Consider the following 72,089-nt stretch of genomic DNA (forward strand, 5'->3'; position numbering starts at 1 on the left):
TGATAACAAGCAGCACATGAAAATTCACCACTTTCAAGAATCTTCAGGTTCTTAAGTGGATGCCCATTTGAATTTTCAATAATTCGTCTCATCATTATTGATCCAGGGTGACCTATTCGGTCATGCCAAAGCACAAAAGTACTTGAATCATTAAATTTCTGGTTTACGATCGAGTGTGCTTCAATTGTACTAATTTTTGCATAATACAGACCAGAAGACAAAGTTGGCAATTTCTCCAAAACATATTTCTTGCCGGAGACATTCTTTGTAATGGCAAGATATTCATCATTTATTTCATTTAATGTCTCCACGTGATATCCATTACGACGGATATCTTTGAAACTTAACAAGTTTCTTGGGGATTTAGAAGAGAATAATGCATCTTCTATAACAAGTTTCGTCCCCTTAGTCAGAAATATAGTAGCTCTTCCGGAGCCTTCAATCAACTTCGAATTGCTAGAAATTGTATTAATATTTCCCCTTTTTCTACGCAAGTTAGAAAAGTATTTCTCATCTTTGAATATGGCATGTGTTGTTCCACTATCAATCACACAAATATTTTCATGATTGGTCATTGATCCAAATAAAATTTGAGGAATTTCCATAGATTCTTCAAAAATGAAATAATAAATAAAGTGAACATCGGAGTAGATATTATGATTAGACAAAGTATTACACACATTTTATTATATAAATATGAAAACATAACCACAGACAAATGACACTTATAAAATATCTAAGTTTTCACAGATCCATCACCGATCAAATGATCTATTTTCCCTTCAGGGAGTTCAAAGAAATCTGCCACATCTAGATGCATGGGCTCAATATTATCTTCAGAAATAAAATTTGCTTCAGCATCTTTTTCTGCCCTTTTGAGAGAGGCTTGATACAAATCAACTAGGTGCTTTGGCGTACGACAGGTACGTGACCAGTGCCCCTTTCCTCCACATCGGAAGCATTTATTTTCTGAATTTTTCTTTTGCACAGCTTTATGCTTTTCATCCTTCCTTTTACACTGCTGGTGGTGAAGGATATTATTTGGTGCAAGACGAGAATCATGATTAAAATTCCTTCCTCGACCACGACTGGGGCCACAACCTCTTTCACGCCTAGAATGACGAAAATTTGCCTCATTCACTTCAGGGAATGGGGCAGTACCAGTGGGTCGACTTTCATGATTTTCATTAATAATTCATTATGTTGTTCAGCCACTAAAAGATGTGCTATTAAATCAGAATATTTCTTGAATTTCATCTCTCGGTATTGCTGCTGCAGTAGCATACTCGAGGCAGGAAAAGTAGAGAATGTTTTCTCCAGCATATCATGATCAGTAATATTTTCACCACATAATTTCAACTGAGAAATAATTTTAAACATGGCGGAATTATATGCCTTAATAGATTTAAAATCTTGTAGCCTTAAATGGAGCCAATCAAAACGTGCTTGTGGAAGTATGACCATCTTCAGGTGGTCATATCTATCTTTTAAATTATTCCATAGAGTAAGAGGATCTTTAACAGTGAGATATTCCATTTTCAAGTCCTCATCAAGGTGATGGCGGAGGAATATCATAGCCTTGGCACGGTCTTGGTTTGATGCCTCATTTTTTTCTTTGATGGTGTCTGCCAGACCCATCGCATTAAGGTGAATTTCGGCGTCAAGAATCCAAGACATATAGGTATTTCCGGATATATCTAAAGCTACAAATTCACGTTTGGTAAGATTTGCCATTAGTAAAGAAAGATAGAAAATCAATACCTTCGAGGCTTTAAAGTATTTGCTCGGAACGGCAGAGTCTCGTGCTGATAACGTGTTGTAAAATGAAGCTAAAAGAGTCACAATATTAATGGATGAAAACCATATAAATAGAATGACAAAAGAGGAGAAATATTAATGGATGAAAACCATAGAAATAGAATGACAAAAGAGGAGAGATTTTTACTATTCTTCCAAAATGTGTTTTTACAAGTGTATCTCATATGAAAATTTATGCCTCTATTTATAGTGATATATATGAAATGGTGGAAGAAAATGGGAGAGCCATTAACATGGTGGAAGAAAAAGGAAGAACCATTAACATGGTGGAAGGAGCATTACATCTGAGAAATGGACATTCATAATTTCATAACACAGCAGATTTGTTTTTTTGGACTATCAAAAAATGAATAGATCTATGATATGATATTCTGAACAAACACAACTAGGGAAAATTTAAAGATGGCAAAAAATGAGGGAAAAAATTTAAACAGCATCCAAAAGAAATGAAGGGGTGTTGACAAGAAAAAGAAAAGGTATATAAAATACTAAGGGGCATGGAAGAAAAGAAGTTTGGTGATTGAAGTCGGTCTCTTCCATCTCTTGCTGCTTATAATACAAGAAAGAAACTTTGTGGCTAGGGCCTTTTTGCACGAGTTTAGGAAAGGTATTTCAAGTAAACCATGGGATCGGATGAAGGTGCAATCACTTCTTGTTCTTCTTCTACTTCAGTTCCTATCGATTCCAACAACCTTGGTTTTAAGGTCTCCCCTTTCTCTTTCAAACCCAATAGCAAGGCATGATTGATTCTTTGATAAAGCCAATAACCCAATAACTGACTATAAAGGGTTCTTTGTTTCTTCAGTTGTTAAAAAAGCATGGCTGGAGAGAAGGAACTGGACTTGGCATTGCTGAACAGGTACTGCTTTCCTTTCCTTTCAGGTCTTCTGAGTTAACCCTTTGTTCTCTTTCTCTTTAAACTTTGAGGTATCAATTGTATTATTTCTGCATTAGTTGAACGGATCTGTTCTTGAAGTTCCATGACTGTACCAGTCTTTTGCAATTCCAGTGTTTGTTGAGATTGCCTTTTCTGGCTTCCACCATTTTTTTCTAGTTGTTTATTAACTGAAACTATATCTAATTTGATAGTTAAACGGATGTTGAAGATGATATTTCTGATCAATTTATAATAGGGATTGCTTTCATTTCATTGTTCGAACTCTCGGTTATATAATACTTTTAAAGGGTTAGGACAAGTAGAAGGTAAGGATAGGAGGACTTTTTTTTTTTTTTTTAAAGAATATGGTGACATTATAAACATCAGGACAGGCCTACAAGCTTGTACTGAAAAAGCAAAACACATCCACAGATTCACAAAATATAAAAGATCCCCCTGGACAAAAAAAACTTTCTATAATGTCAGGTGTGGATCACAATCATTTATAGGGTTGCTTTTACACCAAAATGGAAAGAGAATTATACAATTCAGTTTAATTCCTTGTATGGAGTTCCTTTGTTCCTCAAAACATCTGGAATTCTTTTCCTTCTACACAGTCCACCAAATGCATGCTGGAGCTTTCTCCACCATTTCTTCGATTTGACATGCCCAATTACACCACTCAAGCACCTCAGAAGATCAGCTGTAATCTTTGGCATAACCCAGCTCATACCAAAAATGTCCAAGAACGTTTTCCATAGTTGAAAAGTGACAACACAGTGTAAGAACAAATGAGAGTTATCCTCTTATCTTCTTTTCATGTAAGTAGCATCAGAACTTAGTTGGTAGCGCCTCTTGCTTAGGTTTTCATGAGTTAGACAAGCCTTTCTAGCTACTTACCATGTGAAGCACAGAACCTTAGAGGGTGCATTAACCTTCCAAATTTATCTCCATGGCCATGGCCCTCCTGATTATTCCCCATCAAAATTTTATAGGTAGACCTGACTGAAAATCCTCGCGTTAATACCTTTCCAGTTTAAAGAGTCTTCACTGCTGGAAATCCCTTGAATTTTATTGGCTTAACAATTCAGCGACTCTGTCCGCTTCCCAATCATGCAGTAATCTTCAGAAACTTAGATTCCAGCCCTTGTGTCCTCTAACTATTCTACTTTAGATTGGGGATTTGTTACTAAAAAACGATAGGATAATGGTCTTTTAGAGGGTCATGTCCTTTCCAGTTATCACCCAAAATGTTGTTTTCCTGCGATTTCCTAATTTGATTTTAGTATACCTGACGAAACTGGATAACTGGGCCATAAGGAAAAGATTGGTTTCCAATTACTAGTTCCATATGTGAATTAATCTTCTTGGTGCACCATGGGGATCTCTGGACATATTTGACTGCTATACCTTCCTGTTGGTCATTGTTGTATTTCCACAAACCTTGTGAATAGGAGGCTTCTATTCTGCAGCCGTAACTTTTTTTTTCTTTTTTTTTTCTTTTTGACTCTCAATTCCTGTGTTCTTTGCTTGCAGTGGTAGTTTTCTATTTCACCAACTGAAAAACTTTTTCCTCCTCGTAAAAGTTCCGTCCAAGGGTGTCCAGCCTCTTATTCACCTTAACTGCTAAGGGGAATAGAGATATCACATATGTTGGTAATGAGTCCAATACAGGGTTCACTAGAATTGCTCTGAGATATTGAGATTTCCGTTTGGCTAGTTTCTTCTCTCTTCTTTATAGCATCCCTTCCCATATCTTTGAAGCTTTATGTTTTGCACCCAAAGCCAAACCAAGCTACGTAGTCGGCAAGCTGACAATCTCACATGTCAGAGTGGCTGCTAGAATGTGCAGTTGAGGAACCATGTTTATGGTGAGAAGTTGGCTTGTTTCCCAGTTGACAGAAAGGACTAAAGTGGCTTCAAAGATTGTGAGGATTAGCCTAATATGTCTCAGTTGGTCAACTTTAGCTTCACACTTGATTAGATAGTCATCAGTATATAGTAGATGAGATATGTCCAGATTGCAGCTAGGACTGTTAGAGGCCTTGAAGTCACTTATCCATCCATTTACCTTCGCCTTCTGATCACATGGTTAAGACTTTTCATAGCTAGGATAAATAGGAAAGGGGAGAGGAGATCTCCTTGTCTGAGACCTCTTTAAGAGGAAAGAGGCGTTTAGGAGATCCATTTATTAGTTCAGAGAACCTAACAGAACTAATGCAAAACCAGATCCAAATTTAGCCATTTACTCCCAAAACCCACGTCCTTCATAATTTTGATTAAATACTTCTCATGTTCATGGTCAAAGACATTCTCTAAATCCAACTTGCATAGGATTCCAGGTTTGCGACTCTTGTCTAGAGTCCACACACTCAGTTGCTACTAGAGTTGCATCCAGAATCTGCCTCCCTTTATTGAATGCCATTGGTTGCTCATCAACTAAGTGATTTATTGCCACTTTAAGCCACTACATCTTAGAGATAATCTTGTACACACTTCCAATGAGATTGGTTGGTCTATAGTCCCTTAGCAGTTAGCTCCTTTCTACTTTGGTATCAAAACAATATAAGTTGCATTAATAATAGAAATTTTCCACTGTCTTCGTTAAGTCCTTCTTTACAGTCTGGGATTTGTGGAAAGACCCTCCAGAGTACCCATCTGGTGCCTTGTCAACAACACACAATCTGATTTTAATTAAAACTTCTTCTTCCTCAAAAAAGGTCTCTGCAACCATACATCCTCCTCCCCTTACAATCTTGGGCATTCGGAGTGATTAAATTCAGGTCTCCAAGGTTCAGTTTCAGTATAAAGGTTCATATAATACTATAAGGATCTCTGTTTTCATAGCCTCTGGATCAGAGATAAGCTCTCCATTGACCTTAAGTTTGTCCAAATTGATCAACCTTCTACGATTATCAGCCACTCTGTGGAAAAAGTTGGTGTTTTTATCTCCTCCCTTCAGCCATAGCACTCTAAATTTTTGTCTCCAGGCTATCTCTTCATATCTTGTCACTTTATCAAATTTCATTTCTAAACCTTTCCAGGATGCAATTTCCTCGTCAGTAAGGTTTCTTTGCTCCTGTAACTTGTCTAATTTTTTAGCCTCCTCCAGCAAATCTGAGTTCAGTTTTTGCAGACTACCATAGTTTGCAAGACTCCATTCCTTTAGCTTTGTTTTTAGCATCCTTAACTGGAAGGCTAAAATGTAATCAGCCATGCCTTTGACCTCAAAAGAGTTCCACCGCCTATTGATCATACAAGGATAGGAGACTTGTTATGTACCTTTAAACTTTTGAAGATTTTCATCTTGGGACTGGACTTCATAAGAAAGAAAAACCAAAAGAAAAGGGAATAAACAATTTTTCATTGTTGGGACCACCGCGAGCGACTTCTACATACCCAAGCAGTCCCTTACTTTGCAATATTTTCATTAATGGCACCTGAAAAGATGTACTCCCCCCCCCCCCCAAAAGAAAATAAAAATAAAAAAAGGTATATTTGAGAGGAGGTGCAGCTCCTATATTAAATGAATATAAAAGCACTCAAATGTATATGTAAATCTTAAAGCCAAGTTATCCCTGCAGAGATGTGGATGCCCTGAAAAATGTAACCAGCAGTCCAGCACTATATCATCAGGCTTTGGCTCTTCCGTATCAGCTAACACAATGATAATTTATTGACCTCTTGTGATCTCCTTTTGCAATGGCCACATACTAACTTCATAGTTACGGTCAACGAACTCCGAACATTAGTTCTCGTGTTTGGATATTGTATTGCTTCTTTGGAAAGAAGAGACCCTTGTCTAATATTTTTGTATACCTTCTCAGTCTCCTTCTAGATCCAGTTCTCCTATCCTCTCTGCCTTCACCCTCTTTGGTGATAGCCATTTGTTGATCTCCATCAATAGCATACGTTCTTTTTTACTTCCTCTTTTTTCATGTGCCTGACAGTGGGTCTATGTTGATGCATATTGTGGTAAATGCATCAGCAGTTCATCATTCCTATGCACCGACCATCTGTCTTACCCATTATCTGCCCTCTAGAAACTGCCATCGCCTTTAAAAGAATGGCTAGGTAAGCCACAAGCTTATATTATGGTCTGGTCACACGATTCTTCTATTAAATGTGCTGTAGATAATATATCTTTACTTTTGGAACCCTTGTTTGCATTTTGTTGTAATGTGAAGGTTTCTGATCTGTTTGTTGCCTCAACAGGGCAGATTGGAACCGGTGCCAGCTTATATTAAGAAAAATAAAAGAGGCTTGGGAGCAGAGAAGCCAAAAAAGGCAGCAGCGCACTCAAAAAGTCCCGGGCATTCCTCTGGCAAGATCTTAAAAGATGGGGACAAAGTGACTGTAAGTTTCCATTCCTCTGAATGCATATTCTAACACTTGTTTCAAATTGATGCTATTAAAGCTATTTGCTCTTTATGTTTGGAAGCTTAGCTAGACGTATGACATGTATTTACAAGTTCCAAACACAATAACCTATCCCTTTGATCCTCTCAATCACTTCAGCGATAGGGATAGATACCGTTGGCATGTGTGACACGATGTGCTTTGGTGGGAGGGAAGGTGATGTAGGAAAGGGGTTTATTAGCCGACAATAGGGCAAGGAAACTATTAAAGGTCATTCGGCCAAAATAGAGCTGATCTAATGTCTGGCTTTGCAATAAAGTTGATGGTTGTAGAAAATAGTCTGAAAACCCACCTACATTTCTTGGTATTGGCCCTTTATGGTGTGGTTATGTAAAGTACCAAACAAGTAGTTCGCTTAACAGAAGCACGGAGCAATGACTATTCTGGACTATTTGACATGAGGCTATGATGAATCAGTACATTTTCATAGAGCTTATCATTTCCCTGGTGAGATAATAGATTCTGTAGCCCATATATTTTTTTCTTTGATTACCGAAAAATACCTTAGTGCCAGTGCTACACTGTTTGGAACTCACAGCATTTGAGGTTTTTTTTTACTAGGCTAGAATATAGTTTTAGTAGAATCCGCTTTTACTGTTAATATGAATATTAATTTGTTTTTTTTTCTCCATTGATATCCCTGCATCCTTCGTCCTAGTCCATGTGAGGAAGTAAGAAATAAGTTTTGTGTAAACTTGGGGGTCAATTGGTTCGTCAACAATATTATGCTGTGATTTCAATGTAGGGATTATAATACACATGCTTGGTTTTAAACTATATAAATTTGGATAATTCATTTAATCTTGAACTTCTTTAAGAAAGCTATTCTGCATTGCGGGTAGCCTGAACCAGCCTGAGATGGGGCTAGCTTTGACGAGCGCTCTCTCTTTCACTGGAGTGATGGGCACATGCTTCTCGGTATTGATTCGTATGGAATTAGGACGACCGGGTGAATAAAGACGCTAACCGATTAGTTAGAGAAAAGGGCTCTGGCAAAAGACGCTAACTCTACTTGTTGCTGCAACATCACCCCAAGTGAAAGTAGAATCTCCATCAAATACTTCTTCGCCTTCATGATTTTCAGGGACTCCAGTTAGCCATTCATTAGCCTCGTCAATATTGTCCAAAGTAATTGGATCAATTACATTGCGAGCGTTATAACAACGCTCAGTGCTCTATGATATTTTCTTTTTTGATAAAGCAAGTAATATTAATATAAGGCATCAAGAAGATGCAAGATTTACAAGATATGGCATTTGAGCTTACAAAAAATGACTGGCTGGCTGTACAAAAACTATCTAAACCAGAGTTAAGTGAGCTATAAAACCAAAAGATGTTCTGCATTATCAACAGGAGCCAAGTTGGACCAACTAAACAAATTGGCAATACACCTTGCGTTCAAAAGACCTAAAGGAGTTGACTCCCCATCAAAACATCTCCTATTCTTTCTAACCAGATACACCAAAATATACAAGCAGGTACCATGTTCCAGATCTTCTTGATGGCTTTGTCAACTCTCCATCGGCTCCAGCTCTCATAGGCTTCCTTAACTGACAGAGGTGTGGTCCAATTGAGACCAAATAGGCAAAAAAACATGTTCCAGAAATCTGAGGCCATCCCACAGTGAATGAATAGATGCCTGTTAGTTTCAACCTCCTTTTTGCATATATAGCATCTACTTAGAAGTTGTATTTTCCTTTTCCGTTTATGGACACTGGATCATTGAGACGCTTTAGGTCCAGTCTATTCATCATCTTGGTATGAATTTGCAAATAAGTTGTGGCAAATAATTAATAGGAGTTAGGACAATTGAGATATAATTTACTTTACTAATCTATACTATTATAGAAATTTGAAAGACTAGAACACTCTTTTAATAGTATGTTTTTATATTTATTAATAATAATAGTAGTAATAAAAGAAAAAGCTAAAAAGTATTTGTCATTTTCAACATTAAGTTAGCTACATATGATTACATTCGTTATTTTCAAAATCTTATAATTTTTCTTTTAAGTAATTCCTTAACTCAAGCATATTTATAATAAAATGTTTATGTGATTTTCAAATTTTTTTTCACGCATTATACTGATATGGTGTACATGTGCAACTTGCGTACCGAGAGACTAGTATACTGAATCTTTCTTCTGACATGTTCAAACAATCTCCAATTCCTCTCACATCCGAATGAGCTACAAGTTAGACTTGTAACTTTGATGACAAACCTTGGGAAGGGTGGAGTGGAGAATTATGAGGCTTCCATCCTTCCAACTGTAGAAGTAGAATAAATGTTCAAAAGTTAATAAGTATAAAGAAATTAAAAGAAGTTAAAGCTATAGAGAAGCATAGAAGCACTCGCTTACCTAGTGACCTCGTCTTTCTTTGTCTAACAACCATTGGAATTCCAAAAAGTTTGTCAGGATTCCTGCAAGTACCAAGCTGCTCCGTCATACTTCCTCTGTCCCAATTTATATGGCATGTTTCGCTTCTCTAGATTCAAATTAAGTGAGCTTTGATCTATATTTTTTGAATATCTGAATTTTAATTCTAAAATATTAAGTTGATCTAATTCAATTTAGCTTCAAAGATTAGTCAAGTTGACTCTCGAGAATCGAAAAGTTCCACATAAATTGGGAGCGAGGGAGTAATATGTTTCTCACTAATATCAGGAGCCACCTTAGCAATACATTCATAGAACCCTTCCGCACTTTCGAATCTAGCCCTTTCCAAGGCCTCATGTACATGAATATATGTAACTTGTGCAAAAATAGTATTTCAAGGTTCTTGCACCCATGTGAGCATCACTTGGTCAAAATTGGTGTCTTTCAATGTTTGATGAGAATCTTGAAATAGGATGCGAAAGTGGAGGAGAATTTGGATGGTAATTTCCAAAAGATATGTACGATATGTCATTTGGATACATTTGAAGGTGGTAAAAAATAGGTGTATTACCACTCATGGGAAGGTTAGTCCTTTTTACATTTGGTCTGTATTTATAGTCTTACGAATTTAAAAAAAAAAAACTCTAATATGTAGAGTAAAAATTATGACTCATCGGAGTGTTGGGTATTCTGGCAGTGTGACTTTTGTGTGTGTTGGTGAATTCTGTTAGAAACATAGTTATGTGATGGTGGATAAAAGCCATAATTATGTGACTATTTATGAAATTGCTTGAGACTTTGTCTCTGATCTCCATTTGAAGATGTTCATGGAATTGTAACTCATTATAAGATGGGAGTGAGGAGGACACAAGAAAAGTGTCTTTAGTAAAGCAGAGTACACCTTGTGCATATAAAGAGGGTTTGGATGAAGTGGTGCTTTCATTGGGATTGAAGGAAAGGTGGGCACTGGTTTGTCTGTGGATTACTGGACCATTTGGGATTTGACTTCTGTGGAGGAGGTGGAGTCTGGGAGGGAAAGCTGAGGATAGAGAACTCCTAAATTTAGTAAATTGATGTTGCTAAAGGTTAACTAGAAAGCTGCTTCACGGAATGGATAGAATAGAATAGAAGTATGTCGAATAAAAAACGGATATTTTACGATAGAATACATCTTTTCTTCCATTATTTTCATCACTCTGAAGAGGGAAAAGATGTTATAGTTTGATGATGTGCAAATTAATTACTTTGCCGCCTGAGTCACGCAATGCTGGTAAAATATTGGAACCAGGAAATTTACATTAGCTTAATTTTCAAGCTGTTATATGTATTTATTGTCCATTAGATAATTTGAAGGATGAAATATGGATATACGTATTTTGGATGTATCAGTGGAATTCATATCCGAATTGGCACTGATATCTCTTTGTTTTAGGTCTGCTGGAGGATTTGATGTCTTCTCTATCTATATCTATCGCCTATCGGTGTATTAGTTTTTGCACCCAATTTGCTTAAATTATTTTATTTTGGCTGCCTGTTCTTTTTGCCTATTAAACTGATGATGGGGTACACTTTGTGAGGTACAGAAAACGAAGGGGATCTCTAAAAAGATGAAGAAAGTACTGGAATTTGAGAAGCGTATGCAAGAGAAAGAATTTGAGCGAGCATTCTTTAGGGAATTTTGGCCAGATAATGTTTAGTTCATCTTATTCTTTAAGCCATCCACTTCTACCTTTTGGATGGATATTCATTTTCATTGATTTTAACACATGTAGAATGATACCCAGCTTTGAGATATTTGTAAATATTCTGAAGTGTACATGATAAGATGTCAGTAACCGTATCGCACTTATTATTATCTGGTTTGTATCAGTATCTAGAGAAGTGCTTGTTACGTCCCATATTAACCAATTCCATTGGCTTAGACATCTTTTTTTTTTTTGTTAACAATCTTCAATTTAGAATGTTACATATATATCTTTTTTGTACAACTTTTGAGTATGTGTTTTATCTTCAAAATCTTTAGTAGCACCAGCGACAACCATGCGAAATTATCTTGCATGTCATTGTAAAATGAACATAGTAAGTTTTGGAAGACGGGGAGTATATCAGACTGAAGGGTGACCCCACACAAGAGAAGGGCTCCATCCAGCACGCCATTATTTAGAAGGTCATTCAACTAATAGAAATTGAGCAAAAACTGTTTTTTTTTTTATTATTGTTTGTAATAGAAAAGTTACTTTGTTCTTTTGATTTCACATGCAGTCACTTTTTTTTTGGTTTTGTAACAAAAAGTTACTATATTTTTGTCATTTCACATACAGAATTTGTCACTACACTCGGGTGAAATTTTTAGCCACTTACCTAACGTAACCATATTTTACTGTTGCCAAAATAATCTATGTCACTTAAATTTTTTTTTAAAATAATAATAATCACGCATTTGACTAATGAACTTAAAACTAAAAACCCAACCTGCTAGTTGTTTTTAAAAAAAGGAATTGGGATCGTAATATTTAATTCTATGAGGTGCATTGTTGGAATAGGTTTGAGCAATTTTCTGGATCTAAAAAGATGCTGCATATTAATTAATCCCATTTGCAATCTTGTTACGAACTAATTTTCATTATAATCCAAGAATGTAACTATAATCCAAGTTCATTCTGTTGGCGAACACATGACCTCTAATTTTGTTTTATTCAAATAAAAAATAGCTTCCCGTCCCACGACCTATTTTTCCCTGAAAAATCTAGCAGGTCTAGTTTTAGTTTTGGATTCATCTGTTAATACATATTTTTTCTAGTTAAAGTGAGATGAGTGATTTTGGCAAAGCTAAATATTATCACATTAGTTAAGTGGTCGAAAATATCAGTTGAGTATAGTGAATGACTTTTGAGTGTGAAATGCCAAAAAATAGAGTGAGGTACAGAATAAAGAAAAATGGCAGTATAAAATACAGAACAAGGTGACTTTTCTGTTATAATATTTTTTTTTTTTAAAGTGTCTCGACTCCTTTTACTATGAACAACAATTCAAACAATTTAATTGACTAATATATAACGAGTATGAACAAAGAAACATATTCGTACTAGATTCAGTGGCGGACCTAGCCTTATAGAAGGGGGTTCATCTTCGGCGAAAAATTACACTGTATATACAAGGTGAAAATTATTTTTTATGTATATATAGTAGACTTTGAACCCCCTTAACTTCTTCATTTATGACTTCTTTATATTTTTGAACCCCCTTGACATAAATCCTGGCTCCGCCACTGAGTCTAGATTGACCCAAAGTCTTTCCATTTATACAACTGAAAATTTTGCGCAACTTCTAGGAGTAATCAACTTCATTACTATTTGAATTGTCAATAGCTTAATAATGAGCGGACATATAGTGTGTGTTGGGTATGGAAGAAAATATTTTCCTATTTTTTCAAATTTTGTTAGTAAAATATTTTGAAAAGTATTTTTTCTAGGAAAATTAGTTCATTGAAAATTAGACAAATGACTTTTCTAGTAGAAGAAAGGAAAAAAAGTTCCATAAGTGACATTCTAAATTCATTGTCTTCTTCCAACCCCTTCCCTCACCCGCAAGTTGACCAACCATACCCGAACCCCTACCCTACCCTACTCCCATAGAGTTTTCTTAGGTTACATATAAATGATTTCTCAGAATGAGGTGAAGGATGTTGTTGAAGGTGAAGAGAAGAAAAACATCGATTCTGATGAAGCTCGAATCCCTTCTACGGCCTCGTGGTGACTCAAAGTAGTTTCACCTACTTCTTCGCAGGTCACTCTCATCACCATCATCATTCGGGGTCCGACTTCTATCATTTCTCTGAATTTGGCCATCTCCATGTAAATGAGTCCAGTTCAATTGTTGTCTTCAATCTCTTGTAAACCTCCCCCCCCCCCCCCCTCCAAAGCCTGGGGGCACCTCCAGGTTATCCTTATCCCTAGACAATACATCATTACCTTGGTTTTCAACAATTTAATTGTTACGCTAGGCTCCAGACATGTTAAGAAATTTACTTGTAAAACAAAGTGAAGCAATTTAGCAAAGAGCTTATAACAGATCAAAATAATACTACAATTATTTTGTCCCCACTGAGGACGCTGAACTGTTTACCCCTAAATATGTAATTTAGGATAACAATTGAATTTATATTTGAAGGCCAAGATAACGCAGATTATAATGATCGAATACTGGTTTATTGATGCCTTAGGCCTTGCTTATACAGATAAATAAGATAATAAGTAAGAACAAACTGTAAAACAATAGAACGAAAGAGTAAGTAGTTCTTATCTAGTTGTGTTCAGCGAAGCTGTCGAGCAGTTTGAGTGGAAAGGCAAGTGCTTGCTTGCTTTGTTACAACGTGTGAGCTTATACCCAGAGGCGGATCTAGGATGTGGAGATTGCGGGTGCTACTATTTTATATAGGCAATATCTATCACTAACCACGAAAGATCGAGTAGGAAGGACAGATCGATTAAGTTAATTTTGGGTTAATTCAATTAGGTCTTTTATTCGTAAATAAGTTTGGTTTGGTTCAATTTTTTCCGCACGATTTTAAATTTTAAATTTTAGTCTAGAAGAAAATGACAAAAACAATAACAAATAACTCTTGAACGAGCATACCCAATTAAATAATTTGCTAAATATGTAGCATAATTTATTTACATATTATTTGTTTGACTACATTAATTTACTTTCAATATTTTTGAGTTAATTTTTTCCATCTCAATTATCAAGTTTTAGGCAATTGTTTGCATTACAAAAGATTCAAATTTTAAATATAAAAGAATCAACCCAAAATCTCTAGTAAACTAAACTTTTTTATCCTTTAAAAGTCAATAAAATACTGCTCAAATTATAATCCAATATAGATCAAATGGAGCCATCAAAAAGAGAAAACTATATGTTAAATATACAACATCAATTCAAATTACTTATCAAATAAAATTTCTTATGAAGTATGCTTTAATTATAGAAACAAAATAATGGTTATTGTGCATAAATTGGAAAAAAGAAAGATGCTGACGAAGGAGGAGGAGGATGAGAGAGAATTTCCTTTTTAGAACAATGAAGAGTAGAAAGAAGAAAAAAGAGGAAAAGAAAAGGAAGGAGGAGGAAAGAGAAGTGAGGGCATAGGGGGAAATCATATATTAATGCCTGCTCTGGGTTTCGAACTCGGGCACATTAGAGAAATAAAAATCTTAAGCGGCCCACACGAACCATTGGCACCAAAACCTGTTTGTTTACTGCGAGTGCCATTTAATATATCTATAATTGTTTTCACAGATATTTGCATACATACTCGAAATTTTTGCCGAAGTATGCGGGTGGCGTGACATTCCTACCTCGTAAGGTAGATCCGCCCCTGCTTATACTATAGTATTGATGACAAGTGAGGGATAGGGGTATATTATAGCTAAACCTTAAGTAATGACTCCACCGTATTAAGCTTTTAATAATGACCATTATCTATTATCTGCACGTTGAGTCTGTTATGTACGTCAGAACGTAACCGTCGAAGGGTATCTTGGATTTCTCGAAACCAGTTATGTTGTGAAGCTTTCGTGACAAATCACAAATGATATACCGATTGCACTACTCCGAAATGAGGCAAATTACCATCGTTGTACCCGGTCTGGAATGGATTATAATCATGTCTGATGACCCAAACCAGGTATGACCTTGAACCTTGACAAGGGTCGCCTTTGCCGAGTTTGATCTAACTAGACTTGAACTGCCACGTATCATCTCCTAATTCACCCAGCTGTCAAATCTGTATTTTGACCAATACAGTATTAAAGTGTTGCCAAAAAGAAAAAACAAGTTCAAATAGAGTTACCAGGAAGATTAAGGTGGCAGGGCCCCAAATGTTTTTAATTAGGAGTTAGGGCTCCGATTTTTTTTTTTTTGCCCCAGAAAATATTAATGGTAGGAATAGCAAACACGCTAGGGTCTCTTTGTATTTATAAAAATTTCGGTGTTAATTTTAAACTTTTCTAAACATCCCTTTTCTCTTTCTCTTTCTTTCCATCTTTCTTCTTCCATGTTCTTCTTTCCTGAAAATCATTCTTTTACTCCCTAATTATTCCATATCTTCATATTCGATGTGTGTAACCGTCATTGTAAGCTAAAATTGAAGTATATATACATTTTGGTTGCTGAAAAATGTGAAGGAGGACTTGGAAGCCATTGACGGCAATTAACAAAAGCTTCGATGCTCTAGCTCAAAATGTGGGTTACCACAAACGAGCACCATTTTGAGTAGGTGATACCTCAAAAGAACTGGAATATTGAGGAGAATTCATATCTGAAATTTGAAGCAATTTCGTTGAGATTTGATATGGTTTTGGATCGATTTATAGCAGGTCTCAAGGTTAAAGACGATTGTTCAAAGTTTAGATTACCTCAAACGAGCTGTATTTCGAGTGGGTGATATCTCAAAAGAATCGGAATGTCGAGGGGAGTTCATATATGAAATTTGAAGCACTTCGGTTAAGATTTGGCATGGTTTTGGATCGTCCAAAAGGAAGAAGACGACATTGCTGGAAATTGTCTATTATAATTTTATGGGAAAAAGGGAAAATATAACCGTCAACTTTATAGAGCGGATATACCTCTCGTTGAAAAATTAGGGCATATATACCCTCGCCGTTACAGAATTGGTGCACTTTTCCCCTTTTCTTTACATGCCTAAATTTAATGAATTAAAAAAAAAAATTGCCTTATTTTTTTTCATTTAAAAATTGCAATGTGGCTTTAAAAAAAAAAAAACAAAAAAAAAAATTGTTCATCATCTTCATGTTAATCCATTTATAAATCTCAACCAAAATCACTCAAAAATTTTACCAAAACTTCTCAAGACATTCTTCCTCGTTTGAAATATCACCTGTTCGAAAAGGAACCCGCCTACGGAAATCTGAAATTTTGAACTTGAGCTTCATGCTCCAGTGATAATGAAGAGAGATTGTCAACTATCTGGATAAGTGATTTTTAACACATCTTTAACTGGGTAAGACAAATTCCTTTGCTTGCTAACTTTTTCTCTAGCTATCACTCTTATCCCTTTTTAAGTTGTGCCGACAACATTCAGAATAAACTGTTGTAGGTTTGTTTTTCATTAGTTTTCCCCACACATTAAATTAAGCTTTGACATTGGTCATTTAAACTTCAATTTATATTGATATATTGTGCCGCCCAGCCCGTAGTGAAAAGGGTCACACATAGTCACTAGACAAGGTGTAGATTCTAATAGACGGTAAAAAAAAAAAAAAAAGGAGTAGGCACTGGAGACTGAAGGTGGTCATATTTCAGTCACTAAGAACTGAAGAGGATCACACATAACCATTAGACCATGTGTAAACTCTAACAGACTATCGTGAAGAATGTTAAAAAACATATATTGAGAACTGAAGAGGCACCTTTTTAGTCCCTTTGGGGATGGCTTTTCGTTTAATGGTTAAGTTGTGGTTTGTGGTTTATTATAATATTTATCAGATTATTATAAATGACTATGATTTTCGTAAGCAACCAACGGTTTAGACAAAATTATCTTAAAAGTTGATGAATTACTTCTTGAAACTTATGGTTGTTGGCATATAATGAATATTTAACAAAATGACAACATCATTATCAATATATCAATAAAAAATTACAAGTCGTTCGCTAATAATCTCAACATTACAAATTGGATGCATAGTTATTTCACCAATTGCAGACAAGAACATTTCACATTGATCACATTTAGTTATGTCATCAGTTTCTGATAGTCCCAAGTGCATTCATGTTTTGATGATTGTCAAACTGTTTCAGATCCAGATAGAGACCTGGTTTGTAATCTACTCTCTGTGCACCTTGGACTATCGGCAGAGACAGTTGTAAAGCCAAGCTACTTGCTGCACACAAGTACAACTGTGAGTTGGCCCATGCTTTAGGTCAAAATTGAAGAGTGGTCTTTATCCATCTCACATGCTCCTACTATATATACAACATGATGACAAAATATTGAGTAGACTTGAAAACCTAATCTAAATCGTGCAAAGCTGCCGACACTAGTTCTCAAGATCTCTCAAAAACAAAGTCACCTACAAGTTGAAGAACCTGACCCAGACACAGCTTTAGTCTAAGTTCTTTACACTGTTGTGAGTCTTTGTTCGTTTGTGCTTAAACTATAAACCTACTCTTCTTGTTTAGAAGCTATTTGTAGGTGATTTAAATTCTCAAATTGTGTTTCCACAAGCTTTTGAGTGGTACACCAGGCTAGATTTAGTCTAGGTGTATTAGTTTCCTTGACTAGAGGTAGTCAAGTGGAGGTGTTTGCAATCGGTGTATTGCAAAGGTTGACGGACTACGGGAGTTAGTTCCTAGGTTGCTGCTATTGTAAGGGTTGAGAGATTATGAAAGTTAGTTCCTAGCTTGCAATAGGTTGTAATCTAAAGTTGCTCGTGTAGTGGAGTTGAAATCCTACTGGAGTAGGTCGTGGTTTTTAATCCCTTGAGCAAAGAGTTTTTTACGGTAACATCCTATGTCCTTTACATACTGCATTGCATAAGGGAACTGGTAAACAACCAGATCCCTCATACGTTGTTTGGTGAGCTCACAACCTCTATCGGTTTCAATATAGATCATATGTAGTATGGTAACCATTTGCAACATAGCTAAGAAAAATATTTGATGTTCACATTTTTTTTTTTTTTTTTTTTTTTTTTGTAACAACTGTGAAGATTACCATTAACAAAACAACCACAAAAACAAAGTAAAGAGCACCTAATTCCATAACCACCTTTGAGGGGTGTCATGAAAGTTAAACCTTAAACAAGTAGGAAGAAACTAGTTACATCTTAGACTAAGTAAAAAATCCATACAGCTATGTGTTCTCTTTGATGAGCTAAATATAACTAATCTATCAACAATTCCCTCTTGATCTGTGCAATTACATCAGCCGCCTGTACATTTACTTTCTTGAATATCTTTCAATTCCGAGCCCTCCAAACATGGTAAATCATAGCTCCATAAACTATTGCTATCACCTCTTTTTGGAACTATGTATTGAAAAAAAAACTTTATTTATCACCTGCAACATACCAACAAAAGAGAGATTTTTGGAGTAAGTCAAAGTGATTATGTTCGTGCACATATAGTTATGTCACCTATTTCAAGTTGTTACGTATAGTTATGATCATCACAACCTTTTCATGAGCACATTATTAACAATACTCATTAATTATTATTATTTTAGATTAATATAGTGTTGTTTCACTAATTCACGGTGATAACATATTGTTTAGTTACAAACATAAATTTTATAATTTAAAATTAGTTCATTTCTTATTAAAAATTTATTTTTTGATTGCAAAAGCCAGTGTTAGGTTGTAGTTTCTTATAATATGTGGCTTGTTTATAATAACGCGGAGTATACAAGCTTTTGAGGACCTCACTTTGCCCTCCCAAAGCACGTCATCAACTAGTTTCAACTACTACCAATCTCCAATTTTTGAGAAGGCCAAAGGGTATTATTAGAATTTGATGGGTAAATGACCAATTCAGCATAAAGATATGAGACAAACTAAGCGGTACAAGACATTCATGAATGCATTAGTCACAAAATCAACAGTGAATATATCTCTGTTATTGGTCTATACATAAACGTTGTCCTTTTATTTTTGCTTTTAACGAATCCCTTATGTCTATTATAATAGTCCAATGGTTTATACATAAATGTTGCCCATTTATTTTTGCTTTTAACGAATCCCTTATGTCAATTATACTAGTCTAATGGTCTATACATAAACATTGTCCTGTCTATAATAAAGTTATAAATCTGAAAATTTCATCTTTAACCTCAAATTCAAATCTGAAATTTTACCCAAAACCACCTTAAATCTTCTCCAAACTCTCACAAATTTGAGATTTAGACTCCTCAAAACATTCCGACAAAACCTAATAACACCCGCTTGAAATAAATCACTCCTTCGTAAAAACCCATTTTCAAGTTTGAAGCTCAAGCTTGAACAATGCCTATATCCAAGCTCAAATCTGAAATCACCTTAAATCTTCGCTAAACTCTCTGAAATTTGAGATTTAAACTCTTCAAAAGATCCCCAACAAAACCCAATAACACCTATTTGAAGTTAATCACTCTTTCACAAACTTATTTTTTCAAGCTTGAAGCTCAAGCTCCAAAAATGTTTGTCAATGGAATATAAGATGTAGGAGGGAAAAAACGTGGGAGTGAGTTGAGAGAGGGAAAATTGTTTTTTTTTATAAGGTAAAAGATATATTTCTTATTTTGGACCAAAATGTATTTTTTAAACTTGGGGGCTTATTTTGATGCTTAAATAAGTTTCTGCACACTTTTTTTTGTTTTGTTTTGAAACTGGTACTACTAAAAACAATGTGAAAAGATAAGTTTCTTGCACTTAATTAGTGCTAAATCCTAATCGGGGTTCTAATACCTAATAATTAAAATTTGGGGTCTAGATTCATTAAGAAAAAACCCACTTGAAGCCCTTGCCACTACATTTCCCTCAGTTACCTGGTACGTACTAGTTGCTGACAAGGATGACAGATATCCTGTGAAATTAATCAAGCGTGCGCAAGTTGAGTTGGACGCGAAAAGAAAGAAAAAAGAGTAGTATTAAAGTGAAGGATAAAAAAGAATTTTATTGATTAATAAGTAGGGTTATAAAATTACATTATTCTCACCGTACCCTTTGCATTGACCCGCAGTTGTATGCTACAAAAGAAGTAACCAATCCAAAGTCCACTGTGAATGATTCAGTGCATCGGGCGACCATTGTTTTCAGTCTTGAGTTGTGCTCCGCTAATCACTTTAGGTACTGCTAGTAGGGCTAAGAGGCTGTCAATTCCATTCCACTCTAAAGCTATGGCAAACACCACGCCGTTGCCGCCAGCGCCGAAGAAAGTGAGGCACGAAATGGAGTTGTTTGGGGACGTCAGAGTAGACAACTACTATTGGCTCCGTGATGACTCTCGCTCTAACCCTGAAGTCCTTTCTTATCTCCACCAAGAAAACGCTTACACTGATTCCGTAATGGCTGGTGCGTATATTCCTTTCGATGGTTCTTACCTATTCTATTCTATTCTATTGTGTTGTTAGATTAATTACACTGTTTGTTTTGATTGTTACTTTAATTTTATTGGATTGGATCGATACATAAGATGAAAAGTCTCATTTTGTGTAACCATGGGCATAGTTACCTTATTTTTTTCTCATTTATTTATTATCTAGTAAGGTCTGCGTACACTCTACCCTCCCCAGACCCCACGTTGTGGGATTTCACTGGGTTGTTGTTGTGTGTTATTTATTATCTAGTAATCCTATTTTATCCCTTATCCTATCTTTTTATAGTTGCTCTACCCCGTACCCTACTTTTCTCGTAGGTTTATCCTTCAATTTGCTGATGTGTGACATTGTGTAACGACATACAAATGTTGTATTCCTCAAAACAATATACTATGATACAATACCTTGTATTGTGAAATAATATGTAGCAAACATCCAACTAGAATGAATGTTTTTTAGAAAATTCCAACTAGAAAGAAGATAAGGAAAACTTACTGTGGAAATAGCATCAAGCAGCAACAGATCCCCCCAAAAGTCACAAATTTGAGAGGATGCAAATGATACTATTTATTACAATATAATGCGATACATTATGAAATAATGTGTAGCGATCATCCAAATAGAGTGTTAATGATTATACTCCTTCATTTTGTCAATGGCATGCCCAAAAAATTTCATAATTTGCGTCAACATTTAAAATAATGAATACAACAACAACAACAAGCCCAGTATAATCCCACCATGTGAGGTCTAGGGAGAGTAGAGTGTACGCAGACCTAACCCCCATCTTGAAAGGTAGGGCGGTTGTTTCCGAAAGACCCTCGGCTCAAGAGAGGAAAACAAGACAAGAGGTCAGATAGGGCCAAGCATATCGAAAACAATATGAAAACAAGGAATAACAAAAGTGAGAAAGTCATGGTAGAACAGTCCGGAAAGAAAGGAGCATTAGCTACTATAGATAAAAGAGATAATCAAAGTACAACGGCCCAATAAATATAAGCAGCAATCACATGCAGAAATCAAATGCAGAAATCAAATGGCAATAAACGAATGAGCAAGACTACAACTACTATGGTGAAAGGATAAGCCACCTAGCCTTCTATCTTAATCTAAGTCCTTCACAACCTCCTATCTAAGGTCATGTCCTCGGTGAGCTGAAACTGTGCCATATCCTGTCTAATCACCTCTCCCCAATGCTTCTTTGGCCTCCTTTTACCTCTTCTGAAACCATCCATACCCAACCTCTCACACCTCCGCATTGGAGCATCTGTGTCTCTCCTCTTCACATGCTCAAACTATCTCAGCCTCGCTTCTCGCATCTTGTCCTCCACCGATGCCACTCCCACCTTGTCCCGGATATCTTCATTCCTAATTCTATCCCTCCTAGTGTGCCCACACATCCACCGCAGCATTCGCATTTCCGCGACTTTCATCTTCTGAACGTGAAAGTTCTTGACTGGCTAACACTCTGCCCCATACAATAAAGTCGGTCTAACCACCACTTTGTAGAACTTGTCTTTAAGTTTTTGTGACACTTTCTTATCACACAGCACCTTTCATCCATCCTGCACCAATACGATGTGAAACATCGTCGTTGATATCCCCATCTCCCTGTATAATAGACCCAAGATACTTGAAACTTTCTTTCTTTTGAATGGCCTGGGAACCAAGCCTCACTTCCTCGTCAGCCTCACGTGGTACGCCACTGAACTTGCACTCCAAGTATTCTGTCTTGGTCCTACTCAATTTAAATCCTTTAGACTCCAGCGTCTGTCTCCAGCCCTCCAGCTTATCGTTAACTCCGTTACGATCTCGTCAATCAGAAGTATGTCATCCGCGAACAACATACACCAAGGCACCTCACCTTGTATTTGTAGAGTCAATTCATCCATCACCAAGGCGAATAGAAACGGCTAAGAGCTGATCCCTGATGCAACCCCATCAAAACAGGAAAGTGCTCCGAGTCTCCTCCTACCGTCCTTACCCTGGTCTTAGCTCCATCATACATGTCCTTCGTCGCTCTAATGTACACCACAGGTACATCTTTAGCCTCCAAGCATCTCCATAGGACCTCTCTTGGCACTTTGTCATAGGCCTTTTCTAGGTCAATGAATATCATGTGCAAGTCCCTCTTCCGCTCCCTATATTGCTCCACCAATCTCCTTACAATATGAATGGCTTCTGTAGTCGAGCGCCTCGGCATGAATCCAAATTGGTTCTCTGAAATAGACACACCTCTCCTCACCCTCATTTCCACCACCCTTTTCCACACTTTCATAGTGGGACTTAGCAGTTTGATACCTCTATAGTTGTTATAGCTTTGAATATCTCCCTTGTTCTTGTACACGGGAATCATTGTACTCCACCTCCATTCTTCCGGCATCTTCGCTGTGTTGAAAATGACATTAAACAATCCAGTCAGCCACTCCAAGCCTACCCTACCTGCATTCTTCCGAAATTCCCCAGGAATCTCGTCAGGTTCGGTCGCTCTTCCCCTGCGCATCCTACAAACAGCTCCCTTAACCTTCTCAACCTTTATACTCCTACAATATCCAAAGTCGCGACGCCTATCAGAGTGCTCCAAATCTCCAAACACAATGTCTCTGTCCCCTCCTTCGTTCAAGAGTTCATGAAAATATGACTGCCATCTCTGTCTAATGCGGGTTTCCTATACCAACACTTGGCCATCCTCGTCCTTGATGCACTTCACTTGATCCAAGTTGCATGCCTTCCTTTCTCTCGCCTTGGCAAGCTTAAATAGCTTCTTATCCCTACCTCTGTCATCTAGTTCTACATAAAGGCGTTCAAAGGCTGTCGTTTTAGTCGCCGAAACTGCCAACTTCGCCTCCTTCTCGTCATCTTATACTTTTCCCTGTTCATCCGCTTCTCTTCATCATCCTTGCTATCTACCAACTTCACATATGCCTGTTTCTTTGCTTCTACCTTCCCTTGGACTTCTCCATTCCATCACCAATCCCCTCGGTGCCCACCATGGCGGCCTCGTGAGACCCCCAATACCTCTCTAGCTGCTTTCCTAATGCAACTGGCCGTCCTATCCCACATACTGCTCGCATCCCCCCTACTATCCCACGCACCCATAGCCATCAACTTCTTCCCCATCTCTAGGGCACTAGACAGAGTCAAACTCCCCCACCTAATCCTCGGTCGGTCATCCACGACCCTCTTCTTCTTCCTTCTTATCTCCAAATCTATCACCAATAGCTGATGTTGGGTCGTAAGATTCTCACTCGGTATGACCTTGCAGTCCTTACAGAGGCTTTATCATCTTTTCTAAGAAGCAAAAAGTCTATCTGCGTCGCAGCCACCGAGCTACAGAAGGTTACCAAGTGCTCTTCCTCCTTCGAAAAACTCGAGTTGGCTACCGCCAATCCAAAAGCTTTTGCGAAATCCAGGAGTGAGACTTCCCCACCATTCCTGTCCCTGAAGCCAAATCCTCCATGCACCTCGTCATAACCCCTCGAAACAGACCCAATGTGCCCATTGAAATCTCCTCCTATGAATAACTTCTCAGTAGGTGGTATACTTACAACCACTTCGTCCAAGTTCTCCCAAAAGCGCCTTTTTACCTTCTCGTCCAAACCCACTTGTGGCGCGTAGGCACTAATAATGTTCAAGGTGAACCCTCCAACGACCAACTTAATCGCCATCATCTTGTCATCGACTCTTCTAACCTCTACCACCTGATCTCTAAGCTCACTATCTGCTAAGATCCCTACCCCATTCCTATACCTCGACTTGCCCGAGAACCAAAGCTTGTACCCGTACACATCCTTAGCTTTAGGTCCTACCCATTTAGTCTCTTGGACGCAAGCTATATTAATCTTCTTCTTAAGAATCTTAACTAACTCTATGGACTTTCCCGATAAAGTCTCAATATTCCAAGACCCTACTCTCAACCTAGAAGCTCCCTCAACCCCCTTAGCCCCCCCACCCTAGCCCCCGACCCCAACTGAGAACATGACCCTAGTCTACCATCCCTCACCAAAGCCAGTAAAGCAAATATACGCTAGTGAAAGGTTAATCTAAGACAAACAAAGGATCAATACTAAAGCACAAGTTAGCAATAGTCTATAAGCAGTGAAATAGGTATTCAGTTAGGCAGAACAGGCAAAATTTATAAGGCTCAAAGACAGGAAATGGGCTATTGGAGGTACCGACTCCAAGTAAATAAAACCAGTTCACCACCGAGAAATCTCTGTTTGTCGCCGAAAATACTGTTCTCTGCCGGAATCACTGTTCACCGCCAGGAACTGCCGGAAAACTCGGGTACCTGTGCAGAAATTGCTCGGAAACCTACTGGTGGAGGGTTTCCAATCGCAGGGTAGAAGAGAAAGGAAAAGAGAAAAAACAAAAAAGGAAGAAGGAAAGAAAAGAGAGAACAGAGGAGAGAGAGAGAGATCTGGCCGGCCGGAAGCGTATTACCAGTGGTGGTGGTCGTCGTCGCCGGTGGCCGTTTGGGGTGGCTTGGTTGGGGGGTGGGTGGGGTGGAGGCTGGGGGGAGCTGCAACTTATTGTTGGTGAGAGATGAGAGGAGAGAGAAATTGGCGAGGAGTAAATAGACAACTCATACAAGTATTTAAAATAATGAATGTTTTCTAAAAAATTCCTACTAGAAAGAAGATAAGGAAAACTTACTGTGGAAATAGCATCAAGCAGCAGCAGATCCCCCAAAAATCTCAAATTTGAGGGGAGAATGAGTAATTTTTTAAACTCAGGGTGGGGGAGTTAAGTTTGTTTCAATAATCCCATTCCAAAATTGTGTCTAAATTTCAATTGTCAATTTCACTTAGGAATAGATTCTAGCTCAATTGGATTTGTTGCTCCTTATTTAGTAGGAGGTCAATGTTGCAAGCACTGCCGATATCTAATATTTTAAGTGATAAAGGCTCAAATTTTTTATAATGCATGATAAATCCTTTATTTCCTTTTGTACACTTGAGAAATAGTCTATTTTCCCTCATTTCCTTTTGGTGCACTCATGAGGTTCCTAGTTGAATGGAAGGTTGGTGTCTTTCATAGAAAACCATATCATTTTGTAAGGTTTTCTATATTTTGGTAAACAAGCGCACTTTTGTCCTTTTAATGAATTTAGTTCGAGAAAAAAATGCTCCCAGGCATTTTTCCTGAGGATATTTCTTTTAACTTTTCTTCAATAATAACCACCTCTCAGAGGGATTTTCCGGCAGCCTGAGCCGGAAAAGCATCATCCCCAACAAAGATTTCTTTGCATAAGTGGTGATGGACGTCAGCACGGTTTATTTTGTGATAGCTGCTAAATCTTATGATATTACTAGAAATGAATCGAGAATGGAAGTATGCTATGATTGGACAAAATGAGGCAAAAACATGATTAGAAGAACTTATTTCAACTAGAAGATGATGAAGTGGCTATGCTATGCTTTGAAGGAGGCCTCGAGAGTAAAGGGGAACGCAGTGAGAAGATAGAAGTTTCAGGATCATTTCTCACTGTTCTTTTGCGCATGGAACTACAACAAACAGGGGCAATATAGAGCCGGTTTAGATTAGCTGCAAAAAAGTGGCTTTTAAGCATAAGTGCTTAAAGTACTTTTAAATGCTGAAAGTTATTTTATAAATGAGCAGTTACGTGTTTGGATAAAAGTGCTTAAAGGGTTTTTAGAAGTAACGGTAGTATTAGAATTAACAGAAAATATAAGGGATAAAAGGGTAAAGTTATTGGTCAAACCAAAATGGCTTTTAAGTCATAAAAATAAGTTGGGGTTGAGCAACTTCTTGGTTTTGACTTATTTTAAGCACTTTTTAACTTAATTTAAGCTAAAAGCCAAAAAAATAAGTTAGGGTTGAGTAACTTTTTGGTTTTGACTTATTTTAAGCACTTTTTAACTTAATTTAAGTTGTTTTCTATTTTTGCCAAACACCTAAATAAGTTAAAAATGGCTTATAAGCTGGTCAAACCAACTTATAAGCCAATCCAAATGGGCTTATAAAAGTATTATAAGCATTCAAGAGAAAATGAGATCAATAATTATCATCCCGAAATGATATTAAATACAGGACAAATGGACATTACCGTTAAAATAGAAAACTTTTATTACAAAGACTAGAAGACAATTACTCTTATTCCAAAAACTACAGTGCAAGATCTTCCCTATTCAAAAACTGTCAGAAGAAGTAAATGGACATCAAGGGAAATAAATGTAGCTTCAGTCCAAGAAAGGGAGGGCTCCATTCACATCTCTTGAGATGTGATGTGCTAATATTTTATTAAAAAAGGGGAGGAAATGCAAATAAGTTCTGCTTCAGCTAACTATGTCACATGGTTGAGGCAATATTTGCCTTACTCTGCTACTGGTCGATCAAAAAGATGTTTCCCTCACTCTAGTCTCTAGAAATTGTGAACTGTATAGCTTCTTATGAATGTCATTGTAATCCTTACACGTTTGGAAAAAACAAGAGTTTGAAGCTTGAGAAAACTCTACTGGTCTTTATTATGTTATTTTGTTTTCTTCAATTGTACGTACTTTTGAAGTTCTTGGAAAGATAAATTTGCATTTAGCCATTTTCATCTTGTTGATATGCAATCTTGGGTCCACAATCCAAGGAGATAGGGGAGATTGACGATGATGTCGCACATCATATTAGAGTGGGGCGGGTGAAGTGGAGGCTTGCCTTCGGGGTACAATGCGATAAGAATGTGTCACCTAGGCTCAAAGGTAAGTTCTACAGAGTGGTGATTAGACCGACTTTGATGTATGGGGCCGAGTGCTGGCCAGTCAAGAACGCCAACGTTCAGAAGATGAAGGTAGCGGAGATGAGGATGCTTAGATGGATGTGTGGGCATATCCGGAAAGATATGATTAGGAACGAAGTTATACAGGACAAGGTGGGGGTGGCATCAGTGAGGACAAGATGAGGGAAGCGAGGCTGAGGTGGTTCGGTAATGTGAAGAGCAAGGATGCGCCAATAAGGATGTGCGAGAGCTTGGCTGTAGAAGGGTTAAAGGAGGTAGAGGTAGGCTGAAGAAGAACTGGAGGGAGATGATTAGATAGGACATGACAAAGTTTCAGCTGACTGAAGACATGACCTTAGATTGGAAGGTACCGAGGTCGAGGATTAGGGTAGAAGGTTAGTAGGTAGCTGTGTGTTGTTGCACCCTGTGTGGGAGGTAGGGGTGCTTATTGGTCGATTCGGTACGGTTTTGTAAATTACCGGTTCAATTTATCGATTTTCGGTTTGTAAATACGCTAAACCAAAACCAAACCGATAAGATATTCGTTATCGATTTTCAGTTTATCGGTTTTTGGTCCTTAATGGTTTGATTTTTGGTTTAACCAATAAGAAAATGCTCCGCTAATTTTTTTGATTTATCTTGTTTTCATTTTTCATATATACACTGCCTTCATGTATAAAGTCTAAACAAATTACAAGACAAAAACTATAAAATGCACATTAACAATCTTTCAAAAACAAAATAAGGTTAGTTCACATTTCATTTGTTCATAAACAAGGCCAATCCTGATTTCTTCAAAAAGAAAACACCAGCAGCAAACAAAAACTAAATGCAAAAGAAAGCAATAAGCAGCAGCAACACCAAGCCAACAACTTCAAAGATCCAAAAGGTTTGTTTTTAATTATTAAAATTTAAAGCCACTAATATATAATTAGGGATAAAAAGGTAATTTTGATATAAGCTTATTGAGTTATCGGTTTAACCATTAACTAAATCCTTAAAATCGGAAGCTGAAACCCTCAGGGGTTGGCCTGGTGGCAATTGGCTTGAGCCTTGGGGTGCTCCCTTTCAAGGTCTCAAGTTCGAAACCCACTGGGTGCAAACAATTTCTGAGGGCCATCGGACTGGGTAAAACCCTGAAATACCCGTGGTGCACTTGCGGGAAACTCCTTGCCGAGGGCCTGTGCACCCCCAGGATTAGTCGGGGCTCCAAGAGCCTCGGACACCCGGTGCTTAATCAAAAAAAAAAAAAAATCGGAAGCTGAACCAATAACCCAATAAAAAATTTACAAAACCGTTTACAAACCCTTAACGCAATAACCCAATATCATAAAGCAATAGCATTTTTATTGGTTCGGTTTATCGGTTAAATCAGTTTTTTCATACCCCTATTTGGCGCAGGGGGTGGGGGGAGCCCCCTCCTTTTATCTTTCCCTTTAGTAGTAGTATTTAATTATCGCGTAGTCTCATATGCTTTGATGTGTATTACTATCTTTTGCTACAATTATTTTGTATCTCGCTAGTTTGATGTCTCATTTCTTATAATCCTGCATCGGTTACTCCTATTTTTGAGCCGAGGGTCTTCTGGAAACAACCTCTCTACCCCATAAAGGTAGGGGTAAGGTCTGCGTACATCTTACCCTCCCCAAACCTCACTTGTGGGATTGCACTGGGTATGTTGTTGTGGCTTTACTCTTTCATCAATTCATTATCAATTGCTTGGTGAAGGGATTATAAACTCTTTGATCACTTTACTAGGGACCAAACAATTAGAGAATCGTATTTATACCGAGATAAGAAGAAGAATTAAGGAAGATGACATATCTGCACCTTTGCGGAGAGGACCATACTATTACTACACGAGGAACTTGGAGGGTAAGGAATATGTCCAACATTGTAGATGCTATGCGCCTACAAGTGGAGCTCCAACATCTGTTTATGATAAGATGCCAACTGGGCCTGATGCTCCTTCAGAGCATATTATCTTGGATGAGAATGCGAAAGCTCTAGAACATACATATTATAGCATTGGTGCTTTCAGCGTAAGAACATGTCATTTGTGCAGATGCTTATTGCTATTCCTTGTCTCTTGTTGCTTTATAGCTTATCTTATTTCATCGTAATTATCCTCTTTCCAGGTCAGCCCAAATAACAAGTTAGTTGCATATGCAGAGGATACAAAAGGGGATGAAATATACACTGTTTATGTTATTGATGCAGAGTCTGGAATGCTGGTTGGGAAACCTCTGGTTGGTGCCATTACATCATATCTTGAATGGGCAGGTGATGAAGCATTAGTTTACGTCACAATGGATGAGATCCTTCGACCAGACAAGGTTTGGAGCCATCGGATATGAGTGATTTATTTTCCTTCAGTAGCATCCAGTTCCTAAATTTTGGCTGGTTTTTGATAATGATATTGTTTTTATGCTTCATTGTTATTCAGTTCGGTTAAATGTCTTGAGCTAATAGTAATATGTAGTGCTGTCAAAATAGACGCTAATCCTCCATCCAGGAATGGATTCTTATTAGACAAAGTTGATTGAAAAGATCTAATACAGTTGTTAAAATCATTGAGTATACTGTTTTTCTTTGGCTTAGTGGTGAGACGTAAAACTTATGTTTTCTCTATCTGCCTGCCAGAAACAAGTACCTCTACCTACATCTATGTTCTGCTTGCTAAATCATTTCTGTAGGCGTTATAACCAGTTTATGGATTCGTCTGGTCGAAATTTGTCTTACTTTTGCTTATCCATGTTTCTTTCTCTTGATTTATATTAGTTTTGACAGGTCTGGCTGCATAAATTGGGAACTAACCAGTTAGACGACTCTTGCCTTTATCATGAAAAAGATGAAACATTTTCTTTGGATCTTCAAGCATCCGAGAGCAAGAAGTATTTATTTATTGCATCCGAGAGTAAAATTACAAGATTTGTCTTTTATCTAGACACTTCAAAACCTGAAAATGGATTGTTGGTATTAACATCACGTATGACTGGCGTTGACACATCAGCTAGTCATCGTGGAAATCATTTCTTCATCAAGAGGAGAAGTGATGAATGTTTCAATTCTGAATTACTTGTGTGCCCTGTGGAAAATATATCTGCTACCACTGTTCTCCTTCCTCACCGTCCAAGGTAATTATTAGAAAGATGACCAATTTATTGACATGCCAAACTACTTTCCACGAATTATTTTGTCTTCTAATTGTCAATCTGTATGTTTTTTTCCTTACCATGATTCTGAGATAAGCTTAGTGAGCTTAAGAGGTCTTCTGAAATATGGAAATACTGTAAATGTCTTCTAATATATTTCCGTAACATTGAATGAAAATGCCAACATTATTTCGTACTTCGCATTTCTAGTTGGATGACCTTTTGCCATAGTTTCCTATTGGATAAGATTTGACCGAGGAAGGTCCATTTGGATTAGTAACCTTCCACTGTAGATTCACAGGCTGAACCTGATAGGTGGTTCATTCCATGGATACTTGGGAATATTAAAGAAAGTTCTAATCTTGGACCTTGCTTCATTCTGAATGGGGAATAAATTTTTACCTTGCAGTAGTGCTTTTAGTTTTATGTTCTTACTCTTCAAAATTCAGATTTAAAGCTTTTCTGGTATTTTGAGGTTTTGATTACTCTGTTTTTGTATAGGAATGTAGTTCGAGACAAATCGTATCGGGCATGAATCACGTTCCATTAGTGACTTAGCCAAAACACTTAACTACTTTGTTTTATTCTTCAATGACTGCTTTTACACAGGAATGTAGTATGGGACGGGTCATTGGTACCAAACGTGAATCACATGGACTTTATTACCTTATACTTCCTAAATCACTCACGTCTTGTCCTCCTGCAACAACTTGTCCTATTATTGATTCACCCGATTTATTAAGTAGACGGTTGGGACATCCCAATTTATCAAAATATCAAAAAATGGTACCTGGTTTGTCTCACTTGTCCACTTTAGAGTGGGAGTCATGCCAACACCGTAAGAGAGCATACTCACTCCCATTTCCCTCGAAGTCTTGATAATCAGTAGTGTCGGCTTTCACTTTTGTTCATTCAGATATTTGGGGTCCTAGCCGGATCAGGTGTACTGCGATATTCTTGATAGAAATGGAGTTCAGTTCCTATTTTTAGATCTTCTATGCAGAAATTCAAAATCAATTTGGGGTTTCTATTTGCATATTTTGTAGCGATAATGCCCAAAGTATTTATCTTCTCCATTTTAGCAGTTCATGAGCTCTCTTGAGATCATTAATCAAACATCTTGTCCTTATACATCTCAACAAAGTGGGATAGCTGAAAGGAGTAGGCATCTCATTGAGACTTTTCTAACCCTATTCATACAATTTTATGTTCCATTGTGGTTTTTGGGGGATGCACTTCTCAGATCCTGTCATCTTATAAACTGTATGCCATCTTCAACTATCTAGAATCAAGTTCCATACTCTGTTTTGTTTCCCCACTAACCTTTGTTCTCTTCGGAAACAGCCTTCTTTACCCGTCACTAGGTTTGGGTAGGGTCTGCGTACACTCTATCCTCCCCCGACCCCACCTAGTGGGATTTACTTGGTATGTTATACTAACCTTTGTTCTCTCTTCCACATCATGTCTTTGGGAGCACGTATTTTGCTCATCACCTTACTCCAAGGAAAGATAAGTTAGCTCCGCGTGTTCATAAATGTGTAATTCTAGGTTACTCGAGGACAGAGAGTACATATCAATGCTATTAAGCTGAACCCCAGCGGTGCCATATGTTTGTTGATATTATCTTTTTTGAAACCTTATCATACTTCACAAGTCCAGGTGATCACTTAGACATTTTTGAGGTGTGACTTGTTCCATCTTTTGGAGATTCAGTCATTATCTCTCCTTCATCTTCCTTAGTTCCATCACCTACAACTCCAGTTCAACCTTCTACATTTTTAGCGCTCTTGACTTATCATTGCGGTCAGCGTTCACCATCATGTCTAGAGATTCATGTTTTGTATGGATCCTTCGCCTACTACGGACTTGTCTCCTCCTAGTCCACCGATCGCTCTTCAAAAGATACTTGATCTACTCGTAATACCAATCTCCATTATACTTATTTGAGTCATCATGGTTTATCATCACCTCCATTATGCCCATATCTGTCCTCTATTTCTATCTTTAAGGCAACAAGCGAAGCGCTATCTTATCCTGGATAGAGATAGGCTATGCTCGAAGAGATGTCTACTTTATATGCTAGTGGTACCTGTGAGGTAGTTGCTCTACCTCCAGGTAAATCTATTGTTGGTTGTCGGTGGGAGTATGTAGTCAAAGTTAGTGCTGATGGTCAAATTGGTTGACTTGAAGCTTCCTTGTTGGCAAAGGTTATACTTGGATATTTGTCTTGATTATAGTGACACTTTCTCCCTCGTGGCTAAAGTATTATCTATCCGTCTTTTTCTATCAATCGCTATTGTTTGTCTTTGATCTCTTTGTCAGTTGGACATTAAGAATGATTTTCTCCATGGTGATCTTGAGGATGATGTACATATAGAGCAACCACATGGTTTTATTGCTCAGGGGAAATCTAGTTGTCTTGTATTCTTGTTCTATCGCCCCCTATATTGTTTGAAACAATCTCCTCGAGCATAGTTTGGTAAGTCCAACGCGGTCATTCAGGAGTTGGTATGACTCGCATGAGGCTGATCATTATTGCTCATAAATCTGTGCATTTATTTGGCAACGATGAAGATGGTATAATTAAATTGAAGCAACATTTCTTTCAGCATTTCCTGAAGGACCTAGGCAGATTGAAGTGTTTCTTAGGCATTGAGGTCGCGTAGCCCTAATTAGGAATTGTCATCTCACGGTGTAAGTATGGTCTAGGCATTTTGAGGAGATAAGTATGACAGATTGTAGATCCATCGATACTCCTATGAACCCCAATATTAAATTTCTACACCGACAAGGGCAGCCCCTTAGTGATCCTGGAAGGTATAGGCAGCCGGTTGGTAAGTTGAACTATCTTACAGTGACTTAACTTGGCATTGCCTTTCTTATGAGTGTTGTTATGGACTCTCCACATGATAGTCACTGGGATGAAGTTGTTTGTATTCTTTGATACATAAAATCAACCCCAGGCAAAGGATTGTTTTTTGAGGATCGAGGTCATGAGCAGATTGTTGGATAGTGGATAGAGAATTGATTAGGTGGGATAACATTCTGATAGGCGTTCAACGTCCGAATATTGTGTTCTGGTAGGAGGTAATTTGGGGTTTTGGAAAAGCAAGACACAAAATGTTTTTGCTCAATCTAGTGCAGAAGCTGAATATCGAGCAATGGTTGTGGCAGCTTGCAAACTAGGATTAGACATTTGCTCAAGGGATTGAAGTTTTGAGAAATCATTCAAATGAAACCTGTGTATGATAACCAAGCTGCTCGTCATATTGTATCAGTTTCGGTGTTTCATGAGAGAATTAAACACATTGAGATCGACTTCAACTTCGTCAGGGGGAAAGAAAAAAAAAACTCTCTGGAGATATTTTTTAAGTCAAATGTTCAGCTTGCAGACATTTTCACCAAGTCGCTCATTGGTTTTCATATTAGCTACATTTGTAACAAGCTCTATACATATGATTTATATGCACCAGCTTGAGGGGGAGTGTTTTCTATTATTATTTTTTTAACCGCTCCCAAGGAACTCCCCCTTTTTGCTCTTTTGGTGAATCAAACCCACAACCTTAGGGTTAGAGGTGAAGGGTGCTTACCACTTGAGCAATCCCCTCTTATCTGAGGGGGAGTGTTAGAATATAGTAGGATCTTGTTTTTTGATAATGATGGTGACCGGTCAGTTTGTGCACACCTCGACTAATTCCACTAAATACAAGCTACCTCCCCCAACACAGGTACCGGGTAACTCTATTGGCCAAGGCTTAGACAGAATGAAAGGAATTACCTAGTATTTTTGCCTTTATTGGCATTTGAACTTGAGATCTCATGGTTCTTAACCTGCTTAATTGACCACTAGATCACACTCAAGGATCTTGTAAATATAGTATAGCTTGATTTACTCCTGTGATTATGTATTTTTAATTCTACAAAGACTTTTGGGGAGCTTTGGTTAGGCAGGGTTCTCTCTCAATTTCTCTTCCTTCTCACACCTGGCTATAATATTGTAATTATAACCTTTAGAAGTGGTAAATAAGCTAATTGCCTGCCTCCTGCCTAACCAAAGCTCCCCAAAAGTCTTTTGATATCCCTTGAGCTTAGATTTCCGGCTAATTTAACTATACCTGGGTGAAGTCCTGTATTTTGGGGAAAAACCATAAGAAATTTGTAAAGGGATTGAGAAAGCTATTCCTCTTCTTCATTTTGTGAGTATGAAATATTATAGAGCAATTTTATGATTATGGCTCATTAAATTTGTTTGTTGTGCAGTGTCAAGCTCCAGGACATACAGCTTTTTACCAACCATCTTGCTGTTCATGAACGTGAAAATGGTCTACCTAGAATAACTGTATATCGCCTTCCTTCTATTGAAGAGCCGCTAGAAAGACTTCAAGGTGGTCGTGCTGTTGATTTTGTTGATCCTGTATACTCTGTGGATCCATTAGAATCAGTATTTGAATCCGGCGTACTCAGGTTTTCTTATAGCTCAATGAGAACCCCGCCTTCTGTATATGACTATGATATGGACACAGGGGTTTCGGTGCTGAAGAAGATTGAGACGGTGAGTTACATGAGATGTTACTTATGACGGTAATTTGAGTTGGTTTTATTATGAGTCTAGTGTATTGACTCATTATAAACTTGCCTTTTCTGGCTTTGTTTTTGTTTAAAAGTACACTTTTTACATCAAACACAGGCTTTTACCTTTCTTAACATCAAACAAGCCTTGCTATCTCTTAGCTTGTAGCTTTTTTCCTTTTCCTCTGAACATGTATTTCTGCCATTTCTTAGTGTCTGTATTTTCTTGTATCAAGTGAACCTAAAATGAACTTCTAAAATCTGAATCATATTATGGAAGCAAGTGCTAACTTTTTTCTTTTCCAATTTAACTCATTTTGGCATGAATTCAATCTTATATGGTGTGTTTATTTAGCTTATGATTTAGTTTTAGCTAACACCTTTGAAAAGAAGGAACCACACAGGGTTGATCACATTTAAAAGCAGTGGTAACATAGTAAAGTATAAATCATCCTTAATAGAAGAAGTGACAGGGTCAGATACTGCAAGGCTAAAAGAGTGGAGGCAAAAGGAACAAAGTTGCATGCGGTCGGGATTCGAGAATTCTGTGATGGAACCTATGTTGCTCGGACCCTTCAAAATCCCCCCTGCACCTATGTCGATCCAACTGGATTAATTTATATATACAGTCAAACCTCTCTATAGTGGCAGCGTTTGTCCGGAAATTCCATGGCTGCTATAGTGAGGTGCTGTTATGCATGTATACTGGCATTCGATATTTAGATCTCATTTAGTTGTTATAAACAAAAGTACGCAAACAATTAAATTTTTATACTTTTTATGTTATAAACGAAGACAATATACTTGTAAATTTTAAATCTCAATTGATTTTCATATCTCATAAATCAAAAATTGAAAAGACTAATAAATTAGTACTAAATCCATAACTAGTTGTACCACATAGATAAAGAATTAAAATCTATGGAACATATGCATTATAAACTAATTGAGAATTTAAATATTTCAATTTTGACGCAAGAACTCTACAATTGTAGGCTGTTTCGTAAATTCTAGTCTCTTAGTGATAATATAACGCTTGAACTGACGAAGAATTTTGTCCAAACTTTCAGCAAAGGGAAATTCAATAGCTTTCCCTTGAAGGCTATCTAAGTGCTTAACAGTTGACTCTTCTATCTCCAAGTTGCAGTAGATTGAGGCTCTTCATCGACACTTTTGTTGTCACATAATATATTTCTTACAAAATATTATTACACGCCATTTGAGTATGGTTGTTATAGAGAGGTAATTTTACAAAGAGTGTACGGTTATAATGGATGCCATTGTTGTTACAGGCAGAATGTTGTTATGGAGAAGTAAAATATAACATGAAAAATTGGTTCCGGAGAAAATCAGGCCGTTATAGGGAAATGCTGTTATAACAAATGGCAATTATAGAGAGGTTTGACTGTATATAGAGAGTTATATAAAGTATGAGAGCACTTTGTTATTACACGATATATCTTGTGAATAGAATTTAGGTGTTTCTAAAGAATTAAATTGTATTAGTTTTAGTTCAATAACTTCAAGTAATCGAAAAATATACATATATATGTCATAGTAGGCATTTATTGGCGGTATACCAGCACCCATATCTCCCCTGTCTGTAGCCCTGAATCCTCAAATTTATGTCATGAAGAATCCGACCTCTAGATCTGCACCCGAATTCGAGCAACATAGATGGGAACCTTTTTTGATAAGGTTTAGTTTTATTAATAAAGTTCCAAGTTGGTACAGGAAAGTACGTGAAACAACAATATTCCAACCAGTAGACTATCAGGTGAACCCTCCTAACAAACTTAAAAGTCCATGCACTGATTTAGACTATCTAACATACTACTGTTACACCAAAAATATAAATTGTGAAATTTTTAATTCTGGAACTATGCATCCTTTTTCTTTGAAAGCAACCCTTGTTCCTTTCCAGCCATATAGTCCATAAAATGCATATGGGAATTGTAATATTGATCATACTTTGACTTTGCTAGCATTCCAATAAACTCTTGATATATTCAGAGGCATTACCCATGAAACACGAGTCACATTGAGAAACAACTCCCTCATTCTCTGGAGACTGCAATGCAAGAACCAATATTCCACTGATTGTCGATCTTCTTCACACAGGTAGCATCTAATATATGGAGGAAAACCCCTCTTCTATAGATTGTTCTGAGTTAAACAAGCCTCCCAAGTGAGAATCCATCAAAAACAGGCAGCTTCGACAGGAGCTTTAGTTTTCAGATAGTCTTCCATGGCCAATTAGGTACGCTGACCCTAAGTTTTAGCAGCAAAATTGTAACAGTTCTTAACAGAGAACATTTTATACTTGCTATTCACCCAAATCCAGACATCCACTTTAGTTTGAACAATTGAGGTTGACTCCACCTGTTGGATAAGTTTGACAAAAACCTTTCTGCTCCCAATTTAGAGTAAACATATGAGTTAATCTCAATACTCTTTGATAGTATAGATATATATTTCAAAATTTAGCAAAAGTATTGATACTAAACATATGAGTTGCCCAACGAAACTTTTGGAAAAATGATAGTGCTTAGACTCAAGCACATTACATAAGTGAAATAAACTAGCTTAGAGTTATGCCTGATAGATCTCGATAGAGGTTAAAAATCTTTGTTAAGAAAATTGATGGAAATCCATGAATAGAGGAGCTATGTTCTCCACATGGTGTTTACTCATCGACTAAGAGAACATATGAATAATATATATGATGGATGAATTTATTTTAAAAAAAAAACAGAGAGAGAGAGAGAGAGAGAGAGAGAGAGAGAGAACATATGTTCTGGTGTTGACGAAATTTCTTTGGTGGATGCTTGAAAAGAAAAGTAAATGTAGAAATGTCATTAAATATGTATACGGGAGAGCAGAGCGGTCACAAGTGAACAATGAGAATTTGGTCTTAGCTAGTGAAACAAGAAATACAGGGATCTGTATATAAAACATTCTTGATAGCTAGAGAGAGTAGTAGCTTTCAGGACTCATCTCCTTACCTTGGAAATTATTACTTTTTTATATGCAGAAATAGATAATCTATTTTATATATAGGAATAAATACACATGTATATTCGGGGTCTTCACTCCAATCTTATTTTTGGAAGTTCTTTGCCACATTTATCTATTTTACTGATGTGATAAGCAGTCATTGCATACTGATTACATGCTTCTGGTGTTCAGAGTTTTTTGCTCATCTCAAAGAACATTTTGGTCATCTCTTTGAAGTATCTTACTAGAAATATGAGCGATATAGCAGTCTAGTATAACTCTTTTGGTTTTTGGCTTTTTTGGAACATTTTTACATTCTTTGATCAGCAAATAATGTTATTGAACTCTGGTTATTAGTTGTAATGGTTCATTTCATTATCTTATTTAGGTACTGGGAGGCTTTGATGCATCCAATTATGTAACTGAGAGGCAATGGGCTAGTGCTTCAGATGGCGTACAGATACCTATATCAATAATCTATCAAAAGAATCTTGTAAAGCTTGACGGTTCAGATCCTTTGCTTCTTTATGGTTATGGATCCTATGAGGTGATTTAATTGCTAATACTGTTAGATTATTGTGTAACTAAATGTGTAGTACTACTTTGTGTTTGTCCTTCCTTTTCTTGTTTATCTGAAGGAAGTCAAATCTCTTTTTCTCAAAAAGGTTAAGTGCAGTGTGGTTATGTCTGATTGTTTCTGAACTGTGTTTTATGGAATTTTGCACATCTTAGATGGAGAAGTTATGTCATGTTCCTTTTTGTACTGATTAACATTTGTTTAATGGAACAATAGTTTGTGAAGTCTACTCTTTGTAGAAAATATTGCAGGTCAAAAATGCAAATGTTATATGAAAAGATCTGATAATACAAAGGCATCACTTGAATTTTTTTTGAAACTGGTAATGTTGTATTCCTCAGCATTAAGGATATGCTGGCAACCTTAAGACAAAAACCAAAAAAAAAAAAAAAACAGATAAGAAAAAGGGATAGATACTACTTACAGAGAGCCTAACAAATCTACAAGCTCTGATTCCTCTATTTCTTTCTCTTTACACCAAAAATAAAAAGATACAATATGATTCCATTTAACTATCTGAATGAAATTGGACCTATCTTCAAAGCTTCTACTATTCCTCTATCTCCACACAGTCCACCAGATATAGTGTGGGATAATTCTCCACCATTTCTTCTGGCTCTTGCTTCCTCCTCTTCTAATCCAGCAACTCAGTAGATCTGCAGTGTGCTCAGGCATGGTCCATTTTGTGTTTGTGAGGGTAAAAAATAAAGCCTATAACTGTGCAATGAATTTACAATGCAGAAAGAGATGGTTGTTGGTCTCATCTGTTTCCCCACCTAGTGGACATCTGGAGACAATGATCTGTCCCTTTCTCTTCAAAACTTCATGAGTCAAACAAGCCCTTCTAACTACCAGCCATGTAAAGCATTTCACTTTAGTTGGTGCTGTATTTTTTCCAAACATTTTTCCACAAAATTTGCTGGTTTCTGTTTTGTTGTGCATTGTCAATTTCATCGACCCTTTTAACTGAAAATTGCCCATCCTTGTTATGTTTCCATCTTATAAAGTCTGAATCTGATGTAGTGCCACTGAAGCCCTCCAATTCATGCAGCAAATTTGCCACCCTGTCCACTTCCCAATCATTCAAAAGTCTCCTAAATGATAAATCCCACCCTTGAGTAGTCCAACACCCGTTGACAGTTGCCTCAGGATTGTTGCATATGATGAATAAATCAGGGAAATCTTCCTTCAAAGGGGTCTGATTTTTCCAGGCATTTTCCCGGAACTTTGTTTTACTACCATCTCCCACTTTTATAGTCATGTTCCCTGCTAGCTTAGGCCAAAGATCTCTGATTGTTCTCCAGACCCCAACTCCATAGGGTGTAGAGCTGACATTACTACACCAAGGGCTATATTCACCATATTTGCATTTGATAACCTCCTTCCATAAAGCTTGGCCTTCTTCATTATATCTCCATAAAGCTTGGCCTTCATTTCGTTAAGAGACTATTGTTCTGTCTCCTAAGGCTTCTGATGCCCATTCTACCTTTATAAAAAAAAAAGGCTTCTGATGCCCATTCCCCCCAAATGTCTACTGTTCAGTACTTTATCCCATTCCACCAGATTGTATCCCTTATTCTCTTTGCATCCATGCCAAAGAAAATCCCTTCTCAATTTATCCAACTTCTTCAGAATCTTAGAAGGTAGAGGGAACAAAGACATAACATAGGTAGATAAAGAATCTAGAACTGAGTTTATGAGAGTAAGTCTTCCTCCAAGAGATAAGTATTGAGTCTTCCACCTTGTCAATCTCTTTTCAGCCTTCTCTACAATGCCATCCCATATCAATTCCTCCTTGTGTCTGTTGCCCAGTGGCATGCCTAAATAAACAGTAGGTAGATGCTCCACATTGCAGCCTAGTATCTCTGCCAGACTCTGCAAGTTGGCCACCTCTTTGATTGGGAACAAATTACTCTTACCGCAATTTACTTTCAAGCCTGAAGTGGTCTCAAAAAACAGAAGTATCAATCTGATGTAGTTTATCTGTTCCTCAATGGGTTCACAGAAGATAACTGTATCATCAGCATAAAGCAGATGACAAATTTCCTTAGCTTGCCCTCTATCACCTCCTATTTGAAAACCTCTGATCCACCTGTTTTGTATTGCTATCCTCATCATGCTGTCAAATCCTTCCATTGCCAAAATAAAAAGAAAGGGAGATAGAGGGTCTCCCCGTCTTAGTCCCCTCCCTGATGCGAAGAATCCAACTGGTTCACCATTCACAAGAATAGAAAATCTAACAGTACTGATGCAGAACCTAATCCAACCCATCAGGAGTCAAATGTCAATGTTTTAACGAATGGCTTGATTGTATAGCCAATGGGTATTCACATATGGTTTTAATTTGATAGTCTTTGATATACTATCAAATGGATACTTTTATTTTGACTTTTAAAGGAGAATACAAGAAAAACGTGCATGTTGTCCTCGGTATAAATGAAAATTCACCAACAACTCATGGCATTCTAATTGAATTTATGTAAATTCTTCAGTCTATCAAATGTGGAATTCCTGAAGATTGGTTTTTTGTGCTAGATCACAGCCATTAATCTGTTGTTTGAAACTTTTAGCTTGATCATTCTTTGCTGACGCTGCAATGTCATATACCTAACAGATATGTATTGATCCCACTTTCAAGGCGTCACGCTTGTCTTTGTTAGACAGGGGTTTCATTTATGCTATTGCTCACATTCGTGGAGGTGGTGAAATGGGGAGGCAGTGGTATGAAAATGGGAAACTGTTGAAAAAGAAAAATACTTTCACAGATTTCATTGCTTGTGCAGAGTATTTAATAGACAAGAAGTACTGTTCCAAGGAAAAACTTTGTATCAATGGAAGAAGTGCAGGTGGATTGCTGATAGGTGCTGTTGTTAACATGCGGCCTGATTTGTTTAAAGCCGCTGTTGCTGGGGTTCCTTTTGTAGATGTTGTAACTACAATGCTTGATCCAACTATTCCTTTAACAACTTCAGAGTGGGAGGTTAGATCTCTTTAATTTAAATCCGTTTTGAGTCTAGCTTTATTGAAAAATATTAAGTGGCGCGACATTCATTAGTACGGATTCTCCATCTGAAATTTATGTAGATGATCAATATGAGGATTGCGATTACAACAATGTATTTGAGAGTGCACTTTTGTGGTAATCGCATTGGCACTTGGGCATTCCTGCTTTTATGTGTTGGGTCTTGTCTTTCCATTCTGTTTTATCATGACCTCTTTGCTCTTGTTATTTCTTATTTTCACATTGCTTGTCGGTATCTGACTTTTTTCGCTGGCTTTCTTTTGAGCCGAGGGTCTTTCGGAAACAGCCTCCCTACCTTCCAAGGTGGGGGTAAGGTCTGCGTACACTTAACCCTCCCCAGACCCCACACTGTGGGATTCAATTGGGTATGTTGTTGTTGTTGTTGTTGCAGCATTGACACTTGGGCCTCAGGTTTTCCAGTGGATAAACTGTTAATCATAGTAGTAAAGATTTTCTGTAACGTGGATCCAAATGTGTTAAGGTGTATTTGAGGAGTTGTGACAATCAAATTATGATACCTTGGCTCTAATTAACATTTGAGGGACTTGGAAGATTGAATATTTGAAGTTTGTGATTGATGTTTAGTCACTTCATTTGCTACAGGAATGGGGTGATCCACGTACGGAAGAATTCTATTCCTACATGAAGTCATATTCCCCTGTTGATAATGTAAGTAATATTTCCGTCTCCCAAAAAAGTACTTTAAGGTTTGTGCATTGAGCAAGTCAATCAAGAAAGTACACTTACGTTTCTATGTTGACTACTCAAGACGTCTTTTGTTTTTTCTTTTGTCCTTTTTGACTCTCACAGGTCAAAGCGCAGAACTATCCAGACATTCTTGTTACAGCTGGCTTGAATGGTAAGTGAAATGAAAGCCGGTGTAGCAGTTTTCAGTTTTGAAGCTATATGATAGAAAAGGAAAAAAAAAATGTTTGGGGAGGGCGGTAAAGGGCTTTTGTAATGTTCATTTCCTCCAACTTGCTTTTGAATTCTGGAGGGAGTTGGCTCCATTAACAGTTGTGAGACTAGTAATGTTATATGGAATTGAATGCTGGAACTCTTAAAGCCCAAGATATCTACAATATGAGTAGCATAGAATCTAGAGGCTCAACATATCCACACGGTGAGCATCATAAGGATGCATGTTAGGATGGATTTGCGATCATACAAGATCACACAATATTAGAGATGAAAACATCTAACGGAAGGTGTATGTAGTACATACAGTGGATAAGATAATAGAATGTCGCGTGAGATGGTTTTGTTATGTCCTATGTAGACATCTGAATGTATCAGTCTGTTCTTGCACGTATAAAACTGCTGATTAAAAGTATTAAAATGCGATGAAGTAGGCGTAAGATGACATGGAGTGGAGTTGTTTACAGTTTCTTGGTTAGAATCCTTGAGGAACTCAGCGAAGAATGGAATACGTGAAATCAAAGTATCCATATGGGTAACACCCCAACTAATTGGGATCAAGGTTGGTACACTTACATAGATTCGATGTTCATTACAAGTCTTTGTTTGGAGATTTGTACGTCAGTCCAGGGAAAAAAGAATGAGATATGAAGAATTCCTAGTTCTAAAGAACGGCAATTTGTCTTAAAGGACAAGTTATCGAGTTTTTTTCCAAAACGTCCCAAATTTAGCATAATGGATATAGTTGAGTCATAAGCCGAAGCCTACTATCTTGGAATGATACACAGTAGTAACTTTCTTATGCTTAAGAAATTGATCGCTTTCAAAACTGGCAGTTTAAACTGTCTGGCTTCTGGAGTTAAATCCTTATAAATGATGGCTTATAAGTTTGACTCCTAATCTCTCTGGTGATGAACAATGGACACTTCTAGTTAAATTAGAAGACCAGTACTTTATTCAGAGTTACATGTTGAGACGACTTCTATTCAGTCTCTTCTCATTTAATGCTAGTATACTTTAATATGCTTTGCTAGTACTGTCTATCCACAGGAGAATAAGATAAGAAAAAATGTCTCAGCAAATGTCAACTTTCAATAAAATCATATACTTAGTACACTGTAAATTTTTCAGGTCACCGTAGCATTAATTCTGATACTTAGGTATTTTTTTTTATTTCATTTTTATATTCTAATAGCAAATGGTTGCTTTTCCTGTACAGTTTTTAGATTCTGAACATGTAAAATATCACAACAGGATAAGCGCAAAATAAGGTTAGAGAGTCATATCTTGTTTTTATGAAACATCATAAGATTCACTTATCAAATGAAATTCATAAGATTCAAGTTCATTTAATTAATACGACCTCGTCTTTGTGATCCAGCTTAAATTTCCTACAGTCCATACGTATGTACGTATCTTTTGTAGCAACTAAGGACTTGCTTCTAACAAAATCAGAAATAGACCAGATAAGACTGATATATTGGCCTTTTTGTTTTTTCTGTCATTACACAAACTAGATGAAATAGCCATGAAAATAAAGGAGTAATCTTCAGTCACTTCTTTAAATATTTCTACTTTTGATTTAATATGAGGTCCTAAATTGTGACAGATCCACGTGTTATGTACTCTGAACCAGCAAAGTTTGTGGCCAAGTTGAGAGATATGAAGACGAATGATAATTTACTCTTGTTCAAATGTGAAATGGGTGCAGGACATTTTTCAAAATCTGGAAGGTATGATTTTATAACTAGCTTTATGACCTGTCTTTTCGATAAGTTATTTTGACCTAGATGTATGAAAGGATTTTCCTTACAATGAGATTCACATTCTTTTTCGGGCTTTTTGGTTAGTTTAGAGTTTCGGATGCCTATATGATACCAGAATGTCAGAAAACCAGGATATCACTTTGGGACTCAAGCAAACATCTCTCGTTGTGAAATCTTACCCCATCCAATGAATATAAATATGAAAGCTCTAACCGAATTGTGAGATGTTTTCTGGATCTGAAGTATAATTTCTGCTTTCTAAAGTGAAGATCATACTGATGCTATTAAAGCATCTATTCATCCATTAAGCAATGAAACATAGGTGAGGGGTCCTTGCTTCACGCTGGTGAAGCAAAGCAACTTCAAAGAAATGTGCTTTTCATACAGTAGCGCCAACCAAACAGTTTTGGAGAGACTCCATTGTCTGAAGAAGTGTTTTGCTTTCCACATGAATCTTGTTGACCATGGGAGGTGATGTTTTTGCTCCTAATCCTTCTTTTGACCATCTTGGAGTCCTGCCTGCTTCAGCATAATCTTGGGGCTGTATTCCTTTGGCCAATCTGGCCTTCTCAATGTACCTCTGTATCTTGAGTGCAATTTCTGTACAACCAACTTCGTATGGAATTTCAGGGATGATTATACAACTTCTCCCTGTTCCCTGTTTAGCATTATTGGCTAGAAATTTGCCATGTATGTTGAAATTCTGAACTACAGAGTATTCGTACATTTGATCTGACTGACAACATCTCTGGAACTTGTTGCTGGAAGCCATCGGAAGCTGTAATCATCTTTTGAAAAACCCACAAGAGGATCTTTCTACTAATTGATATATGCCTTGTGAAATTCCGTCTCCTCTCTACCCAGCCGTACGAAATTTCCTTGGATGAAGCTGACTCGTTGATATCCAAAGACTTAGTTCCCGCTATGAAGAATTATTTCCTTGACATTTGGATTAGTTTCAAGATAATCACCCTTAATGAATGATTGGTAATAAAACGTAATCAAGGATCAAGAAAATAGTCTAATCGCCACTTACTGGAAAAGAAATAAAAAATTAAAACTTACTGGAATTCTAGAGAGAAGTTGGACCTAAAACTTCTCTCTCTAAGACTTCTGTAACTTTAAGACTTATAATTCTGTAACTTTAAGACTTATAATAAATTTGTGTGCATCAGAATAGCGGTGGTGGAACTGATATGTGAGTGGTTAGCATAAGAGTGGGGAAGTTGATGATGAGCTTGGGCTGTTGGTTTTCCAAGTACTTGCCTGCTGCTGGAAGAAAGTAGAAGAAATAAGGAAATGGGAAGAGAGGATCTGACACTTTATAGTGCAAGAGAACTATTAGTTTGAATAATAACCTAGTTATTTTTTCTTCTTTATCTCAGATAAACCTTGGAAGGCATTTGTGTAATTTTGCTAACACAAGTGGAATCTTCTGGCTCAATTGGAGATGCAGAAAAAATCATGATGTATGGTGTGGGAAATTAAAAAAGCTAGTAGATGAAGGACAATTTTTTTTTTTTGGCTGACAGACAAAAAAAAATGCTACTAGTGAGTCCGCTTTAAAGTGTCCTTATACATACTAGTTTGATGTCTACTGTTATTAGTTCCACAGTAGATGAAGGACAATAAAGTCAGAACTTAATAGATAGCACCTTTGCTTTCTACTCATATCCTATAGGAGAAAGTAGAAACATACGCAAAGATAAATAGAGGGACTCTTGTTTTGTTCATCCGAAAAAAAAAAAAAAACCGAGAGAAGATAACGTCAAATCTCATGACGTCAAAAGGAAAACGTAGTAATAAAATCTTACTAAAGTAAAATTTGAATGTAACTTTAGTAAAGTAGCTTTAGGAAAAAATGAGATCCTTTATTGTTAATACTTTAGGTATCACTTTAGTCGAGATGTTGGTCTTACTCGGATTTGTCTCATTCAGGTGCTCCTCAGTTGTCAAAGTACACTTTGTCGTATTATCTCATTCATTTATTTTTTGATAATGACCAATAGTGCACGATTCGTAACTCGGTAAGTAATGGGCCTGACGATCTACTCTTTTCCACATAAACATCAAGCTTTTGTCTGTGGAAGGGTTCGAACTTGGGACGTGCACCTGACACACACATCATGTTTTGCGCTCTTACTACTAGATCAAAGTCTTAGGGCGGTCGTATTGTCTATTCATATGCAATAATAAGCGTTCCACTAACGTTTTCTTCACTTGATATTTGAGAATTTAAAAATGACGGGCTATCAGAAGATTTGGATTTGGTGGCTTTGATCCTGAGTTTGAAATTAGTCTCCACAGATTTTGGTAAAGTTGTTGCTTCAGCATCCCACATCCCATATACTGCATATAGAAAAATAATTTCCATCCCTTTTTGTGGAGTTTAACAACAATAAATCTCTGCAATAAATGAATGCTATGATATGAGATCTTCTATGCTTTCTGTTGAGTTCCCGTATCGACTATTTAGGGATGGGAAGGTCTCTTTATATGTTCATGGACAATTCTTACCTCGTGAGCTAGCTATTAGGGTTGATTTAGTCCCAAGGCCAATTCTTATCATGGTATCAGAGTTGGACCCATTTCAATTCTGATTTACCCAATGATGGGCCTTCATGTTATTTTGTCCACACTCCAGATGTCCAGTTCTGGGTATGCAAGGGGTGTTGAAGTCCCACATTGGTTGTGGGGGAGATAAGATTGTTTTCTTATATGGTCTTGGAAAAACCTCCCCGCTTAACTCACATTTGGGATTGAAACAGTCTCAAGGTTCACTTATCATGGTATTAGTCCTTAGGCTCATCCCAATTTTTTGGTTAACCTGATGTTGGGTCCCTATATTCTATTGTCCACACTGTAAATGTCTAGTCCTGAGCGTGCACAATGGTAGGGGGTGCTAGATCCCATCGGTTGAGAATTTAAAATTGGGTCTCCTTATTGGTCTTGGATAATCCTTACCTCATGAGTTACTTTTTTTGATTGAGCTAGGCCAAAGTTCATATATTTTTTTGTAATAACTGTGGTGTCGGACCAAAGTCCATCTTCTTGTGATGGTATCAGAGTTAAGCCCAGACTAATTCATGATTTACCCGAAGTTGGCCCCCTTCTTATATTGTTCAGTGTCCCCGCTTCAGATATCCAGCCCTAGATGTGCGAGGGTGTTGAAGTCCCACATCAACTGTCAAACGGAAAATTGGTCTCTTATATAATCTTGGGCAATCCTCATCTTTTGAACTATCGTTTGGGTTGAGTTAGGCTAAAGTTTCGTTTCTTATCACTTAAAATGTGATAACGAATTACATATTTATGTCCACGACAATTTGAAGTTTTAGTTTTGTAAGTAAGAAAAATCCTAATTCATAACTATTTTGCTGTTGGAATTTGAAAATTTGTAAGTGGCCTGATGGAATATATAGAGAATGTACAAAGTTGAACGAAATATCATACATAGCTTTTTCGTGTCCTTCATATTTCCATTTGTTCAAGTTTTTGATTAAGCTCACTGTATTTAAGATATAGTACATACGGGAATTGGAACTTTTGGATTTTACTGTGAGAACTGTTGAAGCATGTTTCATGCCTCCTAGTTAGTTACGTTTCCAGTTTCCTAGTTAGTCACTTATTTCCTAGTCAGGTTCCTATTATATAGGAACAAGTGAATGTAGTGTCTTAGTGGGTTAGTAGGTTATTTCTCTAAAGATTGGTTGTAACTGTGATGTTAGTGGGGTTATGGAATACCCATGTAATTCCTCTGTAAAACCTATATAAGGCTAGACTTGCTGTAAATGTTATCTATGTTGTTCTCACTATAAGTTCTTTCAGTTTTCATTGTTTATCAAGAACCACGGCACAATATGGTTCCCTATCATTGCATGTTTTTTTCGTATATCAATTCCATTTTCAAACTAAAATCTGTAGAGTTCCTTTCCCCCGTTAGCAATTCTGCTGTAAGAAATTTTTTTGGAAAAAGTAAATAATAGAAAGAAGAAATTAAGGGAAAATTGCACATCTAGTTTTCTCACAGTTTGAACCTCCCGTGTCTGTTGCAGATTTGAGAAGCTCCAGGAGGATGCCTTTACCTACACTTTCATACTCAAGGCTCTCAACATGCTAGGCTCTGATCAACAATGATGAAATCCTGTGGTTGATATCCTCCTATCTTTTCAACCATTCTTAACATTAATTATTTTCTTATTTTTGGTTAAGAATCTGATCTTTTGTCCTCATTATTCTGACTTTGATTGGCTTCTACTATTTATCGAAGATCCTTAACGTTTTTCAAAATATGGTTAGTTCTGATTCCAAACTTGATGGCTGTCCCCATTAGTTTTTCTTTTTTACTCTTAATTGTTTCGAGAATTAGTTAATTGTTGCCAATGCGTTGTTCTGATCGTTGATGTGTGATTGATCTCCAGAGTGTGTTTAGAAAAGGCCGATGTAATGCCTGTAATGTCATCGAGCTCTACCTCAACTATATATTTAAGCTCTTAACACCAAACTGAAGTAGTTGAGAATGGTAAGTTTGAATTTAACTTTTCCCCTATGTGGATTTTACTTGTTAGGTAAGGTAAGAGACCTGAGAATGAAACACAACAAAGTGTAAGGGTAACAGTAGGGGGAAGAAAAGTAAAGTAGAGATTAAATAGAGAAACTTTATAATGTTTTTTTCCCTCTTCTCTCTCCTAAGAAACAAACTCTGAATCTCACGTGTAAACTCATGAGGAAATGAGATCTCTTAACAACTTGAATTTATTTAAACATGGATTTATATAACATAGATATTTACAAAAAGCAAACTAATATAATATACATAAACGGGAGAGTAATATAGAAACGTAGTTTGAAATATAAAGACTTACATGACTTAAAGATTGAGAGAAGTTTCCTTTTTGGGAACTCTAAAAACGACGTCTTAAACTTGAAAACTTATTCTTAAGACTGCTTCTATTTTACAAGAAAGGTTCATATTATAAGGTTGAGAATTTGAAAGGTGATTTTTGGCATTGGTGAAAAGTAAGGGGAATATGATTTTCTCTGGAGGTTGCTTGACCTCTTCTTTCTTCACAAGAGGTTTCTATTTATAAGTCCTCTTTATATATATACTAGTTTCTCGGCACTTGCATCGCACGTGTATGTCTAGTTATGTGGTATATGATTTTTTAAAATAGCATCAATGTTAAAATGAATCTTCAAATAAATAATTATCCATAATATAATAAGGTTCAAGTTTCTGTGAATGATTAATTAACGTGTCCTCGTTATACGTTAACTTATTTGTCGAAGTCAAAATAATTGGATATTGTCTAAATTTACAAAAATGAACAATAAAAATTTAATTAGATACATGTAATATTTTCTTACTTGTTTTGATTTTATGAGATACAAATATGTAATGAAACATATATCTTACTTATACTTTCTCATAAACAATGTTCATGGTGTATGCATCCATTTAGATTGCTCGTCCATTTCCAAGACCTTTATAAATAAACACATTAGCAATTATAGTTTCTCGACAAATACAACTTCAAAAATCAAATTAGTTCATAGTTTATTTCACTATAGAGAAAGACCCTGAATCTTCATCACCTTTAATTTTTTTATTAGTTAATGAACGTTGATAATCATTGTTTCTTTTCGTGCTCTACCTTCGTATATATCTTCCTCAACTGTTTGTAGCATCTATTTCTTCTAGTTCATGTGTCTCTTGAGCAATAAAATTCCTTCCTGTATTTTCATTTTTATTTACAACGTAATTTTCGTAGTCGAAAGGCTGGTCCTACGTAGATATCTTTGAGATATGACGCACCAGTAATGTCTTGAAAATAATTGTATGATTATCAGATAATGAAATTAAGAGTAAAATGAGATGTTTAAATATTCAACATTTTCAAATATAAAAGAGTATCATTCTTTCTATAACTTACTAAAAGGAATTAATAATAATATATTTTCTATTATGAATAATATTATTGTTTAAAATAGATAATAATTTGAAACGTTTCCAAAACTTGGACATCTATGTTGGAGATAATTTTTTTATTTTAGTTAGTACGTTGAAATAATTCAAAATTAGAAAAAACCGGAAGTCTTACAAATTGTAGGACTAAGTAATCGAAATAACCTGTTAGAATGGTACAAGACAAAGTTACTTAAGATGTCATTACGGGTGTCAATTGCTCTTTAAAGACCGATTGAACTGATTGAACCAAACCGTACCAAATTGAATTTTAGGTTCTTTAAATAAAGCCGTAGGTTTCAGCATAAATCCCATACCGAATAATTAGTGTAGGTTTTTTATTTTATAGAAAATACGGTAAAGATATCAAACAGAACCAAATAAATTTTTATATATAAAATATATCTTATACGTTAAATTTATAAATATTAATCATTAAAAACTTTTATATTGGACCTTGGCCTTGGGATAGTTTCATTTTTTTGCACGGATTTCCCTTCAAAGGCGCTGGTCTTTAATTTTGCCCCTCAAATTGCTGGTCTTTAATTGTTGCCCTTCACTTAAAAAAGTGGTCGAAATTAGTCCGAGGTTCTGGGTTCGAACTCCTACTCAGCAAAAAAAAGAAATAATTTCGTAAGGCAAGGCTTTGAGAAAATTCTGCCTTGTAAGGCGGAATTTGCCTTAAAAGTCTATCTTAAAATTTTGTCTAAAGGCAGAGTTATCCCTCTTAAGACAGAAAGTTGCCTTATAAGGCAAAATTTTGCCTTGCGAAATTTTACAATGCAGGATTATTTTTTTTAATCTGCAAGAATAAGGCCTAACTTTTGTCCGAGTATGCCCAATTTTGCTACGAAACTCTGCTTTGTGAAATTTATTTTTTATTGAGCCGGAGTTCAAAAGCAGAACCACGAGGTATTTTAGGCAAAGGATCAAAACTAAAGACCAACAATTTGAGGGGCAAAAATTAAAGACCACCCCGAATAAGGGCAATCGTACAAATTGCCCGGATAGTTTCAACTGAAAAGGCTACCCTTAAAATCTAAACTTTGTCTACCACTTTTAAAACAAATATAAAAGGTCTCAAACTTTACTTTGGCCAACTTTACTGTGTCCGGCAATATTCGGATGCAATAGAAGATTTGTATTCTTCCCTTGCTGGTTTTCTTCCTCCATCAAATAGACTTTTTTGACAAAATAATGACAAACTTAATTTTCTTTTTCAGTACATTTAAAGATTTGATGTTTTGATAGTTCTCCTTCTTGATGTCGTTGTTCGCTTTGCTGCCTTTCTATTTGTGGGATCATTTCAAATTTCGTTATTTCATATAGGTCTTTTTTATGTACTTTATTAATGATGAAGCTATTCTTATAGAAGCAATACATATAAGTATTTATCCCATCGTTCAGTGTGTTTGTTAGAAGTAGACGTCTTTGCATCATTACTTTGCCTTATAGACATTGTAGGATATTATTTAAGGAAAAAGTGTGGCAATTATACAAATCAGGTACTGTTAATCAACAATAATGTTGCATTTTCTTTTATTTTGTTTCATTCAACAATATCACAATTCTTTTATTCTTAATTTCTACCAACATTTTTATTGCATTAGGTGACGTACAAAAATAACGAAATTAACCAAATCTACCTATACCGACGAAAAAGCGAAATTATCGGAACAAAACTTCATATTTTGTTTCTACATAGTAGAGTAGCCGGAAAATTAATATAGTATTAATTTTTCTAGATAACCGACCGAACTGAACCATTGAGATCCCCAAATATCATATTATATCATCAAAAGAATATTAACAGTGTAAAAAAATTCATTCATGTTATTGTGCATATTCTGTCAAGAGAATAACAGTAATTAAGTATAAAACAAATTCAAAGAAGTAAAAGGGAGAACCGAGAAGTGGAAGACCGATAATTATTACCAAGTAGGACAAAGCAGAAGAGATTATATCAAAGAAATATTCAAAATGAAAAGAATGCTTACGGTAGTTCCTATAAGGGATACATGATACCAAGTAGGACAAAGCAGAAGAGATTATACCAAAGAAATATTCAAAATGAAAAGAATGCTTACGGTAGTTCCTATAAGGGATACATGACTTTTTGAGTTTTAGTTCTTGTTTGGGAAAAATTGTAATAAAATAGTGTGAATTTCAAGTCTTATTTATATATTGATGTAATTCTGAACTTTTAGGGATAAAAAAGGTGCAACTCTTCGGCAAAGCCAATCCGAAGCAGTGCTATCTTCAAAAGTTGCGTGTATTTGATTTTTTTTTAATTGAAAAGAATATTTTAGATAAATAAAAAGGTTATTTATGTAATTTAACTTTTAAGTTTTGGAGTTCATGTTTTTAATATAATATAGAATATAAGTAGGATAAATCAAAAAAAAATATGTGAATTTTTCTTACTAATATTAGAAAGGGACTTTTTTATAATATATATATATATATATATATATATATAGAAGATCCATGGCATAAGAATGACTGGGTTCCAACGGTTAATGGCAATCAAGAACCAAATTTAATTGCCAAAAGTTAATGGATAGTAAGAGCGAAGAACGTTAGTGATATACCAATCATTAAATGAGAATAATGGCTAAATAATAATATGTTATAATTGGCACAAGTAAATGTTTTGCAACAGCCAATTATAAGAACTCTTCAAGACCATCCAATAATCAGACAATTTACCTAGAACCTAACGCTAGGAATTAGCATTTTCTTTTTGAGATATAATTTATTCAATAGAAATATGGTATATTGAAATTCCAAGTATCAGAAGTAAAGGATTACACGTACCATAATAAATAAAGTTTAATTTCTATGTGCTTACAACATAATTTTTAACACCATTATTACATCACATAAAAGATAATTAATGGAGAATAAATAATTACTTAAAATAACAAAATCGACATGTTAAATTGCACTAAATACTAATGATATAACATTTTTGTAGTAAGTTCAATTCCTTCGTGAAGAGACCTCCCTCTAGGTTTTGCTCTGTTTCACTAACCTCCCTTGTGGTTTACAATATTACGGTTACCTCCTTTATTTTGATTTTTTTGTTACAATTCTATTAACATATTTATTAAAAATGTTAAAAATTACAAACTGACTGGTTTGCCCTTCTAATATACTTTTATTTAATTAATCTTATATATATATATATATATATATATATATATATATATATATATATATATATATATATATATATATTATTATTATTATTTTAAAAATATTGTCAAACTTTATCAACTGTTATTTAAGAAGTTGTTTATAAGTCAGATTAACGAACAAAACCAAAGACATACTAATAAAGATTATCTCTCAAATTTCTTGAACGATATCCAATAGCCAGAGAAGAAGGATGGATTTTAATAGGGAAGACTTGCATACTCATGGCCATGAGCAATGCATTTGGAGTAAGCTTGTATCAAAACTATGACGTTTAAAACCTCAACAAATAATTGATTTTACCTTTGTTAAGGCCAAATTTATTGAACAAACATAGAACTTGCAAACCTAGGAACGTTACTTAACAAGATTTAACTATATGAAAATTAACTCCAGTGCAAATTCATGCAAATTTAATGGGGAAATTGTTAGGATATACTATTAACCATGCGGTTTGATTATAGTATTATATTTTATTCCTTTTGGAACAATTGTTTATTTATTTATTCAATTCAATAAAATCTTATTTTAAATAGATTATTTGTTCATATGTGTGCCCTTTACTTATGTAGTAGACGATTTGGTGTATGGAGTTTTAGCTCATGCGCGGAAGATTAAATTGTCGGTTCTTATAAGTTATAAAGCTAATGTTCACAATCAAAGATGAAACTGGGCAAAGTATCTTGATGATTGTAGCATAAGATTAAAATATAATCTATCTTGATTATGGGAATGGTTTTATTCCAACTTCTTATGCTAATACATTTTGTATGTATTGAACGGACCAAGTAGAGATAAGTATTTTTGTATTGGATATATAAAACAACCTCTCTAGCTCATTAAATGTACTTATACTCTTAATCTTAATATGATTGTTATGATCAATGTGCTTCGTTCATTATTTTGATTTATTAAAAGGTACGACTCAACTGCGAGTTAATGTATTCCTGGTAAATTGGATAATGACAAAGTGCATTTGTGAAACAACAATTAGTTGATGGAATCCATGTCTCGACCTTGAGATTAATGATACCCCTTTATGGATGCTTATAAGTTTTCATGTGAAAACCCTGCAGGTGAATTTTGTATCTGTCACATGAAATAAGTTAAGCGAAAGTATAAAGGATTAAATTAGTCGATGAATTAAATTGTCAGTAATCTAATTTATTTGATTGTTATCTGTAATCTTAACATGAGGAGTTAAATAAGTTTTAATGAATGATTTCGAAATTAAACAGAGGAGTGCAATTACAGTTTTTAGTGGAATAAATTGTAATTTATTATAGTAGGATTAATTCACTCATATTCCGAATTAATACCGCAATAGGAAGCCTCGTTATTAAATCTGTGGTCCCTGCTGTGCCTGATTATTCTAGAACAAGGAAAATAAAAGGAAAAATAATATCCTTGGTGGGTAAGGAAAGGGCTACACGTTTTTTACTAGGGCTTTACCCTAAAAACGTGTGTATATAAAGAAAGTCATTCAACCCTAAGTGACATTGATTTTTTTAGCCGCAACACTTACCACTCAAATATTTCGTTCATAGAAGTTCAGGATACACAGCAGAAGGTCGTAGACCTGGAGAGCACAAACGCTATTGAAGATTTGTGCAACAGCTTCAAAAGGTTAGTGAATCAATCTCGTGTTTGATTATGTTTGTCTAGCTTACATGTAAAAATATGATCTTGGTTGTTTGCTTCCGCTACGTATATATGCCTATTTTCCATCAGAAATATCTAATACTTTCTTTTTTTGTTTTTTTTTCTTGCTGCCTGTGGGTACGGGGTTATATTTTGGTCTGTTTAGTGTTATAATTTCTGCGGGAATCTATATGATTTCTTCTTTTAATTAGTCCTAATGTTGTTAAAATTAAACATTAAAGAGTAGTATTTTGAATTCGCCATTGATCAATTCAATTTCCCTAGAAGTTGTTTTGTGTAGAAGACTAAAAAGAGAGAAGAACATGGATGATGAAACTTAATGCTTGCGGAAAAAATTGAGGATTCTGGATTTTCAAAAGAAGGAAATTAGATTTTTACTCTTAAAAAAATGTTAAAAGAAATTTATTAAAACTAATTAATGACAAGAGTTTAAGTTTAGAAAAATGGCAAATCAAGCGGTTTGTAATTTTTAACATTTTTAATAAATAGGTTAATATAATTGTTACAAAATAATTAAAATAAGGGAGGTAACCGTAATATCGTAAATCACGAGAGAGGTCAATGAAACGGAGCAAAATTGTTACATCCTGTACTTTTGTACGTTGGATTTGTCGAAAGTTAATCGACACAAGTTTAATGACAATTATTCTAAGATATAAGTATTTATGCTACGTTTAACAAGTGATAAGTAAGTGTCGTGAAGGCTAGAGGTTAAGCGAGTCGGAGAGTATAAGTTTCATCAATATATTACCCCGTGCTTTCAGGCTGTGGGTTGAACCGCTCAAACGTATGTACGTAGACCCGAGCCTTGGAGAATTGTGGTCATATTCAAGTATGCAAATAAAGAGCTCGGTGTATAAAAAAATGAAGTCCCGAAATGATTTCAGACTTAAAAGTGTAACGACGATGATTGAAAATAATATTTTGTGTGGCAAACGAGGCTATGGACAATTGTTATATCACATGATTATGATATTGAGTATATGAAGGTGTTATAAGTCGTTACTATTTAAGTGAATTGACATCAAGAATTAATTATGGGTGTATTTCATTAAGGTAGAGTGTAGTAGATATAAGCAATAAATTATTAAATTGGTGGATGAGTGAGATTTTACCACTAATACGTGGCAGCCAAGGAGGAGAGGCAATTAGTGACTAATTCTTTCTTTGGTTAGTGGTGGCATTGTATATGGTAAAAACCGGATATAAGTCAAACCGGTGAAACGAGAAACCGAAGGAAGAAGGGAGCAAGAACATACATGAAGACTTTCACTCTGAACCGGAGGAACGCCTGTCCGGAACCGATCGGGATGACCATTTGGTCCGGTTCCTTCATCACCGAGTTGCTTGAGGCCGTTGCCCCGAGTATCCGTGTCGTTGGTCCGGTTCCTTCATCACCAAGTTGCTTGAGGCCGTTACCCCGAGTATCCGTACCGTTGGTCCGGTGCAGCCGTTGCACACGATCCATACGTCAGTAGCGTCCTGCCATAGTCAACCACCAACCATGCGTGTATCAGACCGTAAGGCAAACCTAATCCCACCAAATCCGTTCAGAGTTGTCATTATTATTATTTTAACAATTTGTATGGTATAAGGCCCATAGAGGCAACACTATAAATAGAGTTCATCCACCTCCTATAAGGGGGTTGGCCCATTCATTTTCAAAGAACACTTGTAACATAAAAGCATATATACAATCTCTCTCTCCAAGATCTGATTCGGTCCATAGTGACCATTTGCATTTTCATTGTATTTCCTCAAACAAGTGTTGCATGTCATTTAACAAGCATCAATATACTTCATCGATTGCGTCGCTACATAACGTCCATATACTTCATTCCTTACGGTGTACATTGAGATTCAAACACATATCCTATACCCACTTACAAATTCAATTGATTATCCAAATTCGGGGTAAACAGTTTGGCGCCCACCGTGGGGCTAGGATAATAGTGGTCCTTGGTCTTGATTTCCATCATATTCATCAAAATCAAAAACATCTCCTGCCCGTCTCTACGAAAACGGACTAAATGGCCGACATCGAACAATCTGGCCATGTCAACAACACCGAGATTGTGGCGGAAAATGAAGGCAGCGGACTACGGGGATTGCCAAATCCCGCTGACCCGAACCTCGTCGATTTGAGGGAGGGACTCAACCGGCAAAATACCGTGGACCAGGAGAATGCCGCCCTACCGGCCACTGATCCTCTAAATACTCACAATTCCGTTACGTTGTCTCGGACCCCGGGCCGGAGAGAACCGGATGCACCAAACGACAATGTTAACTTACGTTTAATTTTCGAAATGTTACAGGAACAAAGAGCGGCAATCGCCGAACAAGGAATCGTAATTGCCCGGTTGCAAAGCGAAAAAGGTGAAGCGGAGCCGGAAAAGGCAAAGGGTGTTGCCCAAACCGGAAGAAACGAGGCATGAATGGTTGAGAGCGACGGCTCCGGAGCCTGTTCTTCTACCGAGGTTCTAAAGATGCTCGAAACTTTGGCGAAACGGGTAGACTCAACCGAAAAGAGGGTCGAGACATACAATTCTCGGGTGGATAAGATCCCGGGGGCTCCGCCTTTACTGAAGGGGCCGAATTCGAAAAGGTATATCCAAAGGCCTTTTCCTCCGAGCGCAGCCCCGAAACTGATCCCGAAAAGGTTCAAGATGCCCGATATACAGAAATATGAAGGCACAACGGACCCGCACGAGCACGTGACCTCATTCACTTGTGCCATAAAAGGCAATGATATGGAGGAAGATGAGATTGAGTCAGTGTTGTTGAAAAAATTTGGGGAGACTCTGTCAAAGGGAGCGTTGCCATGGTATGACCACCTGCCCGAGCATTCTATCACTTCTTTCGAAATGCTCGCTGATGCCTTCGTAAAGGCTCATGCCGGTGCCAAAAATGTACAGGCCCGCAAGGCCGATATCTTCCGAATAACCCAAAGGGACGATGAGTTACTGCATGAGTTCGTCAACCGGTTCCAGAGGGAACGAATGGAACTCCCCCCGGTTCCAAAAGAATGGGCCACACAAGCTTTCACAAAGGGGCTCAACGTGCTGAGTTCAACCGCTTCGTTCAAATTAAAAGAAAATTTACTGGAATACGAGGCTGTGACATAGGCCGATGTCCATAATCGATATGAATCGAAGATTCGGGTGGAGGATGATCAGTTCGAGCTCCCCTCAGTCCCGGTGAAAACGGATAGAAGTTTTGAGAAGCCAAAGAAGTGCCATGAAACAAAGGCCGAATCATCGAGAGAAAGGTTTCGACCATACTCCCATTCGGAGGGACAAAATTTTAGGTCGAAAAAGTCGAGGGAGAGCCCGAGCCGTTTCTCAGGTCGGGGTAGCAAGCGGGTCGAGCGCCCGTCAAACAGCCGGGGGCTCTCGTTCAGGAGCGACGCTGGAAGTTCTGGCGGTAATAAGGGTCCGCCAAAGATTTCGGAGTACAAATTCAACGTTAGTGCTTCGGGCCTCGCCTCGGGCCGCGTCCCGGATGTAAGATGGCTGAAACCTCTAAGGTCAGATCCGGGCCAACGGGATTCGAGCATGGTGTGTGAATATCACGGAACCCATGGCCATAGAACTGAGGATTGTCGCTAGTTGAGAGAAGAGGTAGCCCGGTTATTGAAGAACGGTCATCTCCGAGATCTGCTGAGCGAGCGAGCCAAAAGTCATTACAAGGAAAGAGAAGCTCATCGAAGGTCCGAGCCGGTCGAACCCCAGCATACAATCAACATGATAGTTGGGGGTATTGACGCCCCTCGGGGGCCGGTAATGAAACGGACAAAGGTTTCTATTGTACGTGAAAAGCGTATCCGAGATCACTCAACCGGCGGCTCTATTTTCTTCAACGACGAACACGCAGAGGGCATCATTCAACCATACCATGATGCATTGGTAATTTCTGTACTTATCTTTAAAACTAAGGTTAAACGTATTTTGGTTGACCCAGGTAGCTCGGCCAACATCGTCCGATGGAGAGTGGTCGAACAGCTAGGACTGCTCGATCGGATCGTACCGGTGCCCCGGGTACTCAGCGGGTTCAATATGGAGAGCGAAACCACGAAGGGGGAGATCTCATTGCCCGTGAACGTGGATCGCACCATTCAACAAACGGTGTTCTATGTGATCGAAGGGGACATGAAATATAACGCACTACTAGGCAGACCCTGGATACATAGCATGAGGGCGATGCCCTCAACACTGCATCAGTTGCTGAAATTCCCCACCCCGAAGGGGGTGAAAACCATCCAAGGTGAGCAGCCTGCAGCAAGGGAAATGTTCGCAGTAGAGGAAGCGGCGCCTCGGCCCAAGGAGCCGGCTCAGGAGGAAAAGGATGTGACCGGAGGGGAGGTCTCCCAATAGCAATCAAAGTATACCGGGTCGGATCCAGCGCATGAAGAAGATGATTTCAAAGTACCCAGATCATTTGTCATGCCAGATGACTCGAATGCAACCAAGTCAACCGTAGAGGAGCTGTAGCAGATCATCCTGTTCGAGTACCTACCGGACAGAAAGGTATACCTGGGCACGGGGCTCACCCTGGAGCTCAGGCGCAAATTAATTAAGTTTCTTCGAGCTAATGCCGATTGCTTTGCATGGTCGCATATAGATATGACAGGTATATCACCGGAAATAGCAACTCACAAGCTCAGCTTAGACGGGAAGTTTTCCCCGGTGAAGCAAAAAAGAAGGCCCATGGCGGAGGCAAAACACGCCTTCGTGAAAGACGAGGTAACAAAGCTTTTAAAAATAGGCTTTATCCGTGAAGTGAAGTACCCGAATTGGCTTGCTAACGTGTGTCGATTATAAGTGTTTGGGCCCCGGTGAAACGGAATATGTGTTTGGGCCCCGGTGAAACGGAATATGTGATGAGAGAGGTACACGAAGGAACCTGTGGCAACCACTCCAGTGCAGAAGCTCTGGTCCGAAAGATTATCAGGGCCGGTTATTACTGGAACCGTTAGACGAAGACTCGAAAATTTTTGTCTGGAAATGTGATGGGTGTCAGAAATATGCTCCGATGATTCACCAGCCCGGAGAGCTGCTCCATTCGGTGGTCTCACCTTGGCCTTTCATGAAATGGGGAATGGACATCGTGGGTCCGTTACCCTGGGCACCAGGTAAGGCTCGTTGCATTTTGTTTATGACTGACTATTCGTCTAAATGGGTGGAAGCGCAGGCCTTTGAAAAAATCAGAGAAAAGGAAGTCATTGACTTCATATGGGATCACATCATCTGCCGTTTCGGCATCCCCGCCGAGATAACTTGTGATAATGGTTCTCAGTTCGTGGGTGGCAAGGTCAACAATTTTTTCGAGGGATTGAAGATCAAGAAAATCGTGTCAACCCCGTATCACCCGTGTGCAAACGGACAGGCAGAATCCACGAACAAGACGATAATCCAAAACCGAGGAAAAGACTTGAAGCATCAAAGCACCATTGGAGAGAAATATTGCCGGAGGTGCTGTGGGCTTACAGAACCACATTCAAATCGAGCACGGGGGAAACCCCATTCTCATTGGTTTACGGGGCCGAAGCCCTTATCCTTGTGGAGGTTGGCGAACCGACTCTCCGGTTCAGGTATACCACCGAGGAATCAAACGAGGAGGGCATGGACGTGAAGCTCGACCTCACAGATGAACTACGCAAAAATGCATTGGTCCGCATAGCGGCCCAAAAACAGAGAATGGAAAGATACTACAATCGAAGAGCCAACTTTTGAAATTTCCAAGTCGGGGACTTGGTGCTTCGAAAAGTTACCTTACACACCAAGAATCCCAACGAGGGAAAGTTGGGTCCAAACTGGGAAGGCCCGTATAAGGTAACCGGTATAACGGGCAAAGGATCGTACCAGTTGGAGTCCATGGACGGGCAACGTCTGCATAATAACTGGAATGTGGCTCATCTGAAAAGATACTACTGCTAAAGTATGGCCTCCCCGTATTCTCTTATTAACCTTTCTCGTTTGCAGGGAGTCAAGAACGGAATAAAATTAGAGTTCAGGCCTGAAAACACGTGTTGCACTCTTTTCCTTAGTACGGTTTTGTCCCAAAACGGGTTTTCTGACAAGGTTTTTAACGAGGCAACAAGTATAACTTGTTACTTGGCAAAAACAAAGGGCGAGCGTCCGGACCACCAAGGTCACACCCTCTGAGTGGGGACTTAATAGCACTCGCCCGACTTTGCAGCTCGGATAAATACTAGGGGAATACTATGCCCGCATCGAAGACTACCTCGGTCAAAGAAGACAGGGAAACTCAACACTTGCTACGGCAAGATTTGCCCCGGCCACCGATGTAAGGACCAAACGATCATAATGAATCGTGTCCCATTGTATATTTGCTACGACAAAGATAGAAGGAATTAAAATTCTCATATGTACAAACATTTTGCAAACACAAAGTTATCAAAAGTTTGGATAGCAAAATCTCGGGTGTCTTTCTGTTAAAAGGACCTTGCCTCGATGATAACCGCCGTATTCCGGCACTGCCTCATTCACATACTCTATACCGAGTACTATGGTCGAAATTCGACAATGGCAATAAGGTCACAATGATCCGAGCCAAAATTTGATAAACTTCCCCAAACGGGGACTAATACGTCAAAAATTTGGCTAAGGCTGAAAAAATACCGACCCTAAGGGAAATGCCTATCGTAATTCGGAGACGTCTGAACTTATGAAGCATCGGATAAGTCCTACGGGCACGATGATTTAACGACTACGAGCCTACTTGTTCTAAAGAGGCATCGGATAAGTCCTACGGGCACGGTGAAATAACGACTATGAGTCGACTTGTCCTAAAACGGACCAACGATCATGGCAAAAATAATAGCAAACATTCAAACGAAGAAACAAGAAAGATGCACTTTTCATTTATACAAGGGATATTTTTACATCAAAAACAAAAGTCCTACAAAGGCAAAAAATGAAGAGATAAAAGCCATATACAGGCCCTAAGCTACCCGGAATGGCTGGAACCGGAATGCTCGGACACCGTCCGCTCGGAATCGTCAGAGTCATAACCGAGGGCATTCTTAGCCTCTCCCTCGATCCTCTTGGCCTAGGCAATAAGGGCCGGAAGATCAGAAAAGCCATGCTCGGCTTGCTCAAGAGTGATCCTCTGAGATTTCCATTTCTCGTACTGAGCAACAATAACAACTTGAGCCTCGGCGGCCTCCACGCTTCTCTGAGCTTCCTCCAATTCGGCCTCGGCCTGGGCTAGCTTTTCCTCGAGAGCATCCCGAGCCTCCCCAAGAACATTCTGCAGTTGAATGGCCGATTGAAGCTCGGCCTGGAGGGTGTCATTTGCATCGGCCGATTCCTTGAGTTGGTTCTTCAGGTCATCGCACATCCGAGACTTGTTCTCCGCCTTCTCTTCGAACACCCTGGCGCGCTCCTGATACCGGGCACTCTCAGATTCAAGAAGCCGGTTCCTCTCGGCCAAACTGGAAGCATCCGACTTCACCACATCCAGCTCCTCCCGGAGCTGGGAGAAAGCGGTCTCAAGCTCACCCATCCTCGAGGAAATTTGAACATTATCCCGGTTAAGGCCGATCTTCTCAGCTTCGAGGCTCCGATTGTATTCGGTCACGGCGACCAGTTCACTCCTCAGCCGACGGTTCTCGGCCTTTGTTGCGTCAAGCTAGGGCTGAAGATGGGAGAGAGCAACTGCTCGACTCAGCTCCTCCTCCTGCTCCCGAAGAAGATGCACATACTTCTCCGTTTCTCGGCCCTGGGCGTCCAATTGGCCCTTAAGATCGTCCATCTCTTGTTGGGCACGGATGAAGGCTTCGTTGGCGAGCACCATACTCTGCAAAATGAAGTAAGTTCAAAGTTATCGGCAAAATTGAACGAGGCAAGGTTAAGGTTACCAGCAAAGTTATACAAAAACGACCAGGAATCTTACCCGGTTGGCCGCGTGCATACTCTCGTTGATAAGGTGTCATACCCCATTTTAACCGGGTTAAATTAGAAGTATGACATATTGGTGATTCCTATTTTTTGTTTATGTTAAGGAGTCGTCACCTAATTATTTATGGTGAATTAAGACACCTAAAATTTATTAAAGTTATGTTTAAAGTTAACTCTGTTTTAGGTCTACGAAACTTGAGATTCTAGGTAAGGGTTCAATTAGTCTAAAGGGAAGGTATTAGGCACCCTTTAAGACCCATTAACAATGGTTAACCGACCGGACTTACGATTAGTTAGGCTAAGTGTAAATATAGTATTATAAAAAGAACGTAGCTTTGTAAATGTGACTAAAGTTATAGATAGACTTGTAAGAATGCTATTTAAAATAGGACTTGTAGAAAATAATTATTTGTATAAAAGAAGATTCTAAATGTTAAATGAGACTCAAAAATATTGCTAAGGCCTTAAATGAAAAATATAGTAATGTTATTCAAAAATAAGATATGTAGAAAATAAGATAATTTGCCTATGAATAATAGCCTTTTAAAAGATGATTTGACAAATGTGATCTTTAGATAAAAAAAATAATATTATATGAATATGATGGTGTAGAAATGCCATAAGAATTATATTCTTAAACATGATGAAAAGACCATAAGAATTATATTCTTAAACATGATGAAAAGGCCATAAGTTTCTTTCTATTTTTTATCACTCTTTATTTAACCAATTTCGGCTAAAAATATGCATAATTGAGTAAATCTTGAAAATGTTTATAAAATATAATCAGATTCATATTTGTGTGTTAGTGACGTTTTGAAATTCCTAAGATGGTAAGAATGAGAAATGATTCCTTTAACCCAAAAATATGTAGGCATACTATTTGAAAATCAATTACTCAAATAAATGTTATAGATACTGTTGCACCCCATTTTAACCGGGTTAAATTAGGAGTACAACATTTTGGTGATTCCTATTTTGTTTGTTTTAAGGAGTCGCCACCTAATTAATTTAACGGTGAATTAGGATACCTAGATGTTAACTAAGGTAAAGTTAAAACTAAACCTCCGTTAATAGTCTGCTTAACCAATGTGATTCCAGGTAAGGGCTCTATATTATCCTAAAGGGAAGGGGTTAGGCATCCTTTAGAATCTGTTAACTACGGTTATCCGGCCAAACTTAGGTTAATTAATTAAGGCTAAATACAATGCTTAAATTTTAGAAAATGACTTAAAAATATTGCTAAAGTTTTAAAAGAAAATAATGTTAGTTAAAATAAGATTTACAGAAAATACAATAATTTGTATAAAAGAGACTTTAAATGCCATTTTGAAAACACGACTTATGAATGTTGTTAAGGTTTTAGACGAAAGTATAATAGTGTTGTTTAAAATAATACTTGTAGAAAACATAATAATTTGCGTAAAAGAAGATTCTAAATATTAAATGAGACTTGAAAATATTGATAAAGCCTTAAATGAAAGATACTATTTAATAAGATTTATAGGAAATGTGATAATTTGCATGAAATAAAACTTACAAGCATTGTTAAGATAAAAAATGTCATTTAAAGAAGACTTATAAATGTGGCTAAACTTTTAAATAAAATGATGTTTAACATAAGATTTGTATAAAATATGATAATTTGCCCATAAATAATAGCTGTTGAGAAGAGATTTGGCAATTTTGAACTTTGAATAAATTATATTATTTGATTATAGCAATGTAGAAAAATCTAAGCTTATAAATAGGATTCAAAAGGAAGTGAGTTTTCTTTATCATTTCTTATTAACTATGCTTAGCTGAAAATATGTGTGATTGATTCGAACTTGAAGGGTTATTTATAAAATATGCTTGAATTTATATTTGCGTATTAGTGGTGTTTTGAAACTAAGATAACAAGAAATAAAATATGATTCCTTTAACTCAAAAAAAATATTAATTTATACTATCAATTATTCTAGAAGTAAATATTATAGATTCTATAAATAACTTTAATGTGAAAAGAAGAAAATGAAACTTATGGGATTAATTATTAGTCTTCTTTAAACTAACTACCCATTACTAAACTAAATCTATTAACTCATTAAGGTTCATCTAAGTTAACAAACAAAACAAACAAAGAGTCAGTTGCATAATATGAATTAAATGCAGAAAATAAAATAAAAGAGCAGATAATGTCAAATGGGTCCAGCCCGTTTTGGGACTGCTGGAAACTGTTTACTGTTGGGCTTCGGCCCAGCAGATTTCTTTTATATGTTGCTGCGGATTCGTTGCTGCTGTTGGGCTTAGCCCAGAATATTTTTAATCTGCTGTAGGTGTAGATTGACCCGAGAGGAGGTAATGTTGGGCCTTGACCCAACACCGAATGCGGAAAAGGAGACAAGTCCTTCGGACTCGTATGCGATGGTCATGCAAAAAATGAGAAGAAAAGGATTAGTATCTAATTCGATGAATAAGGTTAAACATGTAAAAATATAGACTCAAAACAACTCAGCGGGGTGTGTATATTCTATGTATATTTGAAGTATACCTCACGTATACACATTCATACATAATTAAACATGACACGTATGAAAGTATATAAAAATTTAAAACAAATGCAGAACATACAACATGCTTTTGGCAGGGTAATACAAGAGAAAGAAAGGCTTAGCATGCCACATAAAACAGCCACTGATTCGGTTAATTAGAAATTTGTCACATTTTACCCAAATTTGAGGCCAAATTATAACCAGATTTCAATTTCCTAGGCCCGTAAGCGAACATAAGAAAAACCGTGGTAAACACAGCAACTTAATGCTCATATTTATCGTCAACAACACAAAAACACATACCGAATCTAAACCGGGCAGATTGGCTATATAATGGCTTTTCCTTCATAGCAACTAATTATGGACACTAAATTATATAAGATTTAAGGCAGCACTCCATAGATAACACATTAGCAAAAATAGAACAATAAATTTAATGTCATGGTTTCTACTTTCCCAATTGTACAAACACAAGTTCGAATTTGCGGCGTATGGAGTACAACAATAACTTTGGCCTAAAACCTTAGATGTAACACACTAAACAAACAGATTCTGATTTTATAACTTCAAGTAAAAAATTTAAAACGAATCTGCCGAGCATGGGGCTGTTGTAACCTAAGCAAGACTCGTTCATCTTGACATCTAACTAAATGTGCAGCGACAAGAGGCGATTAGCATCTCAGTAAAGTAATACGACATCAAAAGAAAGTGACCCCTTTTATATCTGGAAAGAAAATGCCCTTTTTATTAACAGTGGAAAGAAAAATACCTTTTTACCACGAAAGCAAGAATTCTAAAACAATATTCTAGCATAACATTCAGCGAAGTATAAATCCCAACGGTGTGATGCTAACTTACACATCATATATTTTACATACAACAAGACTATATGAAAGAAACAGATTATTCCACATAATGATTCAGTAACAATAATCACAAGTCCTAATGGCACAGTTTCAAGCGTATGCGAAGATTTAGAGTCACAGATAAGAGGAAATGCATCCTTCACATAATTTAAATTTATCCATATCGAGAATATACTCCGACATAGCCGACCGAAAAATGGGCACACGAGGACATGATTTCAAAAAACTACGACATAAGAAAGAACTGAACTTAATTCTTAATAATGAAACTACCATACAGGAATTCATATCTCGAAAATGAACTGAAATCTAGACTAACAATCGAATCAACAAGAACGGTGACATAGAACTTTGAAGCATCAAAATCAACAGGAGACATGCTTAATTCTCCACCCTACATTCAAAATATGAAACACAAGGAAGCCAACAACAACTATATTTTAAAGAGAGAAACCAAACAGTCCTTTAAAATCTGATATTCAAATAAGCATATATCAACATACATTAAGGCTAAACTAACCAACTAAATTTATACACTAAACATGTATGAGCGTATACAAGCCAACTCTAAGCAGCCGCTGGTACAATCATTCATTAACTTTAACAAATACCAGGCCAACTTAACGACTAACTATCGAACAAAGGAAACATATCATCACATAAACAAACAGGCAAGTATTTAAACTACTATTGAACAGATAACGAAGAGAGATTTGCCGACCTGATTAGCACGTTTAATAACTAGATGAATTATTTCCCATAACTCTATTCCTTTTAACTAAATCGAACTGAACATGAATACGATTCATACACAAAACCGGACTGTCCTAACACATACACAGACACTGAATGCACAAATCCATAGAGGCAGAGAATGAACCAACACAGAACAAACAAGCCTAAAATAAAACACAAAAAAAAGACGCGAAAGGGAAAGGAGAATCACCTGCTTCGGGTGCAGCGAAATGGGTGCAAAGCCTTCGATCTATACTCGAAACACCACAAACTATTGATTTGGTATTACTCGGAATCGCAGCAGTAATAAAAAAAAACTTTTTTTATACTTTAATCGACATTAATCGATACTGTGACTGCTAAAAAAAAACTAATTCAGCGACTGAAGTACTCAATATTTTTGGGGATTTTTGCGACTGAAAAAAAAAAGACCTAGTTCTTAGGGAATTTCATGACTCAAAACAGACCCCTTTATTTTTTAGGGATTTCGGGTTCAAGATCTCTCTTCTAAGGGATTTCTTGCGATTCTCAGCCTTGATTCTTAGGGGATTTCATCAATCCAAAAAAAAAACCTCCCGAAAAATGGATCAAAAAGTCAGTACTTATAGGGAAATTTTAGGGTTTTCGTTTGACAAGAAGAGAGAGAGGAGCGGGGAACAGGGGAAAGTGAGGAACAGAGGGAAGTGGGGCGGCAGAGGCGTGGTGGAGACGTGGGAGAGAGAGGGATCGAAAGAGGGAGAAGAGAGAGAAGGGATAGGGGGGTGGCGGCTGATGAAAGAGGAAAAATGGGAAGGGAATATTTTGGACGGGAATTGGGCCGCCGGGTCGGGTCCATTTTGGACTGGGTCGATTTTAAATGTGGGATGGTCTGAAAATTGGGTTGGGGTGAATTAAAATGGGTAGTGGCCTATGAAAATTGTTTTGGGTTAATCCAAAAATATTGGGGGTGAATTGGGCTCGTATTTGAACTAATAATAATAATAATAATAATAATAATAATAATAGCTAGTAGCTGTAATAGAATAACGAAACGCCGATATTGATAAGAGGCTAACAATCATAGTATAAATATATTTTTTAATTTGCCAACAAATATTAGAAGCGTAAATTGGTAATTTGGAGGAGAGGCGGGACAAAATTGAGTGTCAACAGATACTATAAATAGTTTAGAACATAAATGGAAGTGAATGTAATTTGTGGAATTAACTACCCATTACTAAACTAAAACCCTTAATGTCACTAAGGTTTATCTAAATTAGCAGACAAAAATGTTAGTCATACAATACGCATTAAATGCACACAAAAATAAAAATTGAGGAGTAGATATAATGTAAATGGGCTCAGCCCATTTTAGACTGCTGTGATCTGTTTGCGGTTGGGCTTCGGCCCAACAAATTTTCTTCATATATTGCTGCAAATTAGCTGCTACTATATGGGGCTGACTCGAGGAGTTACGTTGGGCTTTTAGCCCAACGCTAAATGCTGAAGGAGATGACGAATCGCTTGGACTCGCATGCGAGATGTCATGCATAAAAAATGAAAAGAAAAGGATTAGGAAATGAGCAGTGAATAATGTTAAACATACGAAATATGAATTCAAAAACAAATTAACAGATTGTATATTCTATGTATACACACTCATAAGGATGTATAGAAGGTCATGGTGGCCATTTCAGCCATAGGTAGGTCCGACCTATCGAATGTAATATCTATTCCTTTTATAGAATAAATCAATAGGAAGCTAATTTCCCCTCAAAACGTAGCATTTATTTTATCAAAGTAGTAACATTTCATAGCAAACAACAAACAGCCACAGTTCATAGTAGACTAGCTGAAACTTTCAAAATGCACAAATTATCATGCTAAAATGGTGGTAAAAATGCAGCCAAAATCTTCAGGTTCAGCAGATTACAATAGTAGCAGCAAGGCAAAAACTATGCAAGTGACAATCTTGTCCCAATTGAGTGTCAACAATAGAGGGGTTGGAAACAGAAGCGAAAAGAAAAAGCAGAATATCATTTGATCGCAGCTAAACACATAAAATTTCTTTCTTAGTACTGTTATCCTCGCCAACATGTTCTATTGTTTTCAGGAAACTGGCAGATTACAAGCATTTGTTGCTTGCTTAAAAGGTTAAGAATGTTGAATCACCAGAGAGTGTCAACATTTCCTCAACTAGCTTAGAATCTAGATATGTTTGGTTGATAAGAACAGAGACATGGGATTGGAACTTGTTGAGGATAAAGAATAAAATACACAGCTGGTCATACCAAACTCAAAGCAAGCACAAAATTCTTTTTATAAATGGAACTAGAGTTGAAACAAATGTGTGGCAGTTATACAGACAACGATAGAGCCACAAAATATGAGCTAAGCAGATAAGTATTGGCATTAATATAAACATCAGTGAAGAAACCAACAGAGATGAGACTGGTCGAATTGCCTGAAGAACTAAACCATGATTCTGAGAGAATAGCAGTAAAAAAAAAATGCAGTGGATAGTCAACCAAAGTAATAAAGCAACAGCAAAGAGAAGAGTGGCAATGCAGACAGTGATGATTATCAAAGGGAAACAGCAAATTGTTCGATAATCAGCAGATGCAAAAGTTCTTTTAATATTCTAAATCAGAAACCATGGCCCTTTAGCAGGGCATCATTTAACTGGTTTATAGCTAGAAGAAACTTAACCTCTAGAACCAACATCTATTTTAGTTTAAAAAGGAGTGGAATTCAATTATGCTACAAGAATGCCTCCACCCTTAAGCTAAGATAGTTTTAGACTTGATTTCCCTATTCCAAAGTTAATATCTCAAATAAAAATCAGAATTCCAACCCTAAAGTAAACAATCCCAATACAGGAGTTAAACAAAGATTTACAGTTTACGATGAAGAAAGCTATTAAATAGTTAAATTAGATATAGAACACAAAGCTCACTCTATAACTGAACAAAGGATAAAACCAGCAGCAACCAAACTGAAGAAAGTAACACAAAGCCAAGTTCATGTAGTAAGATGGATATAGAACGAACTCTGGAAAACATGCAGCAAACAAACAAACTAAACTTGATCAAAGTACATGAAAGGAGACTACTGTCTATTCTAAGTTCGAAATCGCACTCGCACTCCCAATTCTGCAAGTCTTACTTTACTCGTTTAACATGTAGGCCTTATGTGTTACTACCTATTTTAATCATATACGCGATATACCTAAGATATATACACCATGATGTGTATATCAGATGTATATCGAATGCATACCTTCCCCTTTACCCTGATACCCACCGTATATCCTATGTATATTCGGCTTTGAATAGGTCCTAACTCCTGAGAATTCAGTCTAAGCATCCAAAACTACAATGTACATCTTTCAAATTCATTTTAGCAATTAACATCCTATCCTAACAGCATCCAAACATCAAACAAACAACACGACGACAGGGAAACTACATAATTAACGAACTAGAGCAAAAACTAGAGACTGAAAATAAGAAACGTATCAAGATTTACCTTTTTTGTGTGCAGTGAACTGAGGTCGTCGGGGTCTCGAATCTACGTTTCGAACAAGACGAACTCAAAACTCGAACAATCTTTCGAATCGAAATCCCGATAGTACAGAATACTCTTTTAAAAGAAGTTTGGTTTGATTTTCTCCGAATAATTTCGAGACGCAAATAACCACTAAACCCGAAATCGAGCGGAATTTGGGCGAACCCAAGACTAAAGTAGTAGTAGAAAATAAAAGTATTGAAAGTGGTAAAAATCTGGGTCCTCGACCAGATTAAAAAGGAAAGACTTTGTAACGAAAAATGCTCGGGTATTCTAATCTCTGTTTTATTCGGTTTTTGCTCATCCAAAAATCCCCCTTTTCAACTGAGTAATTCTTTTTCATTTATAGAGTGAGGATGAAGAGGAGCGTATGAGAGAGAGGAGCGGCGTGGAGAACAAGGGGAAGTGGAGAGGAACGTGAGGCGTGGGGGACAGAGAGAAGTGGGTAGTGAAAGAGGAGCGTAGGAGAGAGGAAAAGGAAGGGGAGCGGGATGGTGGTGTGCGGCTGTGAGGGTGAAAGAGAAAGAGAGAGAGATGAGCAGAAGGGAGAAAAAATGGATTAGGTTTTTAGGGGAAAATTTGGGCGGGGTCGGTAATTTAGGATGTGTGCTGGACCAGGTAGGGAAATAATGTGGGCTGGTCCGTTTGAGTAGTGAAATGGGTAATGGGCTAATAATTTGGCTGGAAATTATTGATCCTTCCTCCTCTATTTAATTATTTTTTGGCTTCTAATTTAACAACTAGTACAATATATACTATGTGAAGACAATTAATAATTGATATGTAGAAAAATAAGGATTTAACAAAGTGTTGTCTTGTAATTAATTTAACGAGTCCAAACTCGAAAACGAAGCGATGACGAACCGTTTAAAATTTGTGATAAAGTAATGCTAGCAATGTTAGCAATGTTAATAGTAGAGTAGTAAAAATTAATAATAGTGAAAATAAAGTGTTCAGCTTGTTAATAAATTTAGAAACCCGAGTAAATAAAATTAAATAAAGGAGGGACAAAATTGGGTGTCAACATAAGGCACTGCCAAGTGACCCCGGTCATCTTCCGCTTATCCGAGTCCAAGACAAGAGGCCTCAGATAACTGGCCACCCCCACCGGACGGGAAAGAAAGCTGCAGTCCTCGGGGACAGTAACCACAGCCGATCTTGTTCTCCTCTGCTCCACGCTCGGGGCCGGAAAGATGAGCACCAAGTCATCCCCGGTCCCAGATTCGGAGGTCCGGTTGGCAGACCTCGTGGCCCGAGGTATCGTAAGATATCTGAATCCTGCGGCTTTGCCGGTGGCGGGAGGAGTGCCCGAGAATATATCCTCAAATTCGTCAGGCCTT

General features: G+C 37.1%; 2 protein-coding genes and 1 long non-coding RNA gene across 7 annotated transcripts; 2 read left to right on the plus strand and 1 right to left on the minus strand.

Annotated features, from left to right (window-relative positions):
• Nucleotides 1–2,135: 2,135 nt before the first annotated feature.
• LOC132622997 (protein pxr1) lies at nucleotides 2,136–11,738 on the plus strand. Of its 4 annotated transcripts, XM_060337701.1 has the most exons (5): nucleotides 2,136–2,522; nucleotides 2,624–2,677; nucleotides 6,911–7,051; nucleotides 10,925–10,975; nucleotides 11,076–11,373. In XM_060337701.1, the coding sequence occupies exons 1-4, from the start codon at nucleotides 2,442–2,444 to the stop codon at nucleotides 10,940–10,942; spliced, it is 294 nt and encodes a 97-aa protein (XP_060193684.1). In that variant the 5' UTR covers nucleotides 2,136–2,441; the 3' UTR covers nucleotides 10,943–10,975; nucleotides 11,076–11,373. The 4 variants fall into 4 exon arrangements, with proteins under 4 accessions (XP_060193684.1, XP_060193685.1, XP_060193683.1 ...); XM_060337702.1 differs by lacking the exons at nucleotides 10,925–10,975; nucleotides 11,076–11,373 and adding an exon at nucleotides 11,516–11,738 and having other exon boundaries at nucleotides 2,138–2,522; XM_060337700.1 differs by lacking the exon at nucleotides 10,925–10,975 and having other exon boundaries at nucleotides 2,147–2,457.
• LOC132622998 (uncharacterized) lies at nucleotides 8,298–10,356 on the minus strand. Its single transcript, XR_009576068.1, has 2 exons — nucleotides 9,475–10,356; nucleotides 8,298–9,382 (listed from the first exon to the last, which is right to left on the minus strand). It is a non-coding gene; the product is annotated as an uncharacterized LOC132622998 (long non-coding RNA).
• Nucleotides 11,739–20,075: 8,337 nt separating the features above from the next.
• Nucleotides 20,076–48,633, plus strand: LOC132625057 (uncharacterized). 2 transcript variants are annotated; one of them, XM_060339828.1, is made up of 11 exons: nucleotides 20,080–20,561; nucleotides 29,076–29,359; nucleotides 29,456–29,653; nucleotides 30,108–30,454; nucleotides 34,733–35,024; nucleotides 38,427–38,585; nucleotides 41,230–41,595; nucleotides 42,241–42,306; nucleotides 42,448–42,496; nucleotides 44,165–44,288; nucleotides 48,377–48,633. In XM_060339828.1, the coding sequence occupies exons 1-11, from the start codon at nucleotides 20,273–20,275 to the stop codon at nucleotides 48,456–48,458; spliced, it is 2,256 nt and encodes a 751-aa protein (XP_060195811.1). In that variant the 5' UTR covers nucleotides 20,080–20,272; the 3' UTR covers nucleotides 48,459–48,633. The 2 variants fall into 2 exon arrangements, with proteins under 2 accessions (XP_060195812.1, XP_060195811.1); XM_060339829.1 differs by lacking the exons at nucleotides 44,165–44,288; nucleotides 48,377–48,633 and adding an exon at nucleotides 43,775–43,803 and having other exon boundaries at nucleotides 20,076–20,561.
• Nucleotides 48,634–72,089: the final 23,456 nt, after the last annotated feature.

This window comes from Lycium barbarum, chromosome 12 (assembly GCF_019175385.1).
Source record: "Lycium barbarum isolate Lr01 chromosome 12, ASM1917538v2, whole genome shotgun sequence".
Lineage (NCBI taxonomy): Eukaryota > Viridiplantae > Streptophyta > Magnoliopsida > Solanales > Solanaceae > Lycium > Lycium barbarum.

Excerpts from the sequence above, each read along its gene's own strand:
- LOC132622997 (XM_060337699.1), top strand. The coding sequence starts at position 2,442 with ATGGGATCGGATGAAGGTGCAATCACTTCTTGTTCTTCTTCTACTTCA. Across the intron at positions 2,523-2,623 it reads CCAACAACCTTGGTTTTAAG|TTGTTAAAAAAGCATGGCTG; the intron begins GTCTCCCCTTTC and ends TTGTTTCTTCAG. Across the intron at positions 7,052-11,075 it reads AAGATGGGGACAAAGTGACT|AAAACGAAGGGGATCTCTAA; the intron begins GTAAGTTTCCAT and ends TGTGAGGTACAG.
- LOC132625057 (XM_060339828.1), top strand. The coding sequence starts at position 20,273 with ATGATTCAGTGCATCGGGCGACCATTGTTTTCAGTCTTGAGTTGTGCT. Across the intron at positions 35,025-38,426 it reads TGCTGAAGAAGATTGAGACG|GTACTGGGAGGCTTTGATGC; the intron begins GTGAGTTACATG and ends TATCTTATTTAG. Across the intron at positions 42,497-44,164 it reads TGTTACAGCTGGCTTGAATG|ATCCACGTGTTATGTACTCT; the intron begins GTAAGTGAAATG and ends AAATTGTGACAG.